A 70,100-nucleotide genomic window follows, 5' to 3' on the forward strand; every position below is an offset into this window, starting at 1 on the left:
TTTATTACACGTGGCAAGGTTTTAAATTTGCTGAGAAGTCAGCATGACGTGAGTGCTAAAGAGCCACGGTGAAACCAAACAGATGAAATACCCTCACATGCGACCTGATGAAGAATTCTCAGGTTTCTGTAGCACCCAACAGCAACATGGTCACCTTCGTCCTTAAGAGACACTTGCATTGTAGCAGCGATAACCCTTCTTTGGATAGGCAGCAACTTTCATAAAACTTCTGCATAATAAACAATGCCCATAAATGCATTTCACACTTTATTTTTCCAGCTGAATAATTTGATAGGAAGTGACCTACTTAAAAAAGAACTTGTCACTGACGTGAGCTTAGAACTTCAGAGTTTAAGAAAAATGAATGTAATGCAAGATTGAAAACTGGAAGAGAAGATGGCCAAGCCATAGAAATGTATTCTACTCCAAGTGGTTATCAAAGCAGCATAGAAGAACGTCCTTGCTGTTTTCTCTACCTTTTTTTCCACTCTTTGTTTGAGTGTCTGAACTTCTTAGATCTCCCACATATTTCCTCCTTGGGCAATGTCTTTTTCCTTATTTCATTTCTATCTCACCATACACGATGCCACCTTCAAGACCAAGCTCACAGATGTTTGTTCCGGGAATGCCTGATTACTTTTATAAGTTCATAGAAAACAGAATCATAGATTCACCCAAATTGGGAAAGACCTCCAAGATCATCCAGACCAACCATCCACCTACCACCAACAGTTCCCACTAAACCCTATCCCTCAGTACAACATGTGAAAGTTTCTTGAACACCTCCAGAGATGATGACTCCATCATCTCCCTGGGCAGCCCATTCTAGAACCTGACCACACTTTCATAGAATAAATTTTTCCTAACATCCAACCTCAGTCTCCCCTGGCACAACTTGAGGCCATTCCTTCTAGTCCTATTGCTGGTTACATGGGAGAAGAGGCCTACTGCCATTTCATCATAGCCTCCCTTCAGGTAGTTGTAGTGAGAGATAAAGTTCTTGCACAGACTTTGATACATGGATTAAGAATTCAGAAGGAAGTCTTATAAAAATTGTACAATAAACAGAAAGCAGGAAAGTACAGGAAAGTCATAAAGAAAAATCATTGAGGACTTCAAAGGCTTATGAAGATGTGGTGAAATTCTGTTGGCATACCAGGAAGGAAAGAGTGAGACTCACCAAATGCAAACAAGGAAGAAAACAGTGTTATAAATTTGTGAAAGCTGTTTGACAAAGCTCTTACAAAACTATTATTTGCGGGAAGATCAGATCATTTACTTTTTAGCCTTTTATCCTCGTAAATCTTTTTCAAATGTGCTGTGTTTCTGAGGAAAAATATTAATGCATAAATTATCTTGTTTCTAACAAGAGGCATAAAAGGGAAGGATTCATGAGTATTTGATCCCAAATTGAACAGCTATTTCAATGAACCACGAGTTGTACCGGAGATGAGTAGCATTCATCCCCTTCTGCTGTTGCAATGAACACTGGAAGCTGTGGGGATCAGCAGGAGGACCCAATTCTGAACAAGCCAGGTACTCAGTGTGATTATGACAGGTTCTGGTGGCAAGATCAAGTATTCACTTGGGTGTTGAAAGCAGGCCAAAGGGATTGGTTTTGATGATCCATCTGCAAAATTGCTTCAGACCAAGGCTGGTTTTGCAGAGCTCTCTGAGAGAAGACTGCTCTTCCTGCAGAAAAGCTTTACTGAAGGTGTGTTAGGGCTAGATTAAAAATCAACTTCTTATTTTCAGCTGCTGAAGAAGCAAGCTTAAACCTTCCCTTTTCCCTCACAGGTCACTGTGAAGTAGTTTCCATGTAAGCTTGGACAAGTAGAGCAAAAAGCTTTAGAGTAAGAGCTCCAGACTCAGAAGGTTTCATTTGAATCGAATAAACTGATTTATAAATATACTTGTAATCAAATAAGCATTCAGTAGACAAACAGAGTCTCTGTTTGTTGCAGAACAGAGCAATGTCAGCAGTTTTATGCCAAGAGTGATGAACTTGGTTAATTTAAGCATCTGCTCTTTGGCTGCTCTATCAACGTCCTTTGCATTGCAATGGGAGTTCACACTTTTCTGGTTGAGCTTAGACCTGTGATGCTCTGAGCTTTCAGGAATAGTTTGTGCCACATCTTGTGTTACGGTGAATGTGGAAAAAGCACACTTAGATTTGTGGTTTATAGAGACAGATGTCTTTTTGAAGTGAATATCATTCTGCATTTGCTACTAAAATGTGTTGTTAGAATGACATTTACTGTTGGCTTCATGAACAAAAAAACAGCAATTATCATGTCTTTCATGTCCTAATCAAAACTGTTTGGAGCATGATGGTAAGGCTCGTCAGAGGAGCTGCAACTCCAGATTGCAATTTTTTTCCCTTTAGTCTGAATGAAAACAGATGCAGAAATGCTTCAGTCTTGAGAGTTGCTCAGCCCTGCCATCAATAAAGCATCAGGCATCCATGGGCAGCTGGACACCCTCCTGTTCCTCCTCATCGGCTGCCCCACAGCTCCTGCTGTGCTCCATGCTGAGGTGACTTTGTGTGGTTTTGCTGCTCTCCCTCTGAGATCCAGCACACTGGGGGTAAATGTGTTACCTATTCCAAGGTAACACATTTCTCTCTCTCATAAGGAGCTCAGCAGAGCTGCATTTATTCCTTGTTCAGCTGATCATCTATTGAGCTACTAGCTTAGGAGATAGCTTTGAAACACACCATGTATTTTCAGTCAGTATCTTAACACCCTGCCATTTATTTATTTCAGCTGGTCCAATCTCTTTATCTGACATAGAATGGACAATGTGGGCCTTGGATCAGAGTTAGTGAAGCTCTCCAGATAAGAAGCAACTGACATTGGTGGCTTGGCAGGGCAAAGAGCAGAGATAGGAGTGTGAAAGTCTGCAGGGATCAGAAGAGTGGGAACGCCACTGCCTTTCATTTTCAAAATTAGAACAAAAGACCAAACATTGGCATTTCCGGCTGTTGCCAGATGATTACATGTAAGATCAGCTTTTCTTCCTTCTGAATCTGTCCAGAAAAAGGCATTCTGTGGCACAGAGATCTCACTGCTCCACTTTACTTGTCTGTGAACACCATGTAATTGGTCCTATGCTGTCTGATTTCACAAGCAGTAGAAGAATTTCTCACTATCTTTATGGATGGAAAGAGAGAGACAGAGACACCTGTAATGGTAATGGGAGGACAGTTGGACTAGATGACCTTGTAGGTCCTTTCCAACCTTGTGATTCTATGATTCTATGCATAATTATCATATATGCTTCACAAGCATTAGTATGTTGAAGCATATGTTGTGGAAATGTAAGCCTTCATTAAAAGAAAACAAGCCAACAAAACTGTCATGTAAAATTTAAGTACAGGTGAAAGGAATTCACTAAGCTGGCTACAGTTAATTAGAAAATCAGGCTGTTGTGAGCTCCAATGCCACTTTGATGGTTCACCAATAAATAATCTTACAGTGTCAAAATCCATCACTACCTTGCAAAGATACCACATCTGTGATCAAAATCATTCTATTTCCCCTGGAGACACGTATCCATGAAAAATTTAAGAGGTCATCAGTCATGGTCTCTTTCCAATTTGTATGAAGTTACAGCTCTAGCTAAGAACAATTCTGTTCTTGTCACAACAGAAATCAGCCTGATCTATTAAAGAAAACACATCACTATGCTTAGGTAGAATGCATCTCGTCCCTTGTTTTTGAAGTTGTATAACATAGATGTTCTGTGGCTTGCTCTGTTACTTTCAGATACCTCGTAAAGGGATGAAAAGAGATGTCAATACAAATGAGACTTAGGCTTCAGGTTTAAGTACCTTGGCACATTATTATATTGCATAAAGAGTTGGGAGAACAATGTCAGATGCATTCATCTTGTGTCAAGTGCTCTGAAATTTTATGTCCTTGAACAATTCAGATTTGTATTATGCTCAAAATCTTTCATGGCTACACTTAATTCGCTGTTTTCCCAGAGCACATTAGCTGTTTGTTGATGGTATAAGAACCACTTAATAATAGTGCAGCAGCTATTGTGTCTTATCATTAACTACTGGACTTTTTACTGGAAACCGTAGCATCACCATAAAATTCAAATAAACATTTCACAGAGATCATCACGGAGGATGTATTATATTAAACCCATCTGAAAAGAAATTCTCTGAGGTGTGTTTCATAGGCACTTGCTTCCCAATTTTTTCCATTAGTGTCAAGATTCAAACCACAACAAGCGCCTTTAAGCTGGTTCCTCAGTTCAATTAGGGAAATCTCTGGATAATAACTCCAGTGGTGCCTTTCTCTGCCACTTCCATGGGAAATTTTGACCACTCTTTGGCTTATCACAGGTCTAATGATCTCCTGATTAATGAACAGAAGTCTTTGTGTTGGCTGATAGACATCTCACAATCTAAGTGCACCGGACGACAGGATCTGTGCAGTGAGGATGGGATGGACATTCAATACAGATGCCTCGTGCCCACACAGAGTCTCACATATTTATTTGCAATGTAACACATAAATATTAACTCACTGATATTGTGAGAAGACATTTGCTTTTGTTTCTGTTGAAGAAGCAGGTCTCTTTTTCTTTGCAGAAGTGAGGTCATTTTACTACGTTCTGATGCATACGTAGGGCAAGGAGCAGGTAGCAGCTCCAGCTGCTCCCATGTGGAGATGTGACCCTTCCTGCCCTACCTCCTACTGCCCCTTCATGTGAAAACTCAACTCAGAAACTCTCTCTAGGAATCAGTTTTCCTCATTAGCCGTGAAATATGCTCACTTTCTGAAAAGTCCATAGTGTAATGTCCAGATGCTGCAGGTCAAAGAAAGATTAAGAAGTAAGTTCATTTTAGAAACAGAAATTAGCGAGCTTGACCTATTAGTCATTTCTCCACTCCCACCCAAACTATTAGATAAGTAAGTCTGATATAAAGTGCTTGAATTCATTAACATTTCTGAAGAATAGAGGAGACCGAAACACATTCCTTTTAATTTTCCACTTCTTGCTGTCTCTGAAGCAGGAAGATCCTTGTAATTTCATAGGTCAAGCTATGGTTACATCCATTTTGATGAACTGCTGGATTACAGAAGAGAGGACTTGCCAGTTCAAACATATCATACTGATCATAGCTCAGACTCCTGGCTGATAGAACTGACTTCAGAGGAAGCTGGGAACTCCTGGTACTTCTGTAAAACACAAGGTCTTCAAGAGGAGTGTAGATGTGACACTGAGGGAAATGGGTTAGTGGGCATGGTGGATGGTTGGATTCAATGACCTTAGCAGTCTTTTACAACCTCAGTGATTCTCTGACACTCACAGGATTGTCAAGCCTAGTGTGATATACCAAACATAATGGACATGGTGGAGAGAGCTGGAGTTGGACTAGATGATGTTTGTGGTCTTTTCCAACTTTAATTATTCTATGGTTCTATGTTCCTCAGCCACTGAGTCGGGCAGCCCCCATTAGCTGTGGAGGAACTGCATCCTTCTTCCCTGATCTGCTGAGTCCTGGGGGCTACCCCAGTGTTGGGAAGAGGGTTCCCAACAGCACACCAGGCTGTGCTTTGGGAAATACTTTGGAAATTGGGGAGTGTTTCTGTTGAAGAGGGAGGCCTGGAGTTAGCAGTCAAGGTGCTGGGTCCCCAGTTGGCCCTACGATTACCTTCCAGTTAAGTGTCCTTGGAGAGGAGGTTTAGCACTTCAGCGGGAGCACCTTGCAGCGAGCAGAGGGACGGTATCAGGGAGCTGATTTCAGCACTCGAGAGATCTTTTCTTACTCAGAAGTACTGTAAGCTCCTGACAAACCGCACAGAGCGCCCGATGCTGTGCTATGGGATGGCCGCAGGTAGGGAGCACGTCCTGGAGAGGCAGGGAAAACGTTTGTCCCATCGGAGCGGCCAGAACCTGCGCACTGCTCCGTGCCCGTGTCCCCTCCTCTCCGGGGGCAACCCGGACCTGCACCGGGTCCCCGCGTCCCATCCCTACCCGCTGCTCGCCCTCCTTCAGCGGAGGTGCGGAGCGGCTCTCCCCTCGGGACGGGCTGAGGGGGAAGAGAAAAGCGGTGCCCTGTCCCTATACCAGCCCCCTATGCCCGCAGCCCGTGCCCGGTCCCTATATCCCCAGCCCCGGCCCCGGGCAGCCCCGGGAGGCGCGGCGGGAGCTGGGGGCGGGGGCTGCCGGCCGGGGCGGGGGCTGGCGCGGGGCTGGGACGATAAAAGCGGGGGTAATTGCATTTAGGCAAATGAGGCAGCCTCGGCCCTCCCCATCGCCAGGTCTATAAAGTGCGGAGCGCTCCCGCGGGCGGCCAATGCGCGGCGAGCAGCGCCCGGCTCCCGCTGCGAACGGTGCGTGTCCTTTCGTCCGTCTGTCTGTCCGTCAGTGTGTGCCTGCAGGCTGGAGGGTGCATGTCTGTGTGTTGGTGGGGGTACGTGCTTGTGGACTTCTATGGGTGTATGTCTGTATGATGTGTGGAGCTGCGTAGGAGAAGGAGTGCCTGCATGTGCTTGTGCGTCCACACCTGTGTGCTGCATGTGCAAGCCTGGCTTGGGGTGTATTTGGTGTGTGAGCATCCCTGGACAGAGTGTGTGTGGAGAGCTGAGTGTGCGTGCAGCTCAGGTGTGTGACAGGTGAGCTTATAACTGGGTGTACATGTACGTGGATAGGTGTGTGTGTGTATGTGAGGGTGTATCCAGCTGTGCACACATCTGTATGTGAAAGTGTGTGTCCATATAGCTCTGCCTTGGTCTGAGGATGGGTGCACCTCAATGTGTGTCTGTGTGCTGTGGTGCCCAGCTGCGGGGTGTATGCACACCCAGGGCTGCAAGTGTGTGTTTTTGTGTGTGTGATCTGTCCATGAGTGTGTACGTGTGTAGGTGTGCAGTGTACCCTGCAGGTGCTTACCCTGCACCCCACAGGACATCAAGGCGGCCATGAGGCTTCCGCTGGCTTTCACCGTGCTGCTGCTGGCCTCGGCACAGGCACTGGCTGACGAGATGTCCGCTCCCGATGACCTCAGCTACTGGGCAGACTGGGCTGACGGCGAGCAGAAGGTGAGCACTGAGGCTGAAGGGCTGGGTGGGTGCTGAGGGTGCTGGAGCTGTGCTGAGTGTTGCACTGTCACCCTGCAGGAGGAGCTGCCGCTGCCCCTGGAGCACTTCCTGCAGAGGATGGCAAGGAGACCTCGACCCCAGCAGTTCTTTGGCCTCATGGGCAAGCGGGATGCGGGTGAGCAGGGCAGGGCACCCCTGCATGCTTTGCCAGCACCCGGCCGCACTTCTCAGAGGTCCCCTTCCCTTCTCACACCTTATGTTTTTCTCCAGAGTTTCCCTGTTGATTGTTCAAGTTTAGTTTAGAGGTTTATAAGACAAACCCCCTCTCAGAAAGGAACGGCTTCAAGTTAAACCGCTGAGTACCCAGCAGTAAGGAGCGTGTTGGCATCTTGCAGGTCAGCCTGCGTGCCACTTGGTGCTCTGAGCATGGAAGCAGCTGCATGCACAGCTCCTTGAGCTGAGAGCTGCTCAGAGCCACCTGGCAGTGCATGGGTTTGTCTGACACAAGATTTTGTTGTCTCCTCAAAGAGAAATGCAACTGTAAACATCATCTTAATTTTCCTTGTGCCTCCGGAGTGTGCTTGGTGTAACTTCTGTATTTGATGCTTTAAAGTACTGCAGTAGCATCATATACATTTGCCTGGTTTTGGTCATTTATTTTTTTTCAATTACTCTTCCTTTTTTTTTCCTTTCCTTTCCACCTCCAACCAGGATATGGCCAGATCTCTCACAAAAGTAAGTTAAAAAAAAATGTAAATGTTTTAAATACTTATGTGAAGATACTCTGATGGAGAACAGCGCGTATCGGGGTGCAGGTGGCTGAGTTTAGCTGAGGAATGGCAGCAGCAGAGGTGGATCACTGCTCCACCCCACGGTCACGTCTCAAACCTGTACCCAATATAAGCCGCCACTCGCTGTGAGGTTTCAATCCACATTAAAGAGTGGATGCTGCAGCTCTGAATTTCTCAGGGGGCTCTATGAGCCTTTCTCAGAGGCGAGGCGGGCTTGCTGCCAGGCTCAGAGAGAAGCAATTAAGACAGCAAACTCTGAAAGATTAGAATTGCGAATTCCCAAATCCCTGAGAATGATTCCAGGGATAAGCGAGATGCCGTGAGGTGCTCCCTGTGCTGTCTGGGTGTGAGTCAGCCCCAATCGCAGCAGGGCTGGCTGCTGATCTGCCCTGCAAACAGGAGCAGCCAACACGAGCAGTACGTGTTCTTTGCTTTGTGTCTGTGCCACACCGAGTGGGAGGTGGTGTCAGCAGTGTGCTGTAACCTGCTTGTGCACAAGGACAGGTGTATTCTCTATAGGAGGATGCTTAGATAGGATATGGAAGAACCTAACCAGTTTAAAAATCATTTTCTTGCTTTATGAGAGCTCCTCTGCCCGCAGAGGTCAATAAGTGCTCTGTTCATCACTGGGATTATTTATTGGAAGACCAATTAAAGAGTCAAACACCCTCCTGGCTAAAGTAAAAAAGAACTGCAGCCTTCTGAAGCTGCTTCAGTGCCTGCGGGGGCTGAAATTGTTCCACTGGGCCAGTAGATGAAGTAGCCAGGCAAAATTCTTCCCAAAGAAAAATCTCTGTTTGCCTCAAAAGTCAGCTTAGAGAAAGAAGAATTGCTCCTTCTCCATCCTTACCTGAACTACAGCAGTTGCCACATCTGATACGTGCCAGAGGCCAAAAGCTGGAGTAATTTATCCTCTATAAATCCAGTGGCTTGAGTGCTAACGGAACAGGAAGGTAATAAATATTGCACAAATAGAGCCGGGCTGTCAGAATTAGACATGGCCAGACAGAATCCCACTGGTTCCATCTCTAGTAAAGCTCTGCCTGGTTGATGAGGAGGGTTTGACACCTGCAGGTAGAGTAGGTGCATCGTACAGATGAAAGCTCTGGCAGGACATTGCCTTTAACAAGGCTGACCAAAACTGTATTAGGAAAGGAGTAAGAATTAGTTATTGGCCGTTGATTTTCTGTTGTATTTCAACAAAGAAGTAACACTTGTCAATGTGAGTCAATAATCAGTGTTCGTTCTCTATGCTCTGAGAGTGACATGAAAAATAAGTAGGTGAGATGAATGGTTTTGAAGTCTGAGTCTTTTTTCCTTGTGAGAACACGTCTTAAGAGCTTGCCTATTTAAAATGCATTAAAACACCCCCAAATATACTTTTTTCAGGGCATAAAACAGACTCTTTTGTTGGACTTATGGGCAAAAGATCTTTAAATTCAGGTATGTATGCAACTGAATCAGTACTCTAATACACAGCCACTTAACTCTGTTGCCTCTGTTCTCTCCCATGGGCTGGTAGAAGAGAGCTCTCTGAGAGGGGACCGGGGCTTTCTGAACCCACATGTGTCAGGGTGCCCTGGCCCTGCTTCTCAGTGTGGTTGGGCCTGCTGCCAGCTGCCACCAAGCAGGTGAAGCCAGGTGACAGTCAACATTCCGGCTTTTAATTTTACCACCAAAATGGGGAAAAAAACTTAAATCCTTGAATGAGTGCTGTAGATTTCTACTGTTTTCCCATAGCACTCATATAGGGCAGAGCCTTCTTCCTATACAAGCATGAGCCCTGCAGGTGATTCTGGGCTGCCGGGAGCTCCAGCTCCGCTGTGGGGCTGCAATGAAGAAAACCCTCACTGTGAGCCATAAAGCATCAGTTAATTCCCTAATCTAAGAATTAAAACAAAACAAAAATCAGAAAGAAACACCTAAAACCCTGCTGCCTATTTTATGTCTCTGAAATAGTTTTCTCTGTTTTGTTAAATGGATGATAAAAGTTAAATTACTGGCTGACACCTTTATATTATGTGGATACATGCTGTGATCTATATTCTGCAATTATGGTTGTCAGGAACTTTTTATTTTCAATTAATCCCTGTTCAGACTAGTAATATTGCTCTCTGCATCATCTTGCAAATTGCTACGTATCATGAATAATTTTGTACAATTTTATCTGCGGTGGCAATATCTATTAAATACATAATACCTGTAAATATCTCTGCTATCATAAAAGTAAATAGCCTGGAAGTAACAAATGTTGGGGTTTTTTTTTTTTGGTTTTTTTTTTGTTGTTATTTTATTTTGTAATCCCAATGGAAACATTTACATGAATGTGAGGATGCAGCAATGCAGCAAATGTTTAAAAAAGCCAAAGATTTGATTGTTTTGATTTCAATATTTCCAGTATAGTTGGGGTACAGTGCTGCACTGTTTATCTATAACAAAGTGGAATAATGAGGTTTCACACTGCTGAGCTCCGGCTAACATGAAAAACCACACCTCACTGCGATGGTGGTGCTCAGAAGTGGCAGATCCTGCAGCACATTGTGCTGAATGCCCCCAGGCTTGCAGTTTGCTCATGCACGACTGGGCTTACATGTGCTTTGCTGCAGTTCTTCCTTGGGGTCACAGCAGAGGTGACCAGCGCTGCCTGAGTCCTTTAGACTCAAGGCACTGGTCTGAGTGCTCAAGTCCCTTCTTTGTAATGAAATACTGGAAGGTGAAGAGATTCTGAACTAAGAATACTTCAGGCAGCTCGTAGATGAGAAGCAAAAGGCACAGTCCCTCAGCATCCTGAGGGGCTGTGTGGTCTTAGGGGCAAAGCCAAATTAAGTAAGCAGCTGGGGGCTGTGCCAGGACCCCACATCTCTGCTGGCAGCAGCCTCCGAGCAGCTTTGTGGGGCAGGAGCATCACTGGGTGGTGGGGAACCTTGGAATTCCTGTGGAGCTGAAGCCTCCCTGCTCCCTGGCTGCAGGGGCCATGTGGGCTGTGGGGCTATGTGGGGCTGTTTGACGTGTCTCATGCTTTTCTGCTTCTTGCAGGATCCTCTGAAAGGAGCATAGCACAGAATTACGAGCGAAGGCGTAAATGAGAAATTCCTGTGCGTTATTTATTAAACTTCATTTGTTCCGATGGCCAATGCAGTGTAATATAAACTAACCACTGTATGGAATAGTTATTTATTTAATGATAATAATAAATGGTTTTACGTTGGTTTTTTTTTTTTTTTTTTGGTTTGGTTTGGTTTTGGTTTTTGAGTTAAACATTCAATAAGACGGTTATTTTTCATATAGTGGCAGCGATACGTGTTGTTGCATAGGGGCGTTGGGTCCTGGAAGGATATCTCCTTCAGGACCGGCGACCTTGGTGACGTCTCACAACAAAGCACATTGTTCACTATGACCTGTAGAGTTATGTTCACCGAACAAAGAAAAGGTTCTTTTGTTCATCAAAAATGAGTCCTGTATCAGCTTCACAACCACGCAGAACAGAGCTCATGTACAGTCTAGTGCCTCGATTTGTTTTCGTGGTTTATAATGTACTGTAATTTCTGTATCAAAATATATTTGTATCATTGCAGCATGTTTTACGTTTTCTGACTACACATCTATATATTTTAGAAAGGTGGGAGGGCCGAGGTTTGAATGTGAATCTGAGGTCTTCATTTCGTAGCTTGGAATTTTATGATAGTAACATTTTAAATAAAATCTACTCTGGGGATTTTGCAACATATTTCCTTTGGTGATAGTGATGGCGTTATTTCCAAAGTGGGACACAGATCCAAGCAACTGATCTCAGACTAGAAAACACAGAGGTGTGATGACTTCCTTCTCCCATAGGGCTGGCGAAAGCTTTGGGGGATTTGCTACTGGAGGCAGCAGCTCTGGGTCACTCAAGGTGCCACTGAACCTCACCCCTATGGAAACCAAGGTGTGCACTGACTGAGTGAGAAGGGCCCGCTGTGTCCTCCAGCTCATTTGCTATGGTTTTCATCCACTACTGTCTGTTACTTGAAAGCCATGCTTTTAATAAATTGTAGCCCTCTGATTCACAATAAAAACACCTGTTGACTTGGACCAGTGCAATGTAAGAGAAAAGATAACGTGGGTATAATTACCTTTTTAATTAAAATGTCTGGTTACTATATTTCCAGACAGTCCCAAAATGCTTCATTCACCTCACCAGCTGCCAAAGCATCTGGAGATCTATTTTTTGCTTCTCCATCTGCTAAAAACCATCATTCTCTGATGCTTTCATACAAGCCTTCATTGCAGACTAACCAGCAGTAAAAACAGTGTATATAAGCTGAATTTCAAAGTAAGTAGTACAAAGGGATTAATTGGTTGTTGTTTTCTGTTTTTGAAGTGAACTCAGCAAAATCAATTTTTAAGCTTATCTGAGGCATTCCCATGGCTGCACCCATTAACAGTGCTGATGGATGTAGGCCCTTCCTTCTGCTGTATATTGATGAGATCCCCCCCAGAGCATCCTCTTCTCCAGGCTGAACAGCCCCTGTTCTCTCAGCCTCTCCTCGCAGCACAGATGTTCCAGTCCCTCCATCATGTTGATGGTCCATCCTCAGACTCTGCAGTGCTCAGGTCCCTCCTGCACCGAGGAGCCCAGAATTGGACCCAGCACTGCAGATATGGCCTCACCAACACTCAGTGAGGGGCTGTGTCAGCTACTGCTTAACTCAGTGAGTTAAGCTACTGCTTAACTCAGTGAGGGGGGGAAGCTGTGCTGAGCTGCAGGTACTGCTGAGGGAGCACAGCCACCTGCATGTGTGCACTGAGTAATGTTCAGTGAAGAGTGAAGAACAAATAACCCCAGACAGCAAGGACAGCAAGTCTCATACATGGGGAGGGCAGCACAGACGTTAGTTAACAGAAGTAAAACCTGAATCTTCCAGAGGAACCATTTTCCCTAGAAGGAAAAGCTGACCCTTCAGCTTCACATACCCTCCTGTTATGTGGCTGCTTGCAGAATGGTTAATCGATGTTTGAAACAGCTTGTCTTCACTTCTGATGGCATAATAAACTAAGGTTCATACTATTTCACATTTTGAACTAGAAAACTGGCATTGATGTCTATGCTTGCACAGAAGCATGTTCCCAGGTACAAACAGAACAACCACACAGCGTGAGACAGGGAATGAAACTTTCCGACTTACTCTGCCACCAGCAAAAAGCAGGTAGCATTTCAGGGCAAATTCACAGCCCAATTCTTATGCCTTTATTACTGATTTTATTAGAAATAATATAGTTCATGCATTATTAAAAGGTAAAACTTCAGACGTTCTTTTTAATCACTTCTGCTGTCTTTACTCTCCCTTTTGAGGTAGTTCTCTCCTTTAGCTTTTACATGATAGACAGCATTGCAGCCCCAGGCCACTTGTGTCTTCAGTCCCACAACTCCACTGCAGGTTCTGGAAGGGTTTCGCTGAGCTCCCCACTGCTCTGTCACCTCCAGTCACATTCATCCCCATGGAGGCTGCAGTTGGTAATGTCACCCGCAGTCACAAATGCACCCCTCCCCAGGCAGGGGATGCTGAACCCTGGCTCTCAGCAGCCTGCCTTGATGAAATGTGACCCAGAAGACAGTCAGCTCCATCCATCGCCACCATCGCTCTGTTGTTCTAAGGCTGTTCTCCCACTGTGCAGATGCAGCAGAATTCATTGTGGGAGACTGCTTGGAGTCTGCCCCTGCCTGCACCTAACACCAGGGTAGTTTGGGCCTCGCAACACTTGCCAACCCAATTGCCTCTAGCAAGTCCTTTGTTGCTGTCCTGCCAGGCTGCTGGCTTTCAGTACAGTCCAAAACAAAAGAGGAGGAAGAATCTGGAAATGTCTGAGCAGAGTGATCTCTGCAGAGGAGCCCAGCCCCCAGCCATTGTTATCTGGAGCAGAGTAGCACCAAGAGTTGTTTGTTAAATTATTCATGTGATTCTTAAAAATGTTGGTTTCTTCCCAGACTAAGCCAATAAAAGCTCCTTGAGAGCTACCAAGAGCCATTATTTATATGAAGACTTTGTCCCTGTATGTACCTAAACTATAGCTCAGATAACTGCTACAGCATAATGAGAACTGTGCAAGTCCCTCTGCGAACTTCGGTATAGACTAAATTTTCCTGAGCAGTTCCCTTAGCCACAATACTGTAGAATTCGTTAATGAACATTGTCAGAGTGCCAGGACAGGAGCACACAGCAGCTCCTTCCCTGGGGCATTGCCACACTGCTCTGCCAGGATGTAGCTGCCTGTGGGACTGCACACAGCGCAGTGTCCTCTTGCTATCTACAGAATGGTGCACTTCTCTTTATAGGGAACAGTTGTTATCAGAAGGGTAGGTTTGTGTTTGTTTTGTTTTTGCTGTCAGCAAGGATACAGCATCCTCGAATGTATCTACATCCTTCAAGGACACTATGCAGACTCTCTTCACGTTACTCTCAGTGATTTTGAAGAGCATAGACTGAGACATTTGTCAACATGAGGGACATCTGGGCTCTGTAGAATTCACAGTACCACAGAATTGCAGGGGTTGGAAGGGTCCTCAAGTGATCATCAAGTCCAACTTCCCTGCTAAACAGTTACCCTACAATAGGTTGCACAGGCAGGCATCCAGATAGGTCCTGAATACCTCCACAGAAGGAGACTCCACAGGCTCTCTCTGGGCAGCCTGTTTCAGTGCTTTCCATCACCCATACTGGAAAGAAGTTCTTCTGCATCTTGGTACAGAACTTCCCATGTTCATGCTTTAGGCCATTACTCCTTGTTTTGCAGCTACACACTACCAAAGAGAGCCTGATCTCAGCTATTTACCTCCCACCTCCTTTTAGATATTTATAAACATTTCACAGAATGATAGGATGGTTTGGGTTGGAAGGGACCTTTAGGATCATCCAGTTCCAACCCCCTGCAGTATGCAGGGACACCTCCCTCTGTATCAGGTTGCTCACAGCCCCATCCAGCCTGGCCTTGAATGCTTCCAGGGAGAGGGCATCCACAGCCTCTCAGGGCAACCTGTTCCAGTGTCTCACCACCCTCACAGTAAGGAATTTCTTCCTACAAGCCCTAATAAAACCTCCTTCCCATCTTTCCTGTAGCCCCTAGTCCACCCTTCAGGTGCTGGAAGGCTGCTATAAGGTCCCCCCAGAGCCTTCTCTTCTCCAGGCTGAAGAGCCCCAGCTCTCTGGGTCAGTCCCTGTAGGGAAGGTGCTCCAGAAAGGCACAAGAACAGTGTACCAAAGCACTACAATTCAAGCAACATCCTCCAGGAGGAAACCTTGCTTGGAGAAGACATTCCTTTGTTGCTGAAGGAATAGACACATACAGCAGGGCTACATGAAAACTTCATTTAAAATAAGTTAAACATTAAATCCTGCTGGATAGGGGATCAAACAACGATGACAGATTTTCTGAGTGAGAAATGGGCTACAGTTACACTTTTTAAGTTACATGATGGGCACAACTGCAAAATTAAGCTTTCGGGATGATAGAAAAGCCATATTTTAAGAAGCATTTTGCATATACCTGCAGTTATTTAAGGGTGAAACATGTTGATTATGCACTTAGCTGCTTTTTAATTGCTCACAGGATGTACCCATGCACTTGAGATTATTTTGATAGCAGTACACCATACAGCTGAGGAAATTATGTTGCTTGCTGTTTCATTTCTTTTACAGCTTTTGTTTGTGAGACGCATCACACGGTGCAATACTGGGACTCCATGCAGAAAAAAGAGCCGCTATGTTTGTTCCCATTAAGGCCTGCAGGGCAGCCCATGCTGTGCTCCCACCTGCAGCTCGAGCAGCCTTGGGCCCTGGCAACTGCTGTACATCCTGGTGATGCACCAAGTGCTGCCTGGGGTGGGCTGGTTTGAAGGAAAGAAAGACACCTGGCAAGGAAGACAGCAGCATAAATGATTTCCTTTTCAAGTGCAAGCTTCTGCTCAGCGCTGAGAGCCCAACAAGAGTTTATTTGCTTATCTTTTTTGATTGTTTTCTAGGGAAACCTTTATTTTATCAATGCTGCTGGGATTGCTGCATGTAAAGCACACAGCTGCCTGTGCTGCAAGGGGAGGATTTATTGCACTGAATATGAAATAGGACTTACCAGTACAGTGGCTAAATGAATATGGGCTGCAGCACTTTCCAGTTCAGACAACGTATGTTTATTAGCAAAATAAAATAAAATAAAGTAGAAACAATAATACCATTTTTTTTCTTTCCCTTTCAAATCAATGGAATTCACTTTGCCTCCCAGATAGAAGTGTTTGTGTTGAACAGAAACCAACAAGCCCATTACATATTACAAACCACATTAGAGAAAGTCATCTTGAACTATAACACTGATGCATTATTAGTACGTTTCTAAGATATTTATTTAATGGTAGCAGATTTTATGGTGAATTATGTAGCCAAGGTTGAATCTTTTATACTTTCCTTTGCCAAGCAAAATAGATGTTATAGATAGAGCTGGGCTTGTTCAGCTTGGAGAAGAGAAGACCCAGGGAAGATGTTGTAGCAGAATTCCAAGAAGGGAGCTTACAAACAGAAGGGAGATTAAGTGTTTAGATGGTCTGATACTGATAGGATCAGTGGGAATGTATTTAAACCAAAAGAGGGAACATTTAGGTTAGATGTTAAGAAAAAATTCTTTACTCAGAAGATGGTGAGGTGCTGGCACAGTTGCCCAGAGAAGCTGTGGTGCCCCATCCCTGGAGGTGCTCAAGGCTGGGCTGGATGGGGCTCTGGGCAGAGTGAGCTGGAGAGGGGGCAGCCCTGACCATGGCATGGGGGTAGAACTGGATGATCTTTGAGGCATCTTCCAACCTGAGCCATTCTAGGGTTCTGTGAAAATTATATCCATCATCTTTTTTTCTTTGCTGCAAAGAGTATTACTAAAGATTTTCTCGGAATTTGTTTTGAACTTTCAACTGTTTGATCAGTGAGCACATTTAAAACAGTTTAAATCATATCATGAAATACTGTCTTGAGAAGAGCTACACAAGTTCTTTCTGAAAGGAAACCATGAGAAGGGCCCAGTAGAACCATCCAGCAGCAAGAATCCCCTCTTTCAAGCAGCTTTCTCTAACACAGAGCTCTCACACTGCTACATCTTTTACACACACCCCAAAAAATGAAACAACCTCGATAACCCCAAACACCACACTTTAAGCGTTTGATCCAGCTGAAGCCACTGCTGCAGCATTTAAGGGTGATTATGGCACATTCCTGAAGTTCAATACTTCTTCAAAGCCCTTCTCCACTGAAGTGCCCATTAATCCGTTTTTGCCTCTACTGAGCAAAGGAGATCAAAAGTTATGGTGGAGCAAAAATGGTCCCTGAGTGGTTGCAACATTATTTCAGGTAATGTAATTGAATATAATGAGTGATGCCACATGTACTTTGGTTTCAATATTGATTCCTTCAGATTTGTCTAAAATAGAAACAATTAAACAAGCAAATAATGATTCCGAGATTTAGATTAAAGATAAACCTTAAGCAAGAGGCACATTCCACAGAGCGTCCTGAATGAAGCTATCCATTTTGGCCTGTCAAGTAGTGGTGTGGCTTCATAGGCAATTACATTTGCTGTTTACCTATCTTTCTCCCTGTGTTTGAGGTAAAAACAGTGTGTTACCTTGCTCCACTTTTTGCTCAGCCTCACACACCAAGATACCTCTTCATCCACTGAACTGCAGCTTACAGGGAACAGAGGTGGGAGAAGCTGTGGAGCTGCCGAGAACAAAACCACTCCATCTCCAGTCCTGTAAGCACCATGTGCCAGGCATCACCTGGAATCTGCTCTGTAGCTCTTGGAACTTAACAGAGATGAGACAGTAACCCAAAGGCCAAAAGTAAATACTTTTCTATTGTCAGAAGCCTGATAATAACAATATTTATCTTAAATCTGTGCTGGGTGCCCATCAGCTGTTCCTTACCCAATTGTTAAAAACCTCTGATGTCCCTGTAATACCAGCTTTCTGTGAAATAATGTGTAGTAAAGTAACATGTGGAGCACAGGCCATATGAGGAGAGGCTGAAGGAGCTGGGAATGTTCAGCCTGGAGAAGAGGATGCTCAGGGGAGACCTTATTGCTCTCTATAACTTCCTGAAGGGAGGCTGTAGTGAGCTGGGGGTTGGCCTCTTCTCTCGTGTCGTTAGTGATAGGACCAGAGGGAATGGTTTCAAGCTGCGGCAGGGGAGATTCAGGCTGGACATTAGGAAGTATTACTTCTCAGAAAGAGTGGTCAGGCACTGGAATGGACTGCCCAGGGAGGTGGTGGAGTCACCAACCCTGGGGGTATTCAAGGAAAGACTGGATGTTGTGCTGAGGGACATGGTTTAGTGGGAGCTATTGGTAATGGGTGAGTGGTTGGACTGGATGATCTTATAGGTCTTTTCCACCTTGGTGATTCTATGATTCTATGTCTGAAGACATATGCAGTCTAGAAGTTTTTTCCACTGCAGCACCAGGCTTCCTGCCATCCCAGCTGCAGACCTGCTCTTTCACACTTCAAAATTAGCAATGAGAAATCAGCTGGGAGACAGAGGGCTGCAAATATTAAGGGCAGCTTTTATCCACTGGAGTAAGGTAGTATCTTTCATTCCCTCCAAGGAACTATGACTGAGACAAGTCATCACTGGAAAGTATTTGCATATTTAAATTGTTTCATTATCTCATAAACATCTCTAATCAATCACTGGTGTGCTAAGAGAAGAAGAATGTTCACCAAAAGGAAGAGGCGAAGGAGATAAATGCAAATACCTCTTTGCAATCTCACAGAGCAAAAGACTTCCAAAAATATCAGGTAGATTTGGGACAAAAAGTAAGGACAAAAATAATAAAAATACAATTTTGCCCACGATAAAAGGAAATACCCCATAGGAATCTATTCCTTTACAGGCTACCTCATTAAGACATTTATGTTGGGGACACACTTCTGCAGAGAGTCTGCCACTGTATTTATCTTCTTTTGCTATTTCAAGCTGGGGCAGTAAGCCATGCTTAATTTTAAACATGACAGGAGGGCTGTCTGACAGCTCCAGCTGTTTCAGCTTGTGCTCTTCTGCACCAGAACAGAAGTATCTGAGCAAAACTCGACATGAATCACCCTGAGCTGCTTTGAAATCATTTAATTCTTTAGCGATGAAGGAGGTATGATTTAAAAATAAATAAATCATGCTGAGAGATTTGAACAAAAATCCTGTAGACTGGCATCTTTCACAAGTTATATTTGGAAAATACACAGAGACAAGGGAAAAGAACACAACGACAACACAGCAAAGACACCTCTTGGACCTACCACCACTATTGGTGGCTTCTCCCTGAGGAAGGCTGCAGGTTTCTGGGGGCACAGACCCCTTTCTCACCCCTCACCTACCCAGATGAACTTCTGACTTTTGCCCTCATGACATTCACCTCACAACTGCATGCTACCCACGTATAATCAAACCATCTTCCTCTTCCTCCCAGACCAGGAGCTACAGGCCTTCACTCAAATGAGTAACACTACTGGCAGTGTTTCATTCCTCAACTTCCCTGGCCTGGCCAGATCTGAGCTGTTGGCTCTGCCTGGGTTCACTGACACCATGGCACAACCCTCTCAGCCACATGACCTTCATGATGTACAGATTCCAGTGTGCAGCAAACGTTCAGTAGGGACACGGCAGCATCTCCTGGCATACAGCATCAAAGTGTGGTCTCAGTATCATGGTCAGCTGCACAGTAACACTCCAAAGAGTCAGGAAGCCAGCTTCACTGCCCTCACAAAGCATGTTTAAGCTCTAGATCCCCATGCTTTTCTTTTGCAGAGGAGAAAAAAATAACAAAAATTCCACCTTCCTGCTGAAAACTTCAAACCAAGATTATTGTATCCAAGGGAGCACACACAGCTAGAAGTGAAGAAAATCTGGATCCAAGCTGGTCATTCCTGAACTTATTTCCACAGCATCTTCAAAAGGCAGAGAAATGAAATGGCTCTGCTAAAGAGGGGAGAGAGGCCAAATTGCTTCTTGCAGATCATCGGGGAGATTTATGTTGGAGTGAGGAGCTGAGCACAAGTTTTCCTTCCTCTTAGAAAATGAGAAGTTCAGAACCTGTGCTGATAGCAGCATCTCACTGTACCTCACAGTACGACATGTGAGGCATAGAATGCACACCTCTCTTTTCCCAATGACCTTTGAGTTGGTAATGCACCTTTATCCATGAGTAACTCATGTGCTACCAGGATAAGCAACTCTGCCACCACCGAAACCAGATTCTGCTGTAAATATTCATATGGATTTAGGGCCCATGAAGCTCTAAATCCCCAGTCAGCAGCTCTGTGTGGGGTACCTCTGTGGCAGCAGACTTTTTAGCTGCAGGCACTGAAGAACAAAATCCTTTTTGTAACTCAGAAAAGACGAGGAAGTGCTGCAAGGCAGAACAGGAGCTGCATGGAACCAGCACCACCAAACTGGAAACTGGGGACAGACAGAACTCACAGCTTCAGAGCACACTCCTGAAATACACCGCGATGAATCCAAACATCTACAGAGGGCATTCCGTTATCTGCCCAGGTAACAGCAACCTGTTCACCCACCGCACAGCTCCCCTATGCTTCCTCACCAACCTGATTTAAGCTGGAGGAAACAATCACATCATCTTCCTGCCCTGCCCTCAGAGGCTGCCAAAAGAGTTCCAATTAGCGTCAATTGGGATAATGGTTCTATTTGCATTTTTAAGCTATTATTAGCAAGTCGTCAGTCAGCCAGTAATTTGTATCACTACCCCTTTCCTTTTTGTGCTAAAATAATAATGGTTTTAATCAAAAGCAATTTGTATTAATATCTGTTTTGCCCCAGGTGTTAAGAGCAGTCTTCCAGAGCAATGGTGAGAGATGTTAAATAACACCTTTTATTAATACAAACGACTATTGATAGCCTTGGTAGTAACAGAAATGGAAGTTGTTTTTGCAACCAGAATCTTAGCAGGACTCGTGGGCACACAGAGGGTCACACATCTGCACTCCTCAGATTAACCATCACAGGAATGGGGTGGAGGAATAAACCTCACTGTAAAATCAGTGTTTCCCATTCCCTGGCCCAGTGCTGCCTTCCACATTCCACCGAACTGGCGTTATATACCTGTTTTAACTCACGCCTCTGATTTGTAATATTATAACTGGTTTTAAATTACTTTCAAATGTAATAATGAATGCACTCAAAGCATTTAGATCTGAGATGCCTTCTCACCTGCAGCACCAGCGTAATAAGCTCTGCACGGCATCTCGACAGCAAGATTAATTAAACCTTTCCTTTCCATTATCTTTGCTCCTATTCTAATTTAATGCTTACTAAAAAATCCCACCAACAAGCAAGTATGACAAACTGAGCTCCGGACACAAAGCGGAGTAAGAGGAGAGCGCCTTTCAGTCTCCCGATCGCAGCGCCGGGCTGACAACGGCTGCCCCCTGCCGGCCTCAAAGCCCCGAGAAGGAATTGTGCCTGCCCTGCCCAGACACAGGCTTCTCAGGGAGAAAAGCAGTGCCTTGCTGCTGATATATAACGGGCTGTAACAACTGACCATGTGTGAACATAGTCCTGATGACTTTTTTCCCGAGATGAAATGCAAAAAGACAAAAGAGAAACTTTTTGGAGAAGGATCCAGAGAGACCTCATTGTGGCCTTCCAATATTTGAAGGGAGCATATAAACAGAAGAGGGAACGGCTGTTTACAAGGGTGGGTAGTGATAGAACAAGGGGGAATGGTCTTAAACTGAGACAGGAGAGGTTTAGGTGAGATATTAAGAGGATGTTTTTTATCCAGAGGGTGGTGATGCACTGGAACAGGTTGCCCAAGGAGGCTGTGGATGCCCCATCCCTGGAGGCATTCAAGGCCAGGCTGGATGTGGCTCTGGGCAGCCTGGTCTGGGGGCTGGCATCCTTGCACAGAGCAGAGGGGCGTTGAAACTGGATGATCGTTGTGGTCCTTTTCAACCCAGGCCATTCCGTGTTCTATGAAAACCATTAAGAAGAGTGCTGCATGTTAGATCTCCATCACACTCTCTCCTGTCAAGCTACAAGCCCATCTGCAGCCAGTCAGCCAACCACACGTGGCTGTAGTTTTAAATCAGAATAAACCTCCAAAACTACACAGCTCCACAAGTCATAAAGGTTGTAGAATTCATGCCTATATATGGGGAATGAATGGTCTTCAGTCCTGAGACCCCTAGCATATGTGCACTTAATGAGAGGAAGGAGAGCATACAAGGCCTTTCTCCTCAGAAAACAGCTATAATAATTAGTATTGCCACTCTAAGATCTTGCCTAAGTAAACGCCCAATGCATATGAATACAAAATAACTATGTCAGATTTCCTTAAATACCTGGCTCTTCCACAAGACCACTTATCCCTTCTACAGCCTAGCACCTACCTGTTGCTCTTCCTGATGTCACAAGTGAACAACACTGCAGCAGAATGTGCATTAGAGTGATAACAGAATATGTGCTGCATCTATTTTTTACTGCAGGCATTTTCATACCATCTGGGCCCTGGGAAGTTCACAGTAACAGATCTTATCTTTACATAGCAGGAGCCAATACTCAAGGAGTATTCCTTGCCCAAATCAAAATATATTTTACTACTTCAAAGAAAACCCAAGCGTATGACCCTTATGTAAATAGGTCTGTAGAAATGTATTGTCTTACTCTTGGCATGTTTACAACTAACAAGTACACGCAAGGCAAAATCTGGCCACTACTTGTAACGCTGGACAGTTCCTGGACTCCGCAGTCCCACCGCGAGATTTCTGAATCAAAGATGCAAATTCAGAAATTCAAAGAGATTCAGTGGATTAGGAGGGGTGAAAAAAGTAATGAACAGACCATCAATCACTTTATGAGTTATTATTTTTTTTAATATCAGAATTGCTTATGGCTTTGGTTTCCTTGTCAAGAGGGATGTTTAACTAGACTACTGTCTAGCACGATGGTAGTCAAGTCAGTCTGCAGCACTCATACTTTTGTTTCATGTTACCTTTAAAAAAGCAGCCCCTGTTCCTACACAAGTAATAAAAAAATTGTCCTTAACATCATTAAAAATTCTTAATGAAATCTGTTTTCTTTTCCTTTTTCCATTTTCTTAAGCAAGGTCCCTAATCCCATTGTTTTTGAAGGTGCTTTGTCTGCCTACAATCCATGGTTAAGAGGGCTGGCTCATCACACAGTTGATCACACGCAGCTGAGCAGCAACAGTCAGTCTTTCCATCTCACAGTAAGTGAAAAAATGCTTGAAATATTTAGTCATGTAACTTCCATCAGACTGACGCAAATCACCCAGTTAGTGCTGTTTTCAAGAATAACAAATACATTTAAAAGTCGAAGACCCTGAGTTAGAAACAAAGACATAACTCAGCTTCTCTTTGATAACAGTCACGGCTAACTTTAGACAGATGGTATATTTAAAAGATTCAAAAGGGACAACTTGTGGCTTTGCAGTAACAAGGAAGATTCCCATTAGTTTCATTTAAGTATGACCCATTACCACCACCGTTATCAACACTAGTAATCACCTCTTCACAGCTACATATTCTTTCCAAAACTAGACCAAGGTTCTCATGAATTACTGGAAAAAAAGTCAGAACAGAGTAATACAGACAAACCCCAATACTGAGGAGTACAAATCACTAAACAGTTCAGGTGAACTTGCCTTATTCTCAGAGGACGCACAACAGTTTGTATCACTTTGCCTCAAGTTCACATTAAAATATACTAAATGTCTGCGAGGCAAATCAATACATTTGAGACAGTCACATAAGGAACCAAACTCTTCTATAAAGTATTTTCCCATGAATTTCAAAATTTTGGTACAGCAGGATTAATTTTATAATAGACTAATAACCACAAAAAGCTCTTATTTTCAATATTATTTTCAAAATCCTTCTCAAAGACCACTTAAGCTTTAGGCTCGCATATTTATTTTTTCTTTTAAAAGGAGAGCGCATGCAAATTGCTTGCAGCACTTGTATTTAGGGGATTATATCAACAGCTACTCTTGAGCAGCTGACTTGTAATGTTTCAATGTGCGAGCGGAAGGATCAGTTGCTTTAACCCATCTTGGCATCCAGTAGTGGGGCAGCCAGTTGCTTCGCCCTGGGTAGTGCTTCTCAAAGATCTGACGGTAGTAGTAACTTTCTTTTGTTCTAGGAGGATTGAATGGATATTTCTCCGCTGCTTTTTCCAGCAGAAGGTCATCAACCTGCAGAAACAGCAGAATTCACATTAAGCTGCTTTCTAATTAACACAAGCCAATTTGCTGAAAGTCAATAATAAGAATTCATCACCATAAGTGGCCTATAAGTTTTTAAAGAAACCATACAAACCTATTCTAAAGGCAGACAGAGGTTTCTCACAGGTGAACTTTTGTCACAGGCTCCTTTCCATCTTTACAGACACATAACTACATGTCCAGTGCTGTTAATGTTTCTCTCTGTATTACATGAGAGTACATATAATTTCCCTTTGTTATTAAGCTCAAATAACCCCTTTTTTTCTTATCCTGCTCTTCACTGTGAGTCACCTGGCGTAACTTGAAGCAGTCTTCTTCCATGTAAATGGCATCCTTCTCTTTTCTGCTCTTACTGAGCTGTTCACTCTACTAGTATAACTATGCTCTTAGCATCAGAAGACCCAGGATGCAGAGGCAGAAGACACTTGCAGCTGCTGATGTGGCTAAGAAAGGAAGGAAGAAAACCTGCACAACACGTTGTGTAATACCCCGCAGACATGAAATAAAATTGCACCTACTACACCATTACAGGCTCAGTAGGGGCAGCACAACACTACTGTGTGACCCAACTACTTTCTTGCCTGTGGATAAAGTAGAGAAGGGGTCACACAGTTGGTAGTAAGACAGACAAGTGCCCATCCATAGGCCTAACTACAAATATTTCAGCGTAACAGAGCTCTGGTATAAAATGGGTTGTTAATCCTTCTTCTCAGTGATTAACCACCTCTATGCACCAGAGACTATCCTTTGTCTGAAGTCAAAATGCTGTAAGTCTTCAGTGGTTATCAATGCAAAGAGAGGCATTAAAAAACAAAAGGGCTTAGCTAGGCATAGCTAGGAAAAAACAAATGAAATGAACAAGAAAGGGCATTATAGTAATTATACTGTTACTTCACTGCAGAGTAAGTTCATGCAAGTGTCTTCAACTGAAGCAGCTGCTTTGCTTATAGCCCAGAAATTGTGTTTGCCAATACAGAATCTAATTTGCAATCCAGATACTTAAATGATACTCATTTCCTTACAGTCATTTCTGCCAGGCTCTAGCATTTCTTTATATCTATGATTTCAAATGTCTTTAAGCAACTCCCATCCCGGCCCCATCTCTGACGGCATTTAAGGCCAGGCTGGATGGGGCCCTGGGCAGCCTGACCTAGTGGGAAGCAGCCCTGCCTACAGCAGTGGGGTTGGAACTAGATAATTTTTTAAGGTCCCTTCCAATCCCTGCCATTCTGCAATTCTACAAACTTGGATAGCTGGAAGGCTACTGATTAAAACTTTTCTTGCTCCTCCATCATGAAACTCAATTTACTATCATATTTTTTTTTCTCCCAACTAAGCATATGATCTGTTTCCTCTTTGGCAGCAATATCTCAATATAACTAAATGTGAAAGAGAAAAACCCCAAATACTGTGGTACTATACCTGTTGATCAATATAGTCCTGTAGAATAGAAAACCAGGATTTCTTTACTGATGCAATACCATCACTGAAAGCTTCTTTGGGTCTCCAGAGTATTTCTTTGGGAAGCAAGTTGGAATCTTCAAAGGATTGCCTTAAAAGGTATTTTTCGATTCCATTCTATTTGCAGAATGACAAACAATGCCATAAGTCTCAGGAACTGCAGTACAAAGATTTAAATACTTGGCTAAGAAATTATTTCCTTTCAAAAGGAAACAGAAAAGAGTACCCAGTAGTCCAATATTTCAATATATTTAAAATCATACTCGATTACATGGAATTCAGCAATTCAATCATGCTTAGAACACACAGTTGCTGATTTTTAAGTTTGTATTTGGGTTCAAATGTAGTTTTACACACCTTTGGAATTCGCAGTTCTGCTGGTAGAGATAAATAATAAGAAGTAAAGCGATGATCCAAAAACGGGACTCTGAGCTCAAGACTAAATGGGGGAGAAAAACAGAAGAGATACTGAATTAATCCAACACATGAGTTACTTATAAAATCCGTAACAGTTAAGCTGTCTTTGTCTTTCACATCAGCACGAGATTTTCTGCTTTTAATTGGAAGGAATTTCACTTGTATTCATGACTAACTCATGACTAATTCATGAATAACACCATTTAATTCATCATTTGGAGAGTTAAGTTTATTGTCTGAGTGGATTAACTACAGATTTCAGATGATTTATGACGCCATCTGCTGGGAAGCATCCTGTACAATGAATTTACAAACTACAGTCCTGCAGGATTTGCAACATCTGTTGTTTCACATAAACAAAAATACATTGAAAAATCTGTTTGCCTCTAGAGAGCTACCAAGAACCAGCAAGCTGCTGAGTGGGATTTGCATCAGTATTTGTAAAGATGTCACAGAATCAAGCAAAGATTTCTACTGTTATTTCTGAAATCGACATTTGTATGTCCAGAAAATGTTGAAAGAGCCTGTATAGACACCATTCAGCTGTTGCCTACTTATCCTGTAGCATATGTAGGATATGTCAGTAGCAAGTATACAAATACAGTCTTTCTGCTAACATTCTCTTATAGATGACATGGCTTTTAAGGACACTTGAAAGCAATAAATAACATTAGAGTAATGTAGGCAACAAATAAAATTACAGTAACTGTGTCTTTGGTAGGAAGAACCATTCTCAGTGTTTTCCCTCAAGAAACATTAAGCTTCGTAACTTCAAAGGCAAATGGAGATGCTATACTAGATACAGAGTTCAAGCAGAGAACAGACTGCATCCTGTTCTAGATAGATTTGTTACTATTGCTCTTAAGACTGATGTAAACTACTCTGATGAATCAGAGTAGTTTAGATCCAGACAATAATAAAGTTATCACGTGACACAGTATTCTAAAGCATTCAGTAGTTCAAGCTGCAACAAGTCAACAAGTAACCATTACAGCCTTCTCAATGGCAAAGGAACTTCTATAATCTTGTTATGCTCTTAAATCAGGTGTCCTCAGCATCCAAGAGACCACACCTTACCCATGTGCTGCAGTAGTTCTGTCTGCACGGAGTACATCAAACAGGTAGAGCTCCTTCAGAAGCCTCTCACTCTCTTCTGCAGCCTCCTCAGGAGATGGTGCCTGTAACCAGACACGTGTATGTAGCATGAAAATCTAATACAGCTGCAGTAAGGAAAACATTACTCACTATCCTACATTTGCATGTGCCAAGCAAGTCTGTGACAGGTGACTAAAACTTGTCCAACTTGCACACTAAGATTCCCAGATATCTACTTACAGAAATAAGCAGTCTCTCTTCAAGTACAAAACAAAGGTGTAAGACCAATGCACCCCTTTGCAAATGCATCATTGTAAATTGGAAGCATACAGAGTCCTAATTTTAGTTATATTCATTTTCAGGAGCTCAAGCAAGACTCGCCCGGTCTGAGAACTAGCAAAGAATACACGCGAGAAGTAACAGTCCAAGCAAGTTTGAAGAAGTTACTTTTCCAAGTGATCGAGTCCCTTGGATTTTATACCACCTCAAGAGAAAGTCTCAACAGGTATATAGCTGTGAGGACAACTCTCAAACTTTATGCCTTGAAATCTCAGTAGAGATTTTCTATTTAAGGGGAGAACAAGAAGTCCAAGGGCCTGCTGGAAATACACTTACTTTATGGAAATATATATATCCTTGAGTCAACTCATCTGATCCTTCTCCCGAAAAAATGACCACACTGTCTGTTTTCTTGCGTATATATTTGGAGACAAGATACATACCTTAAAAGAAGAATGAAGTTATTAAAATACAGCTGTATATGATATGCACAGCTGGTACAGTTTTAATTTAGTATCTTAGAAGTTTCTTGCTTACAATAATTTCTCCTGTAGCAGAGAACTGCAGTGCACTAACATGCACTAACATGCAACAACCTCGTTGTTGTTCAAAACCAACCATCACCAGCCACACAAACTAAATGCTGCACATACATCTAAACTGTGTACTTACAGTTTGCACTCAAAACATGAAAGATGTGTGCATTAGTCATCCTGGGAATGCTGGAAGATTCCCATGGGAACAAACACAGAAGTTCTTCCAACTCAATTAGAAATGAAGCATGTTTAATCTCAGCAGAGTGCTGAAAAAAAACAAACCTTCCAGCTTTGGAGAACAAAAATACCAGCAAAATTTGCTGCTTATCTCTGCCACTGTGGATTGAACCAGATAAGGCCATCTTTTTTTTTTTTTTTTTGAAAAAGTATTTATTAACAATATGCTTTTGTAACAGAAGTATTAAAGACCGATTGAAAAGGAACTATTTTACTATATTTCTTGACAGGAAATAATCACAAAATAAGGAGAGCAGATGAAAAGTTGGCTTTATTTTTCAAACAAATGTTTTCAGTATTTCACACTGCAAAATGTAAAATTCCATTCAGGTACCTGAGTTTTCAAAACTGTTTTATCTATATGGCTTATTAATTTGTTTACAAAGCTATAGGCTGATGTAAATGTAACTGGGTAAAATGTCACAGCTTGCATTAGGCACAAGGCCACACTAGATTGGGGCTTTTCATTCTTATCATGTTGATAACTTAGTTTTCTAAAAACCTGTTAGTGACTTCTGTCATTTCTCAGAATCAAGCATACATTAGGAGAAGTCTACCTTACTTCAATGTGCATGTATTACCAGGTGGTGATAATGAATAGTTCACTTTATTATTAAGATTATGCAAGAAATGTGGTAACCATCCATAACTGCTCCACTATGGTAACACTGAGTGCCTCAAACACTATGCCTTAAATACAGGCTATGCCTCATATAACCTGTATGTTTTCCTTCTTTTTCCAAGGTTCATACTTATCAGAATGGAAAACCTAGACCCATAAATGAAATATTTTTTATCTCACATTCCTTTTTCTTCACAGAGTTTCAGGAATAGCTTTTAACAATGTCTTATACAGTCAGTGACTTTGAAAATAATAACCAGTTTGGCCTAAATGTGATGTCACAGATGAGAGCTGGAAGTAGGAACTCGGGATTCTCAGTTCCCAAGTTCTACAACAGTTAATGATGAAAGAGTTTCGCATAGAATGTTATTAAAGCAATACAAAACGAGTATTGCTATTAAAAATCTTACCGATTGAAGCTCTTACTGTTGTTATATCATAGGTTTCCAAAGAGAAGATAACCTCCTCTACTGCCTGAATTCCCTCTTCAGAATTAAATATTACTTCATGGTGCTCACTGCCTATATGTGCTGCCACCTGTTGGCAAGAAGTTACAATAATGTATCACTCTTCAATTAAAACATTTTTAAACACTCCCATTGGAAGCATCAGCTCCCTTATGACATAAACAGTGAGAATTATAGGACTTAAGGACAAGAAAAGACAACACTGTAGCAGCCACTCCCACTTGCAGTGGTACTTTGTTAAAGGGAACACTTCCCAACTATACAGTGCTCAGTCAGGATTGGAGAATGTTGGACTGCCTTCCCAAAGCCTAACAGAAGCTGCAGAGGATTTAAATACTCTGCAGTTTACTCAGAAGAGAAAAGGCAGCTCAAAAGTTATGACAGCTGGATATCCAAAGGGTACCACAGATACCCAAACATTTGTACGTGGCTCTTAATTCAAGATGCTGACAAGGAACTTGAAGTATTTAACTTACAAACAAATGCCATTAGCAGAGGAACAATAGCATGGTGACTGACCATAAAAACGAGAGGTTTTAGGAGTAGGACACCATTCTGAAGTGCAGTTTCCTTTAGTAACAATAAAGTAATAGCCCATCACAAAAGGTCTTCCAAAAAAATAAAGAAAAAATAGCTAATCCTCTTTTTGTAGCCATTAATTAAGCGGCAGATGTTGCACTAAATGATTCACAGCCAACTGATTTACATCTTAACATTTTAATCAGCACCACAATCAACACCGCATTAAGAAGTTAGCACAATTAACATGCATTCTTTAATAACAACTCCGAACAACCTGGAAGCGATATTTACTATACCTTTCTGGCAGCCAGTAAATCAGGACTGTTTTCCATCCCAATTGCAAAGGTTTGTAGTGGATATTTTATGTTCATTTCTTTCATCAGTTTCAGAAGAACAGCTGCAACCAAGCTGGAATCTAAGCCCCCTTTTACAAACAAAACAAAGAACAAAATGCCAGATTATTTGGTTTGATGACTGACTGTTTTTTATTTCCTTCTAGATGCACTAACTCTAGATTGCACAATTTCACATGCAGGTTTCATTTTTAAGCAACATGAATTTAAAGCACTTCTGTAAAGCCGCACATTTACCTCTGCTTAACACTGTACAACTAGAGATGTCCCTTCTCAACTCTGCTACAGCTGGGTTTACTCTTCATCTCAAAACTGCTCTCCATCATCTTCTACATATGTTACCTTACTAAAAAAACTAAGCAAAAATTGTTTTCAATTTGCTGTTTGAATAAAACAAAGCAAAAACCTATTGTTTCACCTACAACAGAACATTTGGTGTAAGAATCTTTCCCTGATCATTTTTTAAAAGCATGTTTAACATTTTGAGTGAAATACATTTGAACAGTTTGGAAAACAGACAAACAATAAAATGCCAAGAGACATCCTAAGACTCTTCTGTTTTACTCAGAATAGCTAGTTCTGCTGCTCCTTGTCCACTTGTTGCTCTCCCTTTTAAGTACTGAGCAAAGCACAGTATCTGTTCTCCTGTACTTGCCTGCAGTTCTAGCAGAGAAGTCAGTATGTCCTTTTGCTTGTTTCCTACACTCTGTACCTAGTTTTTCAGCTGAGTGTATTAGCAAACATTCCCACCCTGATCACTCACAGTGGGAACCTTTCCCTGACAAAAAAATTCCCTTTAGAAATTATGTGAATTACACGCAAAGTGAGAGGAAAAACAGCACAGAAATCAAACTGAGTGCTTGGGATTGAAAATCAGGGAAATGTGAACAACTGTGTTTCTACTGTGAAGCTGACTTCCAATCCCTTTGAGATTGGTAAAGCAAGCATCTCTATCTGTGATGTTCCAGGTACACTCAAAATTGTGAAGCATGGAGACACTCTGGTATCTTACTAATACAGGACTTGAGTTTTACCACTTATATGCAGTGTACATGTGAGTACCAACTGAGTAATCTACTGTCCTCTCATTTAAAAAGCCTGTTCCAAAACAAACTTTTAGATATTTACTGTGTCTGAGACATTCCAGCACTGCACATCTCCATGTTTCATTTACTTCCCTCCTTCTTTTTATCATGTCATAGCAAAGAAATACTCCAATATTCCTGGACCAATAATCTCCTGGACTGTTCTCTCTCATTCAGATGCACTCTTGCTAGGATACGTGAAAAATGAGCGTAACTGCTGATGTTCAGTGCAAGAATAAACAGTGTTATCAGAACTCTACCCAGAAATACCAAGAAGTGCTACAAAAACACAGTGAATAAGATGCCAGTCCTATGGCTACAGAGCCTTACCTCCGCAAGAATGAACCACCACATCACTCTGATCAGCTAAGTCAGAAATCAACTTCTTGTACTACCACAAGCTACTACCTCACCTGAAAATGAGTGAACTAAGTAATTTTGGTCCAGAAGCTCCCCTGTAATTTGGTAAACAAGGGGCAGTCTGTGATGTACGGTAAGGCAAAGAATATGACAAGTAAGAATTTCAGTACCATTTGCTTTCTGAAACAATCCTCTCTTTTACGCTTCAGAGTATATTTGGTGATTTTTCAATAAAACTATCTTTTTCTCTTCTTAGTTAACAATGGTTATTTCCTCAACAAGACAACATCCCAGCCTAGAGCAAACTTCACAAGCATACGACTTTCAAGATATTTGTAAACTAGAAAACTTTATCACAGACCATTAAGTTCTCTGTAATTAAGAAAGCAAACAGAAGACTCAGATCACTTCAGGCACATCACAGCAGAACAGTCAGTATTCTTTCCTCTAATTGGTCGATGATGGCTGGGAAGTGAAAGAAGACACAGAATAGTTGCTTTTCATGCTATTTACCTGACAAAAGACAACCAATCCTTCTGTGAGCCATCAAACGCTTTCTAACAGCATTTTCAAACAGAACACGGATGTTGCTCTTCACTGTTTCAAGATCAAAACCTGTCCAGGAGAAAGAAGACAAAACCAAAAGATAGTTTAATAACCAAAGATGATGAGTTTATTCACACTTTTTAATCAGGACTAATAGGAAATGATTTGCTGTGCTACCTGAAGGCAGATTTTCCACTGTATCACAAGCAGCGTGGAGTGGTTCATCTTTATAGCTATGAAACTTTACTACTTCTACTGACGCAACCTTGCCAGAGGGCTTCAAGTCCAGCACTTCATAATGACCCGGAAGAAATGGTTCCACTTTAGGAAATAAGGATGTTGAATGCTTTAAGTTGATAAGTCCTATAGATAAAACAGGAGGAAATAAAAAAAAGAGAGAGAGTTTAACCTGGAATATTTAAGGTATACTTCGCTAAACTTCAGATTTGTTTATGCAAGTGTTAAAACTAGAGAGAGTTACTTACAAATAAATACATAAATAACAGTGAAAGTGTCGTCACAAAGGAAAAACAAACAAACAAACACCATCTCATCATATAAAATAAGCATCCATTAAAAAATTATCCAAAGCTACAAGAAATTTCAGTAGGGTTTTAAAATTCTTGGCTTTTACAGATCATAGTATCATAGTATCATAGTCTCGTGCGGGTTGGAAGGGACCTTAGAGATTCTAAGTTCTTGCGGCATTACATCCCATTGAATGCCAGGAACAAATTCTAATATCATTTATTGAAGCATAAATCCAGCCTAGCTCTATAGACTACATTTCAACTTTGGGGTAACTTAAGTATCTTGTGCCTCCAATAACAATACTTAATACTAGATGCTCAACACAACTGTTTACCTTTTGCCTCAGAACAGACACCCAAAAATCCATCGTCAGTCAGCACCTTGAACAGTGGTCTGACTCCATAGGTATCTCTTGCCAGAAACACTTTTCTGTTTGCTGTGTCCAGAAGGATGAAAGCAAATACTCCATCTAGCATAGATGCTGTTTGTTCTATTCCTCCTCTGTTGTAAAGATGAAGGATAACCTCACCATCTACCAGTGTTTGATACTCAAATCCAAACTGCTTCTGCAACTAAGAAAAGAAATACACAAACAGCTGCAAATACTGCTTAACAATTGAAGGAAAAACAAAACAAAACAACCATAAAGGAAACTTGCTAAAGAAAATAAGGGTTTTTGTTTCATAAAACAGAGCACTAAGTTTCATAGATATTTCCAACAAAGAAGGAAATTACACTTTTGTTCTCAAAATATTATCCAGGACCGTCTCAAAGCCAACACAGACTAATTCTGCAAACTCAAGCAATGTGCATTATGGCCTGTTTTCAGGGAAGCACTTCTGTTAGGAGAAATAAAACTGCAGGCACACAACCCTGGCTTTAAGAAGCACATCTTCCATAGAGAAAAGGCAGAAGGAGGCAGCCACTGGTTCTAAAAATCCCACTCAAAACAGGACCGGAAACAGAAGACAGCTGCATTAAGACCAAGCATAATTCATGTTCTTCTAGTGCTGCTTCTAGCGGCCTTTCAACAACTTTTGGACACCTAGGGGTTGAAGATGGGGGATGGTGGGAGTTTGTTTCAGTTAAACACTAGAAAGTGAAGAAGCTCCATATAATCAGTGCTTTTGCATTTTAACTTATGTTCTTTGGCTTTAATGCTATTCATGGGACAAAGATTTGGCTCAAATTGATCAGATATTAAAATAACTAAGGCATTGCCCTAAATACAATGGCCATTTCACCAATGATTCTTTCATAGGTAAGAAAAAGAAAGAAGGCTCTAAACCAAGGTAAGGAAAACAGCCAAACAAGTTCCTGCTGACAGAACACCAAGCTTTACATAATTACATTCCCCTTAGGTTTCTGTGTGTAACATGAACTGAGAGTGATTTTTACTCCATACAGCAAAAATATAACGCAAAACAAAATGAATATTACAGACTGCTGATACAATACCCTTCACACACACTTTGCCCTGCCATATGTACATCCTACCTTTCAGATACCCAGATACTTAATAGATTAAATAATATTAGTCCACTTCCTACTCAAACAAACTCCCAATGACATTGCTGACAGCAGCCCGACTTCAAAACTGCTGTGTGTTAGAAATGTAAGACACTTCAGATTCATGTATTTCTAATACCACCATGCTCAATTTCTGATCCATTTTAAGCATTTAGTTGCAGCATGATTCAGAATCAGTCAAAAACCGTAAGCTGTTTTATACTCTAATTTTGGATGATCTGAATCACTTCCCTTTACAAGAAACACATCTCAGCACTGGCACACAAAGTTCAGCAGCAATATACAAACCATATGGACAATGCTCTCAGGCACGGGATATGGTTTTGGGCAGTCCTGTGTGGAGTCCCACTATCTCGATGACATTTGAGCTCAGGATATGCTATGACTCTACGACCCATACACTTACCTGTTTGAAATTGTAGATTTCTCCATTGTAACACAGCCACAGATAAGGGAACTTCTTCACCCGGATCGGCTGCATGCCATACAGCTGGTCAACAACCGCAAGGCGGTGAAAACCAAAACAACAGTTGGTGAATCCATTTACATTCTCAAAACGAAATGCATCAGGACCTCTATGCGCTATCTTCATGGCACTCAGACACTGGACAGAAAGGCATTCATCACTTCCAAACAAGGCCCAGATACCGCACATTGTGAAGCTGCTGAGTTACCTGGAAATGGAAAACACGTTCAGTAAGCACACAGAATCACCTAAGCTGAAGGAAGCCTTACAGAACATTAAGTCCAATCACCTACCTGACCTACATGCAGGAAATGACAGCTGGAAAGCACGGATACAACATGTTGATAAATAAAAAAAGCAGGATATCAACTGCTGGACTATAAAGATAATTGATAAAGAGAGCAGCAGACCTTATTAACACAAGGTAAAACTCAGCATATAGGTATGATAAGCAACCCTCGACCAGCTCAAGAAATTCAGTTTAAGCAGCAGGAAAGGACAGGCATTCAGCCTCATTAAGTGCCATCAGAATGCTTGCCCATCACCACCGACCTACTGGTCGGACCAGAGCCGGGTTTGGAGAAGGCAGCAGCAGGGCAATAAGCGATACCTGTACGCTCCTTCCCCATGCCGTGCATCAGGCTGCCCCTCCCCCCTGAGTCTTCTGCTCTTCCATAGAACCAAACAGCGAGCAATCCGCGACAGCCCGCCCCTCAGCCCCAGACAGGCGATCACACCCGACCTCCCAGCACACCACAACCTCGAGTTCCCCCCACACAGATGGCCTGGGCCGCCCCTTCCTCCGCGGCGCCGGGCAGCCTCCCTCCACCCCCAGCCTGGCTGAAGAACGGCGGCGGGCGAGGGCCCGGAAGGAGCGGCGGGGTGACCCTGCAGCCCGCCGGTCCCACGCCCGCCCGGGCTCCTACCCCGTGCCGGCCGCCTGCAGTAGTGCCGCTGTCCGAGCTGCGCCGAGCAGAAAGAAGCGGCCGCGGTGCCAGGCAGCGAGCGGTAGCCGAGCTCCTCCCCTGCCGCCTGCTGAAACCCGCGGGCAGGTTTCATCATACGGCGCCCGCCCCCGGCTCGGGCAGGCCGAGGCCGGCTCGTTGTGGCCGCCCAGAGTTGAAGGCTGCCCCTTAGGGCCAGGAATCTGGAGTGCGCCATCCCTTGTAAAGAAAAACGGGAGCCTTTAGGCGATGTGGCACTCCTTAGGTTCACAGGGAGGTTTGTGAGGGTGATCTGTAGCCGTCAGAACTCCGCCATGTGGTTGCCTTATTGGGTTCGGTTTGGGGCCCCTCCCTACAAGAAAGATATGCAGGCCCTGGAATGTGCGGAGAAGGGCAGCGGAGCTGTGAGAGTCTGGAGCACAAGGGATTTTGATGCCTGTGTCAGCTTCATTAATGGGCAGTTTTGCCTTTTTCCCTTTGAAAATACTGAAGTGAATTAATTCTTCAGATAAAGCTAGGAAGAGAAGTGCTTAATATAAACCTTTATTCTCCACACATCACAGAATCACAGAATTACCCGGGTTGGAAGGGACCTCAAGGATCATGTAGTTCCAACCCCCCTGCCTGGCAGGGCCACCAAACATACACATTTACTAGATCAGGTTGCCCAGGGCCCCGTCCAACCTGGTCTTGAACACCTCCAAGGACGGGGCATCCACAACCTCCCTGGGCAGCCTGTTCCAGGGCCTGACCACTCTCCTAGTGAAGAACTTCCCCCTAACATCCAACCTAAATACTTCAATACCTAACATCCAACCACATACTTCAAGAAGGCTGTTAGTAGCCACACGCAATGGCAGTTCATTTCCTTTAGCTGACCTCCTTCCTCGAAGGAGCTTTCACAAGTATTCCAGCTTTCCCATTTCTGTATGCCAAGATCACAGCCTTCTTTGTAGACTCTTTGCAAACAGACTCATTCCTATATTCTTTATTATTCTGATGCTTGACAAGCTTAAATTGGCCTTTGACAGCTGCAGATTTCAACTTGTGATCAACTCCCCTAGAGATGGGCCTGAATCGTGGATGCTGGTCGGTTAGTTATACATGAATCATGTTGAGTTCTAATAAAACTACATTAAACTGAGTTTTAAGACAGAAGTCTGGTTAGTCAGGTGTGTTACAGTCCTTGGTGTACTCAGGTGGAAGTACTGGGACTGCTTGGAAGGTTTTGGGAAGATCTAGTCAACCTTTTGGTACCCCTTCAGTATAATCCAGCCACTGGATATTTATGGACAATTTGAGGGATTTGGCTGTGGGGAGTGTCTTGTCCCCATATGGGGACATATGTGGGCATATGTGTCTTGTCCACACCCTTATGACATCCTTTGCACCCGATATCCATTTTTAGCATGAGCCAACTGCCCTCCATTTAGCCTTACACATCATGAATTGCAACATCATTTCTAATCCTAACCGATGTAGTAATGGAGTCATGGGAATAGGCCGTTTCCAGATGCTTTGAGTAATCCTTTTTTCTACTCTCAGGGACTGGACGTTCGCGCTATAAGCTGGGTGCAGATCTCCAAGAATCCTCTATTTTTCGGTTTGAACTTTTTTCTTTCACATATTTGCTGCAGTAGCACATCACCACACATCATCATAGGCTCACCCGAATGGGATATGCTACTATGACTTGTTTGTGTATGTGAACACCCACAAATGACTGTTGTGCAGGAGGCTGTGTACCACAGACACCTCCTGTTCCTGCATGCATACTGTGACAAGAACGTGATGCTGTCCTTGGGGCAGGGAGAACCAAGTGGCAAACAGCAAATGCTCTTCCTGGCAGCAGCCTAGTATACATTCTAGGACGGGAACTGAGCTTGAAAACAAAAGGCTGTTTCTGCTAATAGAGCCAATAGAAACATCCTTATGCCACGACAGTCTTGCCAGCCTATTACACATTGGAAGAAATTACTTGATGGGCTGGACACAGTGGAAGCTGGAGATCAATTCCTCCCACAAATGCATGGGTTGGCATAGATAATATATCTCATACTCGGTCTGTCTTTACAAATACAAAAATGTTCAGTTTGATACATGCGCGTTTACTATGTGATATCTGTGGTCTGATAATACCTCTCAAAATTGAAATGCATGATTATATGTCAGGGGTATGTGTATATAGAGAGCAAAGCCCCTTTCCTAATTTGGTTTTCCTTCCCCAGGAGAACAGTAACATGATGTGCTAAACAGGCAAAAAGTTTGAGTGATTGCACTCAAGCTCTAAGGCAGCAACATGCTTTAACACTTAGATCTAAATGGGAAAAATAAACCCAAACAACCAGAAAACAGAAGCTGTCAGGATGAAAAGCTGTTTTCAGATCTGTAGCTTGAAGCAAGATAGATAGGCTCACATTTGTATCACTCAGTCTACCTTTTACCCAGTGGAATTGCACCCCATGTCAGAGACCTTTGTGATTGCAGCTTCTAAAGGTCTTACCATCCTATAACTGCACTGTCTGCTCCTACAGTTTTTAATATATCTCTTTTTCTTTCAGTCCTTTGTATTCTCTTTTCATCCTTTGGAGACATGTAAAGGATATGCAGACTTTTTGTCCTCCAGACAAAATCCTCTCTCTCTTGGTATAAAAAGTAGTTGTCTCTTCCACTGGGAGTTCCTTTTGCTATAGACTCTCTCATTTAATCCTTTTTCTTTTCTTTCTGCTTAATTATGTTAAGCTTCAAAACAAATAAGACTTGCTCTGACCTCAGAGCTAAGAGGTCACAGCACTGAAGTGTTAAAAGAATGTCTTTTCTAGAGCTGGGCATTCAGACCTTCAGTAATGTACTAAGAAGGCATGTCTAGTGCAGCAGCGAGGGAAAACACAAAGTAAGGTGATTTGTTACTGCCTGCACAAAAGACTGAGCATTTTACACTGCCGCAGCATCCTTTCTAATGCCCCGAGTCCTTCCATTATCCCCCATGTTTCTTAGCACAGATGAGAAAAGGTTGCTGAAAGAGCTGCTGGCCATACAGCGCAGATTGCAGGCATGGCATATGGCATACCAACGGGTCTTTTGTGAGGAGGCCCCAGACCACAGAGGAATGAGTTGCTGACTTTAACTGAATAACAGTCTTGGCTAATGAGAAGAAGTCCAGTGTAATTCATGCTCTTATCCCTGGGGGGAGGGGAAGAAACCTCTAAACCAAAGAACTATTACATATGCTTTTTACACAACTTGCAAAACAAGACAGGAAAAAATAGTTTTCTGATGCTAATAAGCAGAATAATTCTCTGGAGCTTTTAGTCATACTGGTAGAACTCATTTAAATCCCGCTTCTTTTTCATACAGTACAAAAGATCAGGTGTCAGCCGAACTGGCCTTTAACAGACGTACTCAGTGTAGCAGGATTAATGGCAAATCGCAATCTGCAGTTCACCTTTTTCACCATGGAGCACCCATTGTGATATTTTGCCCAATTCAGCAGATGTTTTATTACAAACGATCCAGAATACAGCTAAATTCCACTGTAGGAGCCATGGGTAGCTGGTGTAAATTTGTAACAGCAAAACCTGTGTTTGACCATTTATAACAGTCTTAATACTCATTGGAATGTATTTTTTATTTGGAATTACTTGATTTGGTTCTAACAAAGTCATTATCACGCACATCAGTGGTGCAGCTCCAGCCTTTTAAAGCATTGTATTTCATTTTATGTCTGGAAGATACCAAAAGCATCCAGTGAAATTGCTTAAATGCACACATTTGCCCTCCTAAATGCAATTTAGAGGGGGAAGAATGACAATTATGGAATACTGTCTGAAAGGTAAAATCATCATTTGGTTTATAAAGGGCTGAGAAACTAAGCTATTCTGAAACATATGAGTGCAGCTGCACTTTCCCATCAGTAGATAGTGCTATTGGCTCAGAGAGAGAAATCGTCTCCCTGTTAGTATTGCAGCTATCAGAAATAGAGGTGTGGAACAAATGCAGCGAAGGTCTTTAATGAAAGAAGTAGGCTGGCAATTGCATTGTAGAAAATGCAGCGTGGAAAACAACTGCACTAACACATACACTAAGCCAATTATTTTCTTGTTTTCTCACACAAGTGCGTGCTGAAACCCAGCTTACTGCACAGTCAGTACGTGGGGCCTTCTTACTAATTCGTTAGATCAAGCAGTAGAAAAGCCTTCAAATGATTGCATTGTTTCTTTATTACAGCTATTTACTCTGTACTCTAGCTATTTGACACCCCCCCATGAATTAGTCCTGAATGCTTTACAGAGGTAATTATTGTTACTAGCGTTATGCCAATAGTAAAATGGCCATGTCTCTCCTCTCTGTTCTTCCATAGCCAGAAAATCTCAACAACAGACTTTGTAAAAATAGCTTTGTTTCTTTACATGTAAAGAAAAGATAACATGAAAGATAATTCTTCCTAATTAGAAGAAAACAACTGATGAGACAAAAATCAGTAGAAAACTAATTCTAAAGAAACGTATAATGCAGTATCAGTTCAAAAGGACCAAAAGAATTGAACAACTAACAGATGGAAAGTAAGAGAAAACTTTGTTCTGCATGTTAATTTGTACCTTGTTTCTCATCACAGATATTTCAGGTAACAATGTATTTCTAGTAATGCAAAAGCTTGATTTCCAACATTAATTCCAACATCTTTAAGCTTTCCACGTTATTCTGTTTTCTAAGGAAAAGTAAGGTAACATGAATGTACTAAGATCTCCTGTTAACTCTCACCTTAGCACAAATATATGATATTGATGCTTGAATCTCTGGCATCCAGCCATGGAACCTTTTTGCTTTTGCCAGGAAAAAGGTACGAGACAGGCAAACAAAAGAATGTACCCACAAGTGTTGGCTACACTTCAAGCCATTCTGAAATGTACCTCTTTTGGTTGGGACCTTTCATGTGTCATTTCTATAGGATTTGACAGAGAAAGTATTTGCACTGGTTACCTTTTAGCTTGCACGCAGATGCAGAATAAATGGAAATGTACTTATCTGTACAGAAATATATCAGTAACAAGAATAAAAAGAGATCCATTTTTCTTAAGTGCCAAAGTTGGTTTATCAAGGCCATTTCTACAAACAAAGCAGGGCCAGAAAGTACATTTTGTTATGGCAGCCTGACTAATTATTAGCTCAGCTGTCAGTGTGATTTATGTCCATACCAAGTAGCATTCCTTGAGAAAATCTCTGGGCATGGATTACAGAATAATACGTGCCAAGAGCTACTTCTAAAGAGCACTGTGGAAAAGACTGAGGTTTCACTCCATCCATCCAAGGGAATACCATAACCCTTCATAACCCTTCAATGTTCCTGCATGCCTTCCCACCACACACCACACTACTGAAGGCAAATACCATTTTCTAGTTTTGTGATAAGTGAATGCCATACTGGTGGGCTGCATCAACTTATTTTGATTGAAAAAAGTCATAAAATAGTTACAGCTCCTACCTTTGACTTGTATGGGTGTAGCTCAAGGCATTCTGAAGTGGGCTTTGGGTGTCTAAGCAGGACAGAAACATCATAGAATCATAGAATCACCAAGGTTGGAAAAGACCTAAAAGATCATCCAGTCCAACCGCACACTTATTACTAATAGCTCCCATGGGAAATGCTTTTCTTATAGAATAATAAGGATGAGAGCATACTGCTATTTGTCTTATGTTTATAATCAAAACATAAAGATACTCAGAATCCTTTAATTTTGGTAATGAACAAAACACCTTTCCCTCATGTTCTTTAAAACACTCTGTAAAATATCACCAAGATTCAGGAATTATTCTTCAAGTCTGCCACTCAAAGCATATCATTCAAGTTTTTGGCACCCGCTGAACACAGTGGATTGTTTTAAGTTAATTATTTGTTTAAAGCACATCTAATTAACATGGAGAATGCAATGCAGAGATCGTATGTTGTTTCTAACTGTACAGATCAGTGAGGTGTATTATTGCATGGCAATTCCATTGTTTGTGCAAGAAACACAGCAAATTTAGTCCCTTATCATAATAGGAGGTCAGACTATAAACCAACCAGATGATCCTTTGGGTGAAAAAAGAAGGAGGTAATATACTTAAGCACAGATAACCCCTTTCTTTATTGTATTATAATCCACTTTTCTCAAATAGATGACAGTAATAAGGTAAGTTAGTTTTACAACTCTGTATGTGGTTTTAGTACCGTATGGACAGTATGGACCTAGCACCAAATGAGTGTGTACCTTCACAAGTCAAGCAGGCGAAGGTCACGGTAATAAATTGAAACTGTTTGCTTTCCTGAAGGCCTTTGTTTCACTCTAGGATTTAGCGTAGGCATAAATTATACGTGTACTTTAGCGATTCCAGCTTGCCAGCAACTACGATTTGCGGGTTCACGTGCTCATGAAGAACTGGTAGTAAGTTCTTTAGAGAAGAATGATCTCACTGAATCTGAAAGATAAGAGGATTTATTTTATAATTAATATTAAGCAAATAAAACATAATATTTAATACTGTCATCTCTGTGAGCAAAAATGAATGGAGAACAAAAAAAAGTAGCTTGCAGTTAAAAAAATACGGAAATTACTCATTCGTATATATTCCCATGGTTTTCCCCTTAACAACAAGTCTGCTTTGAAAGCAATGCCTCCTATTCTGTTAAGGTGACCCACAACATCAGAGATGGATGTTGGCGACATGGCATAGAAGTTGAACTTTCCCGCTAATATTCCTTCACATTTTGTTGTTGTGAGACAGATGGCAGCAGAAGCGCGGTCTGACAAATCGGTGTCTAACGTGGAAGCGTGTATGAAGCAAAGAGGTGGAACTGAATTCCTCCATGTAGATAAAATGTCACCCACTGACATTCACTGGATGTTTACGGAGAGCAGACAGTGGGTTTTGACACAGCGAGGTGGCGGGTGGTACATTTCAGCAGCGGAGACAGCAACATGAAAGACAAGCCACATTCCATACAGCCACACACAGCTGTCACGCCACCAAATGAAGAGTACCTCCATCAGATAGTCCATGTGAATCAATGGATTATCATCAGGGAGCTATGTGCAGAGCTGAATATTGGCTTCAATGCATTGGAAACAGTGTTGGCCACACTGGAATATCCCGAAGTTTGCACCAGGTGGGTCCCATGAATGCTCACACAGGAAAAGAAAGAACACCATATGCAAGTTTGTCAGGACCTATTGAACAAACATGAGGTTGAAGGTGATATTTTGCTGGATCACATCATTACCAGTGATGAGACGTGGTGTCACCACCACGAGCCAGAGTTAAAACAACGGCCAGTGAAGTGGTGACGTGATTTTCCCATTGATTAAAATGATGAGGCCTTCAGTTGGCAAAATGATATGCACTGCCTTCTGGGGTAGGAAAGGAGCTGTCATGTTGGGTTTCCTGGAACTTGGAAAACCATTGACCCTCACCACTACATTGTGAGGCTGACTAAACTCAAGAGTCAGGCTAGAGAAGAAGACACCCCTTGCAACATGTTAATGCACGGCCCCTACCAGTTTGAAGACAGTGAAGGACATTACAAATCTTGTGTGGACTGTCCTACAACATCCACCATATAGCTCAGATTTGGCACCTTCTGACTTACCATCTGTTTGGACTGAAGAAAGATGCATTGTATGGGCAACATTTTCTTAGCAACACCATTATAGCATCTGTGAAACAGCGAGTCACCTCTGCTGCTGCAGATTGTTACAAGAGCAGCATGTAGGCTCTTTTTCATCACTGGCAAAAACACATAGGTAATGACAGTGACTATATAGAAAAACGGCAGTGTTTGGGGGGGGAAGGGGTGTTTGCTTTTTTTTTAATAGCTGAGAAGTTGCTCTATCAGATAGTGTTATTGTGCTCTTTTTATCTGTTGCAGCTTCCATGGAAATAAAAGAGAGGCATTACTTTTGGAGCAACCTACGTAGACACCTGTATTCTCAGACTCCTGCACATGGACGTACAGAGTTAAGCCACTGATCTGTAGCTGTTAGAATTGATACTTACTCTAAAGCACTCACCAAAGGGCTCTGTGGTGAAGAGTCCCAGCCAAGTAGCTCCCAAAGAACTACCCAGTGATGTGCAAAGTGACAGAGGGCTCTTAACCTGCTTTTGCCCTGTTACCATTTGGAAGCTTTCAGGAAACAGTCTTGTGTTGACCTAGATAGGGAAATTCCTCACTCCTTCCCTGATGTTTTGCATAATGCCACGAAGTAGCTAATTTCCTTGTAAACCAAATTACTTAACATCATTTTCTCTCTCATTCATTCTTTGTTGGAGCGAACATTGTGTGCATACTGATATTAATAGTCAGGCCATATCTGACCTTTGTTAAGTTACAGTTTGTTCAACCTTTGCTCTTTGAAATTCTCCCTTCGAAGTAGCCAAAGAATAAGATAACTCAGTAAACAAGTCGGTGTGAAAAAGCACAGCACCTCATGCACACGTATGTGATAGACAGACAGGCCATGGTCCCTGGCAGTAGCACTCCCACCATGCAAAACCAGACTTTCGGGTTTGCCCAGCAAAATGAAGTCTTGCGTTCAGCTCCATGGTGTTAAATACCTGTAATATGAGACATTTTGAAAACTTTACCTCTTTCAAAATGCTATGGCACACCATGGGTATGGGTAGACAGAACTCCAATCTGAACCTGATGTGGAAAACAACATTAAAAAGGAGGAAATAAACACACCTCTACCTCATCTGCTGCCTTCATCGATTCCATTGCTTCTGATACGCCACTCTAAAAGTAACACCTCCTATTTATTTCCATGCTATCTACAACAGATACAAAGAGCACAACAGCACTGTTTAATAGCAAAACTCAGCTGCAAAACACTGTTTTTCAACCCAGTCCCAACTGTCAGCTGTGCATTTTAGCCTGCGTGCTGCCATCATAACCACCTTCATGGCTGTCCTGAACACAGCTTATCTTTCACATCGCCCTCATCACTGCTGATACGCACCACCCACTGCCTCACTGTGCTCACATCCACCATCGGGGCTCCATAAACGTTCAGCAAGCATCAGTGAATGCTGCTGGGTGGTGGTTTTTTTCCTCCCCACATGGAGGAATTCAATGCCATACCTTTGCTTCACCTGCACATCCTGCCCCTCTGCTGCCATATAACGGAATCACAGAATTATCAAGGTTGGAAAAGACCTAGAAGATCATCTAGTCCAACCATTACCAATACTTCCCGGCTAAATCATATTCCTCAACACCATATATATTGGTGGGAAGGTTCAACTTGCACAATGTCACGGGCCCATAATAAGAGGCAGTACTTTCAGAGCAGCCCTTGTGATTTATGGCTGTTGAACACTCAGACTCTTCAAGCGCACTCGCCTCACCATTGCCCCTTCAGCAATGGAACTCGGGGAGATACTTTCACTTCTGGTTACTGTGTCAAGAACACAACAAGCAGCGGGGTGAAGGAATGCCGCTTGCAACACCGGAGACCCGAGTTCGAATCCCCCTGTGGCACAAGTGGTAGAAGTGCCGCTCTGCTACACAGAGGCTCGAATCCCGGGGGTTGGACTCGATGATCCCTAAGGTCCCTTCCAACCCGCACCAGACTGTGATACTGTGATACCGTGAAGCAGGGCTGGAACTCTGACACGAAGCACCGTGAGCTCCTGCAGCCGGCACAGAAGCAGCATCTTGTGCAGCTGTGCCGAGTGACTCATGAGGGGCAGAGCCGAGGAAGGGCGCACCCTGTGCCGGTTTCGGAGCGGGCACACATCGATGTGCAGGAGGGAAAACCCGCAAATTGAGCTAAATTGAACCCCGCTAACAGGAGCTGCGCCCTCGCCCTTTACGAAACTATAACCCTTATCTGCAGAACCCTGTTAACTTCCTGCTGCTTGTAAAACGCGCTGTAATTACAATGTAACGCCAACACCTTCTAAACCCGCAATTGTTCACCACGTTTAACCGCATTTCCCGACAAAAGATCCAGAGCTCAACGTCACCGTTGCTGGGAAGGCGGGCGGCGTTTGCACAGGGCGATAAGGAGCGATTGCGGAGGTCTCGGTCTCTAAGCAACCGGTGCGGCCGCCTCATGGCGATTCGGCAGCGCGGAGACTCCGGGCCGGCGGCAGCGAGTGGGCGAGGGGCTGCGAGAGGAAGGTAACAGCGGTATCAATAGCATCATAGTATCACAGTATCACAGTCTGGTGCGGGTTGGAAGGGACCTTAGAGATCATCGAGTCCAACCCCCGGGATTCGAGCCCTGTGTAGCAGAGCGGCACTTCTACCACTTGTACCACAGGGGATTCGAACTCTGGCCTCCGGTGTTGCAAGGCGGCATTGCTACCACTGCGCCACCGGGGCACAGCGCGGTGCGAGGGGTGGGTGCAGTGGGGGAAACGTCGCGCCGCCCCCCACAGACGGCGCCCACTGACGAGTGTTACCGCCAAGGGTTAAATGCCCGAGTCCCGGCTGGCCGCGCCCCCCCGCTCTCTCCGCCCAATCCTGGCTCTGCAGGGCGGCGCTGGCCGCGGGGCGCCTGGCGGGTGACGCGGGGCGGAGGATGGTGGTGGTGTCGGGTCCGTGTGCGCGGCGCGCGGCCATCGGCTGCCTGGGGGTCGCGCGGCGGAGCGCGCTCCAGGCCCCCGGCGGCCGCTGAGGTGAGGGGAGCGCGGCGGGGCGGGGCGCGGGGCCGCGGGCGGGAGGAGAGCGGAGGGCGGCCCGTGTGGGCAGGAAGGAGCCGGGAGGGGCCGCCCAGGGGAGCCCCGGTGCGGGGACGGCGGGGAGCGGAGAGGCCCCGCGGGCGGACGGGAGGCGCTCGGAGAGCAGCGCTCGGCGGCGGCCGCGAGCCGAAGGGGTACGGAGCTACGGAGCCGGGACGCGGCCTGTCGCCGGCCTGCGGGGCGGAGCGGGGCCGGGGGTGACCTGTTGCGTGCGGGGGATGCCGCAGCCGCTGCCTGACTGACTGACTGTGCCGCCCGGCCGGCTGCGGGCGATTCGACTGCGGGCATCCCGGTGCGGCTGTGCGACGCTGGGGAGCGGCCGAGCCGTGCTGGCAGGGAACGGACCTCCACAGAAATGCTTACGCCGTCAGAATGTTAAACGAAATGGGTTTGGGAAGTGAAACACGTCAGCTGTGCTCGGCTGACAGGGAACAGCCGCAGCGCTCGGTGCAGCGTTTGTGGATGTACAGCTCGATGCTAAAAACAGCGATGTGTGCTCCGAGCTTCTGGAAACGGCGGGTCTGACTGAGCAGGAAGCCTCAGTGGCGTTGTACAGCTCTGTGCCTTCTGTGCTTTGGCTTTACCTGCCTTGTTGTGTCGCTTGACTGTTACAGGCACTGTATAGTGATCATCGATTCCATTGCCAGCGGTGCAGCCCTCAGAGGGCACTGGAGGTTGGACGTGCTGATCCTTATGGGTGCCTTCCAACGTGGGATAGATATTCTGTGACTCTCCATCCTGTGCTGTTTGCTTTGTGTTGGTGCCTCACAGCTTCCCATTCACTCCATAAGTAAAGGGACCCAGGGAAGAGCCAGCTGTTGACTATTGAATGTGTTTCCTCATGAAACAACGTTAGACAGTTCTTTGGTCTGCGTTTAATCCAACATGTTAATTATAAGGTGTTCCTCATAAGCAGGTAGCAGAATGAGTGTGGCATCTCAGGCTGTGGTAAAAGGCTGCTCACTAGGAATGCAAAGGAGCACAGCAGTAGTGATGGTGGAACCATGGGGGAACCACGAATCTCATTAGAGGAATTAGAGATTAATGGTTGTGTCCTGTCACAGGACAGACATCGGCCCCTTTGTGTTCCACACAGCACGTCATGAGGCTTCCTGGAACAGCTTACAGGGTTGAGAGGGGTAACTGCCAGCAGAGCATGGGTTGTCTTATGGGATGCGGGAGAAGAACATCTTGTGATTGTACAGAGCTTCTTACAAATGCTTAGACCAAAGGAGAGGACCAAGGTGGTTTGCAGAGTAACAGTTATAGGAAAATAGATGGAAAAGAGCTCCATCAAGCTGCATATCTAACTGTTCAGTTGGAAGAAAGGACTGTATGCTCATGTATGCATATTGAAGTCTCAGTGCCAGCAACAGGAGTGATAATGTCAGCAGTAGGGACCTCAGTGACTGATGAGAGAGGGAGTGTCTAAGTGCCACCAGCCGGGTTGGTGACCTGGAGAGAGCAGAGCGGGTGTGTGTTGGTGGGTCTGCCAGCATGTGATTGCTGGTGAGCATTGGGCTGGGCTGGATGGTGAGCAGGACAGGGGGCCTGGGGCCAAGTATGAAGTGCAGCTGGGTGTGGGCACGATGCTACTGAGATGAGAGGATCTTGGAGCTGGCAGTGAGAGAGCTCAGAAGAGAATATGAGGCTTGAAGATTGTTTTGGAGGCCCATTGGTGCATGTGTGTGAGAGAGGTGACTGGATACCTTGGTTCTCAAAACACAGATTAGAAGCCAAATCTACCATGGCTGCTAAGTTGTGATAGAGTTTTAAAACATCCATCGTTTTGGCTGATGTGAATTAGGCTACTTACATGAGCGTGTAAGTAGATAAAGAGATTTATTTAAGCTGTCATGATGTAGTAATGGAGCACAAGTGTAAGCTTATAGGTAAAGGGTCTTTTTTTCCCTTTCTTTTTAAACTGCATCACTTTTTGAAGTCAGAAGAAGTGAAGATACAAGTAGGAATTAAAGTGTGGAAGCTGCTGCAGCTACTCTGTGTGCATCCATGGATTATTTCCCCCCCTTTTAAATACGCTGAAGGAAGGCATTGTTTTATCCTGGCACTCTTCCGTTGCTCATTCCTGGTTCTGAGGAGACCTTTGTGGTGATACGTGGGACAAGTTATAGCACAAAAAGATACCTTCAGTGCAGTGAGTGCTTTCAGAGTCACCAGTGCTTGTGTGTCCAGGTTTTCCCTTAAACTGTGGCCAGGGCAGCTCGGAGGGCACCTCATTTAAGTCCCTGGGTTTTCTGTCCAAGTTTATGGCATATAAGACAAAGAAATAAAGCAGGACACGTTATATATGACAATATATGACTAAAAACTGTATGTCATGCTTGTTCATATTAAAGAACTAGATCTTAACAGCCACAAGTGTAACGATGTGAATCTGGTACAGCCTTTCGACCCCTGAGTTTTTTCTTCCATGTTTTAAGTTGCATTTCCAGTTGCATTTCATTTGTTCTGGCAGTGTGGAAAGAAGGCAGGGAGTTCCATGGAGGTTGTGGATGCCCCGTCCTTAGAGGTGTTCAAGACCAGGTTGGACAGGGCCCTGGGCAACCTGATCTAGTAAATGTGTATGTTTGGTGGCCCTGCCAGGCAGGGGGGTTGGAGCTACATGATCCTTGAGGTCCCTTCCAACCCGGGTCATTCTGTGATTCTAGTAAAGGCCCTGTCACAAATTGCAGCTTCTCTCCTCTCAGGTGAGCCAAGTGGCTTCTGGAGGCTCCATCCCAATGGGCACAGCTGCTTTCTGTGCTCCCTGCTTTCTGATCCAGAGGGAGGTCAGAGAGGCCGGTGTTGGGAGTGGGTGTCGCTGCAAAGTGATTCATGCAGCTCGCTTGGGGCTGGTGCCTTGCAAAAGGCTCCTCACAGCCAGCAGGGGAAGTGCATGCGGGCTGGATGGGTTGGATGGTGGCAGTGGATCTTTGACCGGTGATTTCCAGAAGGAATTCAGCTCTTCTGTACATCAGCAGTGCTGGGTTTTCTTTCTGTGCTGTGGAGATGCTGATGTCACAGGGAGGCTGAAGGGTTTTGCAGTAGAACATCTGAGCACTTGCTCCTGCCTTATCCATGGAACAGAGCAGCTGATTGTGTAGGAAGTTCTGCCCCTTTTAAATCCAGTCCTGTTGCTCTGTGCATTCTGTAACTTACTAAATTGGGTTCTGCTTCTTGTTAAGAATGATGCTAATGGAGGGAATGCCGTCAGCTCATTTGTAAGGTTGTGGCTTGACTCCAGTATGTATTTAAATGTCTGTTTTTCTGTGGCTTAGTCGGGAATTATTTGAACACATCTCAACCCCTTTCAGAGATGAAGATCTCTCAGGCCTCCATGGCCTGGAATTGGTCTGCAGGTGCTGAATACATATAAATTCATGACTGTATAAAGCTCATTTTACATAGGTGTAGATCTCGTCTTTGTTTAAAGTTCTTACAGTGCTAAGCCAAGTCCTTTTCTTTTTGAGAAGCACAGGTGTGGCCATAGATTATGTTTTACATGACTGGAATACATGTTTTTCGACGTGTAGGAGTGGCCTTGAGGCTGATGTGTTTTGTTCTCTTCTTCCAAATACCTTCTAAAAGGGAGTGCTTCTTTACTGAACTTCTGATGTTCTCTTCTTCTGGAAGCCTGTCCTCAGTACTTTTAAAAGTGGAAGGAAAACTGCCCTGCTTTGAGATCAGAGCAGATTTACTGTTAAAAGTCTTCAATGTCTGCTTGTATTTGGTATCTGTTTAAGAATTCCTGTGATATTCTATATTCTAACTGCTGGAGTTTAAGTACATCTCATGCCTGCACCCCACACAGTATCTCAACCTGCAGATTGCCTTGGATCATCATCTCTTTGCTTTTTAAGACTTAGGTCTTAAGCACAATTTTCTTAAGGCCAAGAGAAGTGAACATGTATTACCATTTTATAATTAAGCTGTTGCACTTCAAAGTATTCTTGTATAAATGTTGTATCACTATGGTTAAAAAAGAGCTTTCTATATGCACAGGCACTGTTGTATATTCTGTTTGACCTTTATAATTGTAAGCTAAACAATACACAGCTGGGCTTTGGCCCTAAATGTGTCTGTACTTCTGTAACCAGTTACATTGCTCTTGTACTTAAACTCCTGTGCAAGCCCACTGGGTATGGATCAGAGTTAGATTTGACATTTCTGCTTTAAGGTATTTTGTCCTTGATTTCTTCCTGTATGCTAGATTTATGTGTTGAGCTGCTTTAATCTCAACGTGTTTTCCATTTGTTTTTGACAGTGCATTACCTTCGGGAAATGGCCTCTTCTAAGTCTTTGATGAACCTTCTGATCTTCAGTTTTGGATCCGCGATAGGGTTTTTCCTGTGCTATCTCCTGTTTAGCATGATACTAGAAGAACAGGTTGAGATCCAGCCTCATATTCTTCACAATGATCCTCATGGTCAGCACTCAGAAGATACTGATAACAATCAGCTGCAAGGACAAATGAATTTCAATGCGGACTCTGGACAGCATAGAGGTATTTTGTTGCACCTGATTTATTATATAATAGGTACCCTTTTCATGCACCACAAACTGCCAAGTATTTGTATGAATCATTTTCTTTCTGTTTGCCAGTGTTCAGGTTACATCCAAATAACTTTGTTTTCTTGAGGTCTATTGAAAGGGGATTTTCTTTGCTAACATCACATGCGTGATTTTTTGCACTTTCCCCTTGGAGCAGGTTAGGTGGGAAAAATTGCTTGCACTATAATGCATTTATTTCACAGGGTGTTAATAAGTAATTTATTATCTAAAGGTACTTAAACTGCAAGCTTTGTAAGGCAAGTTTGTGAATGTTTTGCTTGTAGTTGTAGAAAACTGTTGCAAAGAAAACTGTTTTTGGTAAGGTTAAACAGTGATATTTTAGTACCTGTGGTCCAAATCTCACCACCCCTGGAATGTTCTTTGACATGAGTTAACATCTCTGTATGTGTCAAGTGAAAGTTTCTTTGAGGGGAAGCAAATGCTTTAGTGCTTTGGAAAACGTTATATTACATGTCTATTGTTTGGCACAGTAATAGCTAGGTTCATAGTATCCGATCTTACTACCACTGATAATTTACAAATAAGATTTAACAAAGACCTCCTGTCCTTCTGCATGTATTTCTTGAGTTAGAAACAGAGTGTTTGGGGAGAGCCTGCTCTCCTGCGTTTATTACAGTTCAGTCAACTCTAACGTTTGAGAATTTCCCTCTTTCTTTTTTCAGATGAGAATAAAAACGTTGCAGATGAACTCTATCAGAAGGTGAAAATACTTTGTTGGGTCATGACTGGACCGCAAAATCTAGAGAAGAAAGCCAGACATGTTAAAGCCACCTGGGCCCAACGCTGCAATAAAATACTTTTTATGAGCTCTGAGGAAAATAAAGACTTCCCGACAGTGGGCCTAGAAACCAAAGAAGGCAGGGACCAACTTTACTGGAAGACTATAAAAGCTTTTCAATATGTTTATGACCATTATTTTGATGAAGCTGATTGGTTCATGAAAGCAGATGATGATACGTATGTTATATTGGACAATTTAAGATGGCTCCTTTCAAAATACAGTCCTGAACAGCCAATATACTTCGGAAGAAGGTTTAAGCCTTATGTGAAACAAGGCTACATGAGTGGAGGAGCGGGGTATGTTCTGAGTAAAGAAGCTCTGAAAAGATTTGTTACTGCTTTTAAAACCAACAAATGCTCTCATAGTTCCTCTATTGAAGACCTAGCACTAGGAAAGTGCATGGAGATCATTAATGTACAAGCAGGAGATTCTAGGGATACAAATGGTAGGGAAACCTTTCATCCCTTTGTTCCAGAACATCTCTTAATCAGAGGATACCTACCAAAAACTTTCTGGTACTGGAATTACAATTATTACCCTGCTGTAGAGGTAAGTCTTCCATGATGTGTGTCTTACTGTGATATGATGTTTGAACTGACACTTTAATGGCAGCTAAACGTATTTTAGAAAATTTTGTTGTGTCATTGTTAGATACACCTGTGTTAAATACAGTAGTCATCAGCTACAACTGAGTTGGAAGGGCCCTCAGAAGGCCACCTAGCCCAGCTCCCCTGCAATGAACAGGGACACAACAGCTTGATCAGGTTGCCCAGGGCCTTATCCAGCCTCACCTTGAAAGTCTTCAGGGATGGGACATCAACCACATCACTAGGCAACCTGTTCCAGTGTCTCACCACCCTCACTGTAGAAGATGTTTTCCTTACATCTAACCTAAATCTCCCGTTTTTGAACTTGAGACCATCTCCCCTTGTTCTGCCACAACAGACCCTGCTAAAGAGTCTGCCTCCTTCTTTCCTGTAGCTCCCTAGTATCTAAAAAGATACTGAAAGCATGCTCTCAGGTCACCTCGCAGCTGTCTGTTCTCAGGCTGAACAGCCCCATCTCTCAGCCTGTCTTTGTAGGAGAGGTGTTGGGAATGACATCCCATCCCTCTGGTGTGTTGACTGCACCCAACAGTTTGGTGTCATCAGCAGACTAGCTTGAGGGTACACTCAACCCCACTGTTGAGGTCCCCTGAGGACATCACTCGTACCTAATTTGGGTTGATTTAAGTTTCCAGCTTGACTATTTGTTTTGCTCAGCCATTTGAACTTTCGCTTTCATAGAAAAAATGGTCATTTTTCGTTTTGATTTTGGCACATCTTTGTATAATCTTATGCTCAGTTACAGGGTTACAAAGCGTTGCCCTGAGATCAGCACTAATAAGGAATTTCCAAGTCTGAAAATAGCTAAATGAAAGGCAGTATCTCTGCAAGCTGCTTGCTGCTGCCTGGCTTGATTTTATGAAGTATGTAAAATGGTGATGATTGATGCCCTGTCCCTGGAGGTGCTCAAGGCCAGGTTGGATGTAGCCCTGGGCAGCCTGCTCTATCATTAAATGTGCATGTGGGTGCCCTGCCTGTGGTGGGGGGGTTGGAGATTCATGATCCTTTAGGTCTGTTCCAACCGAGGTCATTCTGTGATCGTGTGATTATGTAAAAGCAAAGAATGCCCTCTGGCATTAAGTGCAGGCAGCAAGTTTCTTCACCGACTTGATTACAGAGGCCAAATCCATTTCTGTTTTAGGAAAGATGCTTTGGCAAATCTGCCTGATTGATCCGTTTTGCTTGGCTAATGCTAAGCTTTGAAGTAAATACATCAATGATGAAAGGGATTTTTTTCCCAGGAAGTCAAATGTATGTTTGAATTCTTCCTACAGTATCTTTGATCCATGGCGTGCTCTGGAATTCTTGCTTATGATTTTGACTTGTTTTATGTTTTAGGGCCCTGGATGCTGCTCTGACCTTGCGGTTTCATTTCACTACGTTGATTCCATGACGATGTATCACTTGGAGTATTTGGTTTATCATCTCCGTCCATATGGCTATTCGTATCGGTACAGTCCTGATTCGGCAAAGAGCCTGGAGGAGCAGAACAAAAACGAAGCACAAGAGGATAATCCAAAGCTAAAGCAAAAAACTTCGGAGAATTAATTGGACTTTGAAGGAAACTGAAAGAAGGCAGTACGGTGAATAAGAGTCTTCTCAAACTCCTGCATGAAGCTTGTGGACTAGGACTATTGGTGGTGATTCTTAGGTTGGCAGTACTACCAGTCAGTGTCTGTGCACAGAAGAGTCCAGTGTAGGCTCTGGCTGTTTGGGATAGTGTGATTGCAGCCCTACTCATGAAGGTAGCAGGCCCTAGAACTGTGAAATGGGAGAAGGTTCTGGTATGCCTAGAAGAACTCGTGTTTAAAAGCATAGTGGACAGATTCAAAGATAATCGTACAGTATTTCTTTTTTCCCTTCCAAACGTTCTGTTAGGTGAGTTCTTATGCTCGAAATCTGACGTAACACAAACGCTTCATGTTTTTCTCCAGTATTCTCAGTATTCTGAAGTTACTGTGTGCATGTTGCCCTATAAGGAAGTGAGAAGGGTAAATAATAGAGCCTCATATCTGCTTTGCCTTAATGACAGCCTGGTTGATAAGAACAGAGACACACCTCAGCGATCAATGTCTTCGTTATCTCAGAAATTGAATTCACCGCTATGGATTATTTACAGTTCTTTACTGTAAGTCTCTGTAGGCACAGAACAATCTGAAGTTACATCACTACTGTCTTAGGGAGAAACCCGGGGGTAGTTCCTATTGGTCACATTACTGAGTGATGTGAGGAGACTGCGTTTGTCCACGGCTTTTTGTTTTAATTTAAATCAAGTTGCCACTTGCTTAAAAGGATATGTAAATTCATCTCAGAACTCAGTAAGAGAAAGATGCTTTTTCATATGAAGGCTCTCCCCCTCCGTTGCACTTCCTCTGTAAATCAGGAAGGTTGGTATGTTAGCAAGGTTATGGTGGTATAAAATAACTCGGATTCAGATGGTGTTTATTAGTTTCTATTCAGTTTTCCCATTCCCGTTCTTGGAGAATGCGAAGCTCCCTTATTCATAGGATTTTACAGGTACAAACACGTACTGTTATAGAACAGCATCAAAGCTCATTTGACTGCTTGGCTTAAAGGACTTCATTTCCCTTTCCTGAACTTCTCCTCCATTCTTGAAGTTTCTTCTGCATCCGTTTCTCGTTGCTTTGTTCAGAACAAAGTGTCAGATGATCCCCGTGTCTCTCTGCTGAAGCTGAAGTATATTCAGGTAACGCAGCCTGAATGCAGCTGTCTTTCAAAGTGCATTAATCTCTCCACTACTTTCTGAGTATCTGCCTCATAAGTGACAACACTTTTCTTGGTGTGGAACAAAACAGTTTTAATTGCTGAAGTGTTTTCAGAAGTTGAGTCTGTTTTACATATACAAGAACACAAAACTTTGTGGTTTTCACTTCTTCAAATTCAGTTAATAGAGCAGTTCAGGGGATGGGGCTAAGCTTGACATGCCTTTATTCCACACTTGAACAACATTTCCTTTTAGCTTTTTCACCTTCATCATATTGATGAATTTGGACATAACCTGATTACCTCCAGTCACTGCTTTGGAAAGGGCACATAGCGATAGCAGGCAGCCTTATATACTACTGCTGTCCTTCAGGGTGTTCCTGGGTGAGGGATGTTACTGTAAAGTACTGGAATCTGTGTTCCCCAAAGACAGTTGTGGCACAGATTGGGGTTCTGCCTGTGGTCCAGTTGTGAGGTCATGGCTGCTTTTCTGATGGTTACTCCGCAGCATAACGGCGATTACTGAAACACATGGAACCGAAACGCTGTATGTGGTGTCTCTGCCTGAATATAGGTTAGGTTCGTATGTTCAACCTGTTATCTTTCATGAGAAAGATTCTCCAAAATACTGAAAGAGATGAGCTTTATTTTATGTTGACTGACTTAAGTAGAAAGTTATAACTGTATTTGGTTAGAAAAAGGAAGAAGCCTCCAGTTTGCTCATTCACAGAATGCCTGATAGCTTCTTTCACTGAGATGCTTCCTACTGCCAGCTAAAGGTGTATCCCACATGCCATGCAAACAATAAGACTGTAAGATCCAATGTGCTGTTGGTAAGGCTGGTGGCACTGTTCAAACCTGCGATAGAAGTTCTGCACTACGCCAGGAAACTGTAGAACGAACCCAAGATCCCAGCACTGATCTCTTTGCCTTTCCTCTGGGGCACTATGATGGTCGTCTGCTCCCCAGCTGTGGCCTGTGGGCTTAGCAGAGCAGGGCAGGGCCTGGGGTGGAGTGGAGAAATAGAGGTGAGCAGCACGTATCTGCTAGTTCCATTTCTTTAGGGAGCGAGGCTGACAACGCACTGCCTTGTGACAAGTAGGCGGCCTATCTGGTGAAGTAAGAGCAGCCTTCTCTTGCGGTGCTCGCTCTTGCTTTGCTTTAAAGTGTTCTGCTCTCAGGCCTCTGATATTATTTCTTATGCCTTTCTGGCAGTACTGCAAAGAAATACAAATGTTGTTTTCCTGTCGGTATCCAAATAGGCTCGAAAAAGTATTGATCTTACATTGCTCTCTGTTAATTGTAATGCAGCGGTGAGCTGATACCTCCTGAAATGAGCAGTTTACATCTCATTCTTCAAAAGCTTAGATGGGCAAGGCTGGAATTTGAGCATATACTAAGGTATTTTCACATGCCATCTTACAGAACCATTGGCTGGTTATGATTTCACTCTCAGGTCTTCACGCTTTGTCAGAGTATTTACTGAGTGTCCCTGTTACCCCAGTGGGCTCCTTCAGTGGAGGATTCACCCTCCTGAAGCACAGAAGCGCGAGTTTCTTTGGCTCTTTGTGCTCTCGCTCTCAGATCTTTTGATATTATGAAACACAGAAACTTCCTTTGGTCTGGTTGTGATTCAGATGGTGCATCTAACGTTTATGAACTGGTTTTCTTGGAATTAGGAAGCAGCAGGCTTTTCTTAAACAGTTGTTTGCTCCCTGGATATGGGAACGTTCCTTAGTGTAAGGCAGTAACATATTAACCCTGCATTAAGTGTTTTAGCTCAGAGGGAATGAGAGTGCCAAGCAAAGTTCCTAATTGGAGGACAGTGTTACATTTGGCTTGCAGAAAAAGACCAGATTTAATCTTTCACTTTGAGTTCATTCGTGCAGTCCTTATTGGACTTAGTGAAGGCGTTGGGCTGTGTGGCGGTAGCGCAGCCTCTCGTCTTGTGGGAAGTCTTTCCCCAACGTCTTTTGCCTGTAGGGACACTGTCTTTGTTTTGCTCTGATGGGGTTATGTATTAAAATCACTTTTCTTTACGTATGTCTGTTTGTTCTGTTTCTGTTTCCAGAGTGTTCATGTCAGTGAGCAGCTGGCACACCTGTGGTGCACAGTTTGCTATCCCAGATGGGCATTTGCCTTTGTACAACTAAGAAAGATGTGGGTTATTTCTCTGCTGTCCTGCTACTGCTGCCAATAGTGCGCATGCAGACGGACACGGACCCTTCAGTACAGCACAACGAGGGAAGGCTGCTTTGTCCTTTTTCTGACCAGAAAAACTTCTGTGGGATTCCAAAGGTGTAATTTGCTTTAGTTTACCAGACTGTATTTAAAATGTTGTTAATGCTCTTAAAAACATAAGGAAATAAAATGAATATTGCTGCTGGACAGTATATTCCACTTATAACTCGTGAATGTTTCATTTTGCAGTTAGAGGCTGTTGTGTCCCTACCGACAGGTGTCAGTTGGTGACTTGTCTGATCACCATTACGATTTGTTTCTGGAATACCTTCTTTGAAGTGCCTTTGACCAATTTTTAGCATCGAAATTAAGCTCAGAATTGAATAAATGAAATAAGTTATCTCACATAACACCGCGTGTCTGTCTTCATTTGCCTGCCCTGTCCATGAGGAGTGTAGCATTACAACTGAGTGCAATAAGAATATCTCCTTTGATTGTTTGTTTGTTAGATTTGGTGGGAAGCTCGCTACGTTTTCTGTTACAGGTGCTACTAGCAAGTAGTAAGCTACATAGAGAACTTCATTGAAAGACAATGTTAAATGAATGCTGGTGCTGTGTTGTGAGCGTTATCGAGGCAGAACCCTGTTGTATTTGGGAGGGGGGAGATGTTGTAGGCTTTAACAAGGATTCGGGCTGTGAAGTTAGTACCTCCCCTGTTCACTCCCTTACCTTGTGATGTGTCTTGGGCGTGCATTTCAAACGTACACCGTAGGGAGCGTAGACGAAGTGATTAAGGTATATAAGATGCTAATTACTCCTAATAAATGCCATTTTGCTGTCTTTCTTGCTGAGTCATGGTGGCTCTTTGGCCATAGCGGGGGGGTAACGCTAGAACCTGGGACAAGGGTTTGAACCATGGGCGCACACGGCAACAGTGCTGGCACTGGATCCACACAGGCAGATTGCTGTTCCTACCTGGTGCTGATGTTCAGTGTCTCCGTGCTATTGGAGCATCCTGAGTGAACTGACCGTAGCTGATGCTCAGAGATAAAGCAACGCTGTTCAGAATGGACCACGTTTGGCAGGAAATACCACTTGCAGAAGCTCCGCTGGCTCGGGGGAATTTCCTGCTCTGCTTTTCTGTGCGCTGATGCGAGTTTAAAAGGAATTTAAGTCAATATTTTCCATCCAGGGACCGAAGGCTCCATGAGAGCGGGGAGGACGTGTTTGTGCATTGCTGGTTCCAATACTGCAAAATGGCCTGCAGCCTGCCCTCCTTTTTGAGAGTTTTTTGCCTTAACGAGGCCTTCCTTTGGGTTCTACAGACGTTGTGGGGAGTGACTTATTTCAACAACTGTGTAAGGAATCAGAAAACCAGAGCCCTGGTGCGAGTATTTGCATTGTCACACTTGGGAAATAATGTAGACATGGAAAAGCAGCTGGGTGATGGGAAATCATTTCTAGGCGTTAGGGTGGTATGGTGGTATTTGGTATCATTTATAAAGGAAAGGTGAATACTTACATCAGAAACACAGACTGAGCTCTGCGTTTTTCCTGTATGTGTGTATATATATTCCTGCAACCCCAGCCACTTTGGCTTATTTAGTTCAGGCTGAAGCCTTTGGGTGCTGGAGCCTGCAGCGGTGCTGAGCCGAACTCCAACGTCCCAGTGCCACCTGGGGCTTCTCTGATGTGTCATAGTGCTCTTGGAATGAAGAGATTGATTCTTTTGCACACTCAGGGTGTTACCTTCTCATTGAGAGGCTGGTGCCAGCATCTGGGTTGTCATTTTCACTCAAACCTGGTTGGTGTGTCCCATACTGTTCCACCCCATATATTTTCAGTATTCCCAGCAGCTCTGAATTCTTCGTAGTCTCATGTCAAGGTCTTGGCTCTGCCTCCCCTCAGAGCTGACCAAAAGGACTTTGGATTTAATTTGTTTTAGTACCCTGCACCTTTAAAAACTTATTTACTCATTTTGTTATTGCACTTGAGTTCTCAATGAGGAATCATTTGAACATCATGCTGTTAATGTTATCACCTCCTCTCTGCCCTGGAGACGGTAGAGCACAACACTGAAGATGGTGCAGCTGATAGCTGTAGCATCCAGACACTTCCAGTGAGACTGAGAGACTTTTCTATTGCTCTTATGCTATTGAGTAACATGATTGCACAAAGAATGTTTTAGATATCAAGGGTTGGCCAAGGGCTGTGTTCTGAACCCCATGGTGCAACAGGAGGGTTCCCCTAGCAGTTCAATCTGACCTAGTTCAGTACATAATCAAGCAACCTCATACCTTCAGTCTTATCTAAGCTTTGTTAAATATTTACCTTACAGCGATGAAGTGTTGCTGCTTCTCTCCTATGAGAGCATTATATGATCTTATCCACAACACGTATCTAAAATCAATTCATAAATTGGAGGCAGAGCTCTCCAGCTGCTGGGAGAGGCTCAATGTGAACAGTGAAGTCTTTGTTCCTTTTTGCCAGCATTGTCACATTTTTAGGCAGAGTCTGTTTACCCAGATTGATGTATTTGCTGCCCCTTTGTTGCTATGCTGAAGTTTATGGCCTTTATCTTTGTCAGCCTCCAAAGCTCCATTTAATGCATGGTGTTCAGACTAATGCAAGTATTATTCGGAGTCTCTAAAAGCAGGAGTTGTCTCACCAAACTTAGATCTGAATGCTTACAAATTTAAGCCAATCCTGATGGGAGAGAATCTGCACCAGCTGGATCTTCTTCCTTTAAAGCCATCACTACGAAACCAGCATTCAATCTCATAGCATCTTTTAAGTGAGCTTAACGAAAGGAAAAAGGAGTACGAGTCACGTGGGTGTCCCATGCTGATAAATCCACCACCATCTACAAACCCGCAGCACTGTCAGTGTTGCAGGGGATGTGTTGGCACATGCAGATTTTCCTTGCTCTCCCAGGAGCTGCTCAGCTCCGCAGCCACCTCCTCTCCCTCCCACTGTTGGCAGGGCCGAGCCATACCTGCATCCTTGCTCACAGCTCCCGTGTTGATTTTCATGCCCCCCCTTTCCTTCCAGAGGACCAGGATATCCTGGCAGGAGTTCTGCCCATCATCCTGCCTGGTGTTATGCAAACTCTGTTTTTTATGACCCATTCTATAGAGGGGTGGTAAGACAAGTATGCTTTGTCGCAGCGATAACATATATTACTTCCTTCCCTTGGGGAAGGGACTATTCCCTTCTTTGTCATATATATATGGCTTTTTTACTGCTGTTACAGGTTGTTTGCCTTTCTCCTTTCACTGATGTATCCCTGTTAATGTAGAATTGGCTTTAAGGGCATAAATCCCTCTCTGATCCTTAATAACTGTTCCCACTGACTGCTGAACTTGGATCATGTTTTGTTGCTGTGCAGAGCCAGGAGGGTAACCCTGCTGTTGGGATGGGCAGATAACTTCCAGATTGGGTATTAATGCTGCTACCTCACATTGCTGCTGTTTGGTAACAGATGAATGCTGAGAGAGGCTCTCATTACAGAAGAAGAAGCTACAAAAGATACGTACAAGTAGAAACTTTTACTATATGGTCACTGTGTGACCAACATCCACCTGTGACATGATGGGCCAACAAAATTAAATAGGAGGCATTACTTTCAGAGCAGTCCTTGTAAATTGAATGGTTTATAATGATCCTGGGACAACACACTGAATGGATGAGAGACTGTTTGCAGTGTTGCACGGTGCCAAAAAACCAACACAGAAGATCTTTATGGATCGTGTTTTTGGAGCCTTCTCCAGTTGCCTGAATTTCAACATAATCCTCATTAGGAAGAACAAACAAAGAAGTTTAAATAGACTTTGTCTCCAAAGTATGGTTTTTGCTGAGAGCCATAGGGTAATGTGTCATGGTTTAATAATTTTGTAATTTTGCTATCAGTATTCCACATCATAACATCATATAAAGCATGAATAATTTTACTGAATCTGCAACTTACAGAAGAAGACTACATCTCCCAGAGAAAGTTGCATCAAATTTCAGTTCCTACTTTCTTTTGTGAAAGGAGAATGATTGATTTTAACAGTTTGATTTTGTTCTATAGGCCTGAATCCCTTTGCTTTCAGGCTTCTACAGAGTATGTAGCACAACGTATTGTCCTCCTGTTCCAGTGCTTCTTTTCCAGCCAAGATTAATTGCACCCTCGTGGTTGTTTTTCCTCATGGAGTGACCCTCATGTTTTTAGTTCTGAGTATAATCACAGTGGGATTTTTGGAGGCTACTGTCACATTTTTAGTTTCTAATTTAAAACTCACTAACAAAGCAAACTTTTTAGGAAAAAAGTCTTTAAAACTCCTAAACTTCAAGCACTTCATTTCACAGAATAAGGTTTGCACCCTATTTGCTATAGACAAGTCCATTTTGCATGGTGTTTGCTATCTTTTGGGCTCCTGGGGGAAAAAAATGTGCAAGCATTGTTTAAACATATCAAGATCTGTTTAGACTGCGTATATAGATAATGGGTTTTCTTGTCTACAAAGGAATAAGAAGGCCAGACTCTTTATAAGATGTTGCTTTCCATTTTAATTACAGACTCACAATTCTCAGTTTTAATGATAATTCACTAGGATTATAAGTAGAAAGGATGTACGTAAACATTTGCATGTGTTTTTCAGTTCTTTCTCCTTCTTCACTTAATAACATATATCAGAGTGAAATATATATACATTTAAACATAGAGGCCCTGAGAAACTGAAATTTGTTTACTTGCCATAAGGGACATGAAGAATCCTGGTTTTAATGTGATTCCAAATGAAAGTCCCTCCCTTATAAGTGAAAAGACTATATTGATATTAACATAAATGTGCTTTAATGGGAAACCCCTCTCATCTACTTTTAGCTGTGGTGTTTGCATTCACAAGGGGTAGTCTAATTAGTGAAAACCTTAAGTTATGACACTAAATGCTGTAATAAGATTTCTAATTTCAGGAGCTACTTACTCTTGTTTAAAACTAGAGCACATTCTATTCTTCCAAGAGAATAAGAGACCTCTGTCATTAAGTGCTGTGTGAACACTTCAAGTATTTTAACCCTAAGAATAAAATCATATCCTTGCCACATGTAGTATTATCAAATTAATATCAGCTTGAAGGGAAAAAATATGTTCCCATGCATGTGCATGTGTAATAGTTATTGCTTGGTGTTATAGATAACATATGTTATGCAGGAATCTAGTGAATGTGAATTCCACAGTGGGGAAAGCAGTGAAGCGTGGTGGTAATATATTCATGTTCACACATCATTTTAGATTCTTCTCAGCCATTTCTTCCTTAATACACATGAACTTCTTGCTTTAAAAACTCCAAATGTCAGTAATGTCTAGAAGAATGAGGAATCTATTAGTTTTCTTGAATTGCTTAGAAAAAAATATGCTGTAGTTCAATAGATTTTTCCTGTACTGAAGGATGAAACATAGAACTTACTTAATGTGGTGTACTGGGGCAGAGGTAAATGGCTTTTGTAAAGGAAGTTATGCACTATGGATTAGCAAGCTCTTTGAAGACCATACATCACTCAATGAGCATGTTGGCCTAAGGCCGTGAATAAGTCTGCCCGGATTTCTGAAAGATAAAGTCTCTCACCAAAGGAAAGTTATATTGGATTAAGAGGAAAAGTCTTCTGATTTAGAAATGGTGAAAAAAGAAGGGGAATAAACAGCTGCTGGAAAGAAGGCAGTGGAAGATGCATGTTGCAATGGTCTGTCCTACTCAAAATGATCTTAAGAGATCTAGAGAAGGGAGTAAAAAGTGAGATGACCAAGTCTGTGACAACATTGTCTTTCTCTAGAGTAGAAAAGAAAAGGGTTGACTGCAAGAAACTGTAGAAGAACATTGAGATGTTGACAGAATAAGCTGTGAGTGAGTGGAAAGGTGAATGAAATAGTACATATGAGAAAAATGATTCTAAATCCACATATAAAATGATGGTTTTTCTGCTAATCCTTTAAGTGGGGTCTTGGAATTTTGATCTGTGAACATATCACCTTAATTCTCAGCAACAGTAAAAACAAACAAACAAATAAACCCAAACCCAAATACAACATGAGAAACTGTAAGATAAGGAGTAAAGAGCAAAGTAGACAACTACTGTGTCACTGCATAAATTTATGACCACAAAGTGCAGTTCTGCTCCCACCATCTCAGAAAGGAGTAAAACCTGATCAAAGGTGTAAAATGTGCTATGATATGTATGCATAGTATTGGAGACAATTAAGTATTATATCTTTTTAGCCTGGAAAAGAAGTGCTTGATGGAGGAGAAACAGATGGGGAGAAAACTTACTTATTCATCAACGCAGGTTCCTCGACATTCTTCTGCTGTTTCAAATCTATTGTTGGTACTATTACAACCTCCGTACCAGAACTGGCCACAAGAATTGGCATTCTTGTCATAATACCATTTCACCACATAGTTCCGACAGTCACCTGGTTTCATAGGTTCCAAGCACCTGGGATCTGAAAGCATATATGTAAAAGTTAACTTTGATTCTGGGTATCAGTTACATTATAGTAAAACTGCATTATTTGCTTGGAGCATCCTTTTTTTTACTTCCTCACAATGCCTGGAATATATTCACATCTCAGATTTGTAGCCAAATGCCACTTCAGTTACTGAAATATATGAATAGATCTAAACATGGTCCAAACATGACTGGTTTGAAATCAGGCTACCTAAATTCTGATGCAAGACTCCAATGCGCATTTAAACACCTAAGTACAATCAATACACAAGGGTTGTCATTTAGGTTTGATGATAAAATCCAGTAGCTTTATGAAGGAGGGAGTAGGGATTTTTGGTTGGTTGATTTCTGTACAAGTCTGATATCCAATATTCAGACGACACTACGTACCTTTTTGAGGTTTTGCGACCTGTGATTGCAGTGCTGTTAGGTGACGATTTCCAGCAGTGGTTACATTGAGCAAAGGGTTGACAACAGGACTCTGAAGTCTGGTTTCATCTATGTTGGAAAGTGGAGGGAATCTCGATTCTCTATGAACAGAGCTGGTCAAAGTGTGATTCTGAGCAGATGGCAGCAGCTCAGTATATCTGGTCTGTGGTGGACTAGGCTGCAAAAGGAGTCAAAATCTGTTAACATTCAGATGCTCAGATGTGAAGAGAAAAAGAATTAGAGAATTGTAAAGGAAAATAATGGTATTTTTTTACACACGTTACTTAGCAACAATGGCAGGTGGGTTCAGACCTTGTTTCAGTGATTTCTCAGTAAGGGACTATGATTTTAACAAACGCATTTTCGGACACTGACAGCTAAATAAGAAGATAAAGTGATTCCTTCTATTTAGTCATTAAGCTGAATTAGTTCCATTGCAGTAAATTTTCAGTCAGTGCTTAGTTTGTAGTATAAATTAAAAAGGCAAGGAACTGTGAGGTAAATCTGTGCTTTTAGACATCTATTTCACTCACTAGGAAAGAGCTGAAATGAAGTCTGTCAAGGAATGGGAAATGGCAGGCAAGAGGAACAGCATACTTGTTATGTTACTGAGAGAAAAACACATTCATCAGAGATGATCCAAAGATCAAAGTGTGGAATCCCTTGAAGGCAGCAAAAACGTGAAAATCTACAACCTAATACTGAAATTATGACCTACAAAAGGGCAATGTTTATTGTGATGGTAATTAAATTAAGATTCAGCTATCACTAACCAAAGCCAGCCAGATCCAAGCATATGAGCATCTAATTAGTTAGTTAGAATTATTCATATTTGTGATCATTATAATAAAACATATAATTGTCAGCATCTATAATACCAGGTTTACATTTATTTTCCCTGTTATTTTCCTTACTGATGCAGGGTACCAAAGCTGATCCTCTGTGTCACACAGATCTATGTGGACGTATTACAGAACCCAAACCTAAATCACTCACACTGTCTGAGGGAACTGTCATTCAGGGAAATTAGACTGAATTTTGAGAGTGAAGTTGATTTGTCATTACCAATCTTATTACATACACAGTGATCCAAAGTGTTAGTATTGGCTAATAATGGAGAAGTTCACTGACTCCTCCACCATAAATCAGTAATATTTAATTTACATACAGCATTCAATTCATTTAATGTTCACTCTAACTTTAAAAGTTTTCTTCAGATCTCTTGTTGATGCATTTCCCATATATTAAAAGATTGGTAAATGGTGTAATAAATAACATATGAATGTCAACAAACAGCTACATCTAAAAATATTCAGTTACTTACTGAGTAACTGATTCCTTCTTTATGGGGCACTGAAGTCTCTGAAACTGTCACTCGAGTCAGCTGAGTGTTAGGAACTTCATTAGGCATTTCAGGTTGTGGACTTGGAGGTGGAGATAGAACATGTTCTTTTCTACTGTAAATTTCAGGCACCTTATCACAGATTTTTGTGATGAGTTTATCTGCAAGAGCTGAAAACATTAACAAAATGATGACATTTATTAAGAGTAATAAAGAAAAGTCACAATGATTCTCCACAAGTTTTTAGTGCAGCATTAACCACAACATATAATGACAGTGACTTGTGAAAGACTCTCTTCTGAAGTTATATCAAAACTCAAATAGAACTCAGAACGAACTGATTTTCAGGACCTCTAGTTCTTTTTGGAAACAACAGATGAAAACCCCAAAACCCATTTTAAATATAAATTATAGCTCAACAGTCTAGAGAGAAAAAAAGGGCAATCGAAAAGAAAGTGTTTATGTGTGAAAAGTAAAGATAAACTGAGTTACAGGTCCTATTTCTTCTCACAAAATAATAATATATATATTTATATATATTATATATATATATAAATCAGTGACTGGGAATACTTTCATGTTGAGAGCTGGAGCCTGAGCCAAAGCTGTAATTTTAATCCTAGTTGGCACTAGAACATTAGTGCAGATTCTGTTCTCATCTTTAATGCCTTAAACGCATTAACTTAAGCCCATCCACAGGCTCAGTGTAGCAAAATGAGTTTATGCTCAGGATAAATATAGTTTATAGGGTTAGACTGCAGTTAGGTGAAACCAATGTTTGTTTCTTCCGCTGGTCATTATAGGTTTCCTCTGTCTTTTATCTCTGAGTCCAGACGTGGCCACATGATTTTCAAGCCTGTTTGAAATGAATAATAAGGAATAAAGCAGATCTCATCCCCTTGTTGATATTCCTTTACCACCTCTTCCCTAGAATCAGGATGAAAGCACAGAATTCCCTATGACCTTCAGGAGAAAACGAGTGTTCTTAAAAGATGGGGACTGCCAGACTGACAAATCAACAACAGCCATATATGAAAGAGATAAAGAGACAGAGATGGTGCACCAAGATGGGAGGAAATCCTCTTCTTTTGGGGCTGAATCTGTGGCCCTACACAAAAGCGCTGTGAGGGAAAGCTAATGGAAGCTCTCAGCAAAGAGCAGGCCTCAACCCTGAAAATCACTGTTCATTGGTTTTCATTGTTTCCACAAGAGGCAAAAGTTTGCCAAAATCTTCATCTGACCAAAGAGCAAGGGACACTGAAAACTGAGCTTCATCCAAAAGAGAGACATCAGCTGCCATTCATTGAGCATGCACGGGCTGCCTTGCCTTGCTTGGGGAAAGGCCAGAGACTTTTATTTGCTTATTTCAAATATTCTCCTACACAGTTTCTTTTACCTGAGAGGGTCTTGAAGTCCTCTATCCGGTAAAAATGTTCTTCATCAGGGTCTGATGCAATGAGATGCATTTCCTTCAGAAAATTATCATAATGAGGATCAGTTTCTTGAGCAATTCCAATGACAAATATCTCAATATTTGCAGCATGTGCTTCCCTCACTACCGCATCCAGGTGCACTTTGTCACGAGTGTCTGCTTGTCCATCTGTTACAACCAGAGCAACTTTTCTTACTGTTGGGCGTGCTGCCTGAAATAGGTTAATGGCTTTTTTAATGGCAGAAGCCGTGTATGTGCCTTCTCCTAAGTAGAGCATCTTATCAACAGCAGACTTCAGAGATTCTTTGGTTGTGTATTTCTCTAGAGAAGATACCAACTCCACTTTATGGCTAAAGTTGATAATGCCGATGCGAGTTGTAGCGTGGTTGGCCGAAACCTCATCAATGACTGTTTTCATAAATGTTTTGGTACTGTTGAAGTTTTCTGGTCCAACGCTTTCAGAACTGTCAATGACAAATATTAGTTCCAGCGGTGTTACTCTACATCTGATACCGCAACCTGGAAAAATAACCATTTCAGACATTTTATGAGAAACCACCTTCCAATTATAAAAATGTATCGAACTCAAATATCAGATTTACAGCCAAAGCTCATTTAATGATTCCATATGACTTTAAAGTCATTGGTACTGAGAAATATAAACAGAGCTGGACTAAACTTCTCGTATCACTCTGACAGCACAGTGAGCATTTTTCACGTAAGTTGTATCCTTACACACAAAGGTGATGAGGAAATATCCATTCAGGCAACATAAATTCAGTTTAGAGCTATTTTTGTTTCCATACTGGAATGCTTACCACATATTTCATTGATAAGTCTTATGACTTCTTCTCTCTGATAAAAAAACATAAAAGTATTATTTAATCTGCTGTGCATTTTAAGAATGCTGAGATTTATCAACCTACTTACCTATGAAAATGCAGGGAATGCAATGCCCCTAAATCTGCCTTGTTTAAAATCACATCAACTATAAGCACATTCCAAAATAATTTTCTAATGTTTAAGTGAATTCATATACATACTTACTGAAAGACCAGGTTCACCTTTTCTTCCCCAAGCTCCCTGTAAATGTGTAGAGTGATAATTAACAAAATCCAAGTTCGTTTAGTTTCTTCTGTGCAAAACAAAGTAATGTATAATATCCTTTACCTTTGGTCCTGGAGATCCTGCATCTCCCATCTCTCCTTTGGCACCTTTGCTTCCTGGATCACCTTTATCTCCACAGTCTCCCTAATTTAAAACATTCACATTAAACCCAATCCACAACTCCAGTTTTGTGGGTAGTAAGAGTTGGAGTTATGGTTCAACTAGTTTTTAAGAATAAATTTCTGAGCTTTTTCCTGCGTCTGATTTACCATAAGCAGGGAGAAAGCAAGACTGTCAACAGAAATATCTTCAAGAAATTTCTATGAGTAAAGGGTGAAGATAAATTTATGCTGATTATGAGATTATATAATTTTTACTCTTCTTTCACGTTATTGAATTCTAAACTGGACTACGTTAATGCAAACCTACGGAGAGACTAAACTGCTTGAAATCTGCCAACATTCTGAAACTCACATCAGCTTTGTACAGAACCCATGTGAAATACTGGGAGCTTGCCAAGAGAAGAGGTGCCTGGATTGTTGCACACATTGCAAAGTACATAGTTACATACTTAGAAACAGATTCTTCATTTTTTATTTTTATTTTTAAATTCAAGTGACTACACCTTCTGATTTTCCAGAAGACAAGGGGTTCAACCTTACTGCACTACAGCTAAAGCAGGTTTGAAATATACTACGAAAAGAGTTCAGGATCTTAATTAGAAATGTCTTCAAGAAGATGATTGTGTATGGCAGTTCTTTTTTGTTTGTTTGTTTTTCTCTCTGGAATTTACTGATCAGCTAATATTTAAGCCTTGGGAATTTAGTGAGGAGAGTGCCTGTTTCTATATTACTTGTCATTACTACTCAGGCAGTGGAATCATTTAGGTACCATTCTCTGTTACAGAATTTGCCACGATGACTGGTATCAATTCTGTGGAACCCTTTTGATTCCCTGAGTCTGATTCTGATCTTATTCAAACATGAAAATTGTATAGTTCCTCCACAGTGTTAAGGAAATCAGACCCCACTGTGTAAGCTCTTGGAAGACACTTGCTAGACTATTTTCATAAAATCATAAAATCCAGCTAACAGCATTACTTTCCATTATTTGTCTGTGAACTCTATCCAACTTCATTAAAATTAATGTCAGCATAAGGGACAGCAAATATGATGCTAGATGATGGTGATGCAAGCATTTTCATGCACATAAATATGCTAAAAAATAGATCTGTTTGCTTTTTGACACATTCAGTAGAAAATAGGTAAATGAAATTCCTACTGAACTAAACTATTCATTTGTGACAAGGCTGCTTTTTTAATAACAAACAGCAAAACTGAGAGTTTGGAGAGATTTTTTTTTGTCAAAGCCTGGAAAATAAACAAATATTTTGATTTTATAATACTTAAAAACTATATGAATATAGCAGAATACGTGATTTGACTAGTATTATTCTCCTGCTAACAGGTAAGAGCCCATTCTATATATTATTTCAGAGTCTGATCCTTAATTGATGGTTAGGATTTTCACAGACTCTAAAGCTGACAATTAGTAGTAAGCACTTATCTTGCCAACAATATTAGGCAGATTCTTTGCTTTTTATCTTCAAAGACTTGTCACATCAAATAAATAATAAAGAAAACATAATCTTTCTTTTCCTTATTGCAAGGATTTACCTTTGGTCCAGGAATGCCAACTCCTATTGAGCCTTTTGGCCCATGCAAACCTTGATTTCCTTTTTCTCCCTAAACAGAATATAAAAAGTAATTTTAATGAAAAATTAAGGTAAAATCCATGCTGTGTCTATTTGGTTTATGACATCCTACACCATAGAGAAAGCCGGATACTTGTATTAGGAAATTAAACGTGCAGTTTTCAAGATAGGATTGCTCTGAATCTGAAGAAATAAACAAATGAGTAAGAATCATAATGTATATGAATCTTTGATAAAGTACACAATGAAGACTATATTCCTGTTTAACTGAACAAAATATTGACATTACGCTGACATGGATGAAAGACAAAAGTAATGAGTTTCACACAATGAGGTTCAGTCAGTTCTTCATCTAGCCTACAAGTGGAAAAACAAAGTTCAACACAAAGGCTTTCTAGGAATGTACACCTAAGGATCTCTACAGGGTTGACTTAATTTT

At 42.5% G+C, this 70,100-nt stretch overlaps 4 protein-coding genes and 1 long non-coding RNA gene across 12 annotated transcripts in view; 2 read left to right on the forward strand and 3 right to left on the reverse strand.

Moving 5' to 3' along the window:
• Positions 1-6,237: 6,237 nt before the first annotated feature.
• TAC1 (tachykinin precursor 1) lies at positions 6,238-11,579 on the forward strand. Of its 2 annotated transcripts, none has more exons than XM_015853665.2 (6): positions 6,238-6,356; positions 6,927-7,061; positions 7,140-7,236; positions 7,773-7,796; positions 9,242-9,295; positions 10,889-11,579. In XM_015853665.2, exons 2-6 carry the CDS (start codon positions 6,942-6,944, stop codon positions 10,936-10,938), a joined length of 345 nt encoding a protein of 114 aa, XP_015709151.1. In that variant the 5' UTR covers positions 6,238-6,356; positions 6,927-6,941; the 3' UTR covers positions 10,939-11,579. The 2 variants fall into 2 exon arrangements, with proteins under 2 accessions (XP_015709151.1, XP_015709152.1); XM_015853666.2 differs by lacking the exon at positions 6,238-6,356 and adding an exon at positions 6,394-6,436.
• Positions 11,580-22,719: 11,140 nt separating this feature from the next.
• On the reverse strand, positions 22,720-35,679 carry ASNS (asparagine synthetase (glutamine-hydrolyzing)). 4 transcript variants are annotated; one of them, XM_015853655.2, is made up of 13 exons: positions 35,549-35,664; positions 34,916-34,940; positions 34,563-34,830; positions 32,961-33,198; positions 32,273-32,458; positions 32,063-32,164; positions 30,048-30,175; positions 29,173-29,299; positions 27,704-27,810; positions 27,071-27,171; positions 25,934-26,015; positions 25,538-25,693; positions 22,720-24,085 (listed from the first exon to the last, which is right to left on the reverse strand). In XM_015853655.2, exons 3-13 carry the CDS (start codon positions 34,809-34,811, stop codon positions 23,876-23,878), a joined length of 1,686 nt encoding a protein of 561 aa, XP_015709141.1. In that variant the 5' UTR covers positions 34,812-34,830; positions 34,916-34,940; positions 35,549-35,664; the 3' UTR covers positions 22,720-23,875. The 4 variants fall into 4 exon arrangements, with proteins under 4 accessions (XP_015709141.1, XP_015709142.1, XP_015709139.1 ...); XM_015853656.2 differs by lacking the exon at positions 35,549-35,664 and adding an exon at positions 35,233-35,329; XM_015853653.1 differs by lacking the exon at positions 34,916-34,940 and having other exon boundaries at positions 35,549-35,679.
• Positions 35,680-41,672: 5,993 nt separating this feature from the next.
• LOC116653029 lies at positions 41,673-45,587 on the reverse strand. The gene is made up of 2 exons (XR_004306407.1): positions 45,499-45,587; positions 41,673-42,022 (listed from the first exon to the last, which is right to left on the reverse strand). It is a non-coding gene; the product is annotated as an uncharacterized LOC116653029 (long non-coding RNA).
• Positions 45,588-45,613: 26 nt separating this feature from the next.
• Positions 45,614-57,561, forward strand: C1GALT1 (core 1 synthase, glycoprotein-N-acetylgalactosamine 3-beta-galactosyltransferase 1). Of its 3 annotated transcripts, none has more exons than XM_015853628.2 (4): positions 45,614-45,725; positions 50,553-50,792; positions 51,523-52,190; positions 53,585-57,561. In XM_015853628.2, the coding sequence occupies exons 2-4, from the start codon at positions 50,570-50,572 to the stop codon at positions 53,792-53,794; spliced, it is 1,101 nt and encodes a 366-aa protein (XP_015709114.1). In that variant the 5' UTR covers positions 45,614-45,725; positions 50,553-50,569; the 3' UTR covers positions 53,795-57,561. The 3 variants fall into 3 exon arrangements, with proteins under 3 accessions (XP_015709114.1, XP_015709112.1, XP_015709115.1); XM_015853626.2 differs by lacking the exon at positions 45,614-45,725 and adding an exon at positions 46,092-46,225; XM_015853629.2 differs by lacking the exon at positions 45,614-45,725 and adding an exon at positions 46,298-46,422.
• A 4,121-nt stretch (positions 57,562-61,682) lies between these two features.
• COL28A1 (collagen type XXVIII alpha 1 chain) overlaps positions 61,683-70,100 on the reverse strand; it is a 55,886-nt gene continuing 47,468 nt past the window's right edge. For both annotated transcript variants that reach the window (XM_015853660.2, XM_015853659.2), the window contains exons 27-35: positions 69,624-69,692; positions 68,011-68,091; positions 67,888-67,923; positions 67,659-67,695; positions 66,805-67,359; positions 65,391-65,578; positions 64,028-64,244; positions 63,460-63,632; positions 61,683-62,497 (exon numbers count right to left, since the gene is read on the reverse strand). In XM_015853660.2, the coding sequence (XP_015709146.1) occupies positions 63,460-63,632; positions 64,028-64,244; positions 65,391-65,578; positions 66,805-67,359; positions 67,659-67,695; positions 67,888-67,923; positions 68,011-68,091; positions 69,624-69,692 (1,356 nt within the window). In that variant the 3' untranslated portion in view covers positions 61,683-62,497. The remainder of the gene's footprint in view (positions 62,498-63,459; positions 63,633-64,027; positions 64,245-65,390; positions 65,579-66,804; positions 67,360-67,658; positions 67,696-67,887; positions 67,924-68,010; positions 68,092-69,623; positions 69,693-70,100) is intronic.

The sequence above is a fragment of the Coturnix japonica genome, chromosome 2, assembly GCF_001577835.2.
Source record: "Coturnix japonica isolate 7356 chromosome 2, Coturnix japonica 2.1, whole genome shotgun sequence".
NCBI lineage: Eukaryota > Metazoa > Chordata > Aves > Galliformes > Phasianidae > Coturnix > Coturnix japonica.

Coding starts and splice junctions, on each gene's coding strand:
- TAC1 (XM_015853665.2), top strand. CDS start 6,942: ATGAGGCTTCCGCTGGCTTTCACCGTGCTGCTGCTGGCCTCGGCACAG. Junction 7,797..9,241: donor TGGCCAGATCTCTCACAAAA/GTAAGTTAAAAA, acceptor TACTTTTTTCAG/GGCATAAAACAGACTCTTTT. Junction 9,296..10,888: donor CAAAAGATCTTTAAATTCAG/GTATGTATGCAA, acceptor TGCTTCTTGCAG/GATCCTCTGAAAGGAGCATA.
- ASNS (XM_015853653.1), bottom strand. CDS start 34,811: ATGTGCGGTATCTGGGCCTTGTTTGGAAGTGATGAATGCCTTTCTGTC. Junction 29,300..30,047: donor ATTTACTGGCTGCCAGAAAG/GTATAGTAAATA, acceptor TCTTGCCAACAG/GTGGCAGCACATATAGGCAG. Junction 24,086..25,537: donor AGGACTATATTGATCAACAG/GTATAGTACCAC, acceptor CTGTTTCTGCAG/GTTGATGACCTTCTGCTGGA.
- C1GALT1 (XM_015853628.2), top strand. CDS start 50,570: ATGGCCTCTTCTAAGTCTTTGATGAACCTTCTGATCTTCAGTTTTGGA. Junction 50,793..51,522: donor GGACTCTGGACAGCATAGAG/GTATTTTGTTGC, acceptor TTCTTTTTTCAG/ATGAGAATAAAAACGTTGCA. Junction 52,191..53,584: donor ATTATTACCCTGCTGTAGAG/GTAAGTCTTCCA, acceptor TTTATGTTTTAG/GGCCCTGGATGCTGCTCTGA.